Genomic DNA, 70,960 nt, shown 5'->3' on the forward strand with positions numbered 1-70,960 from the left:
TGGGGAAGAATTAAAAAGGAATGTAAATTTATTGTTCAGCCGCAAGTATCTCATTAACAGGGAGGATCACATGAAGGTAATTGCATTCCCCGATCTTTGTAATGAAGCCGTTAGTTAGAAAGAAATGCTCAGTACTCTCCAACCTAAAACTGAAACAAAACTGTGTGGGCTACGTTTTACGTCACGTTTAAATATACATATTCCTATTGGATTTCATTCAATTATGAGACTTTTTTTATTAACAAACCAACCAGTTCGCCTGTGTAGGTATCGCAGGTCTAAAAAGAAGCAATTTCTGTTCTTAAATTTAATTAGTACGAAATGTTTTATAGCTACATTTAAACAGCAAACACTTTATTTGCAAACGTTAAGTTAGAACGTTGTGAGTTTCATACAATAACTATGTAAACCAGTGATTCCCAAACTGTGTGCCGCGGCACTCTAGTGTGCCTCGAGAGATGGCCAAGTGTGCCGCGAAACTTTTCGTAATTTCGGAAAATAACTTATTTGTATTATCAATAGGCATACACGCAAGCATTTTAGACTTAAATACGCACTATAACCATTACAAAATAATAATATTGATACATTTACATATTATAGTTTGTCACGTCCTAAGGCCGATTGTAAATTTACTATATGGTTGTTCTGTTAAAAGTGTGCCGCGAAATATTTAAGTTTTTTTACTGTTCCGCAAGCTAAAAAAGTTTGAGAACCACTGAATTGTAAACGCTGAGACATAAAAGGCATGTTTAGTCATTGGCGAAAAACAAATGGTAGAACGAAAACTCGCAGACGGTGTGCAATGTCTTTGGCAAATCTTATTTTGTTTGGGTTAGTGTTGATTGGAGAGCGCAAATAAATTGTTAATATTAACCCTGGGTCAGAGGGGTAGCCAGGTATTTGGGGGGCAAACTATTAAATTTGCGCCCCTTCTCCATGTTTAACCACATTTTCTATTACATTAACAGTATATACCTTACTTCATAGGGAAAGAAATCAAATTTTAACAGAACAATTGTAATAAGGAGCAGTCTTATTTTGGCATTTGTAAGCCTTATTTTGGCGCCCCAATACCTTGGCGCTTGGGGATATGTGTACCTAACCGACTCCGTAGCTACACATCTGCTCTGGGTTATAGTCCGGCAGTCAACCACAACCCGACCAGTTCAGTTGGCGCAATAATTGAATGGGCGAGGTTTATGTGTTGCGTTAAATCAGCCAGACGTTATTTAGATGACACCATGTGTGAATGAGGCAGCAGCCGAGCAAAGCCGAACGTGAACTTTACCGTAACAAAGAAGAATAGGATATTTTGTAGGGGCTTGTCGAGGGATATATTTTCCTCTCGCTCGACCCTCGTGATATTTTGTTTCGCTCTGGCAGAGAATAAAATGAGGAAATGTTCTGTGGAAGTTGAATTTAGTTCCGTAATTTCAGCTACGACAGGAATAAATTTACGATTTGCTGTTAACTCGATTTAAATATACCGAATGTAGGAGACGGGATGCAAACGTTTTTTGTACAATGTGCACAAAAATGTGCACGCGAAAATCTGCAACAAATGTGCGCAAATTTTGAGATAGATAATGCAGGCGCAATTTAATGCATCTTCTTCTGGCTGCTTTCCTCTTACTCTTCGTACGTTAACCCTAACTCTTCTTCCCTAACTTTGCTACCAGTAAAATAAGTCTGGTGTCATCGTATAAGCGCTTCAAGCTCTATACCCCTATCGAGCGGTATCAATGGGTGTGTATTCCAATAATCACTAAGAATTATATTTAAAAGAGGAACATTTCAAGGGCGTGGTTGGTCCTGCTGAAGCAAATAATTTTTGCATAGACTTTACAAAAAATTTGAACAGAAAATGTATCCCTTGGCTAAATACCCTTTTGCATCTGTAAAGGTGAATGCCGGAAATTTTCGGCCCATATCTGTTTATGTTTGCAGAAACAAGTCAAGGTAAAGTACAATATATACCTTACAACCAACAAACCAACGTGTAATATATAATATTACAAGAAATAACCAGGTAAATAAATATTTTTAATGACCCAACTACTTTGACGAAAAATACCCCTCGACAAAATATACAACAACCGCAACCCCGTCTAGTTTCAACATATTTTCGCTCTACGACTTGTTAAAAATACGTTAATTTTCTGGTGGTTAAGGTCATTTTGGAGGATAAGTAAAGGGCATTTATTTAAAACGGAATGTATTTTCTTCCAAATAAACATGAAATGACTTAGAACCAAGTTGAATTATCGCATTAGAATTTTTAAATTATGTAAAAAATTCAGCCAGCATTTCGGGCCTAGATCCGCTCGGTTATCGTGTCACTTGCATGCACAATGGTAATTTTGTGTTTGATACCAATGTGGTATTTGATGACACTGCGGAAAGTTTTCCTTTTTTCTCGTGCCTGGCCGACGCAAAATATAGTGTGAGAAAAACTTTGGCAATCAAGCGACTGCACAAATTTAGTTTAGAGCAGTGATTCTTAAACTTTTAGCCTGCGGGACAAACTAGAAACATTAGCTCTGTACTCCTACCTAGCGGTAGCAAGATTTCCTGAAATGAAAAAAAAGACACCGGTTATACCGACTGTGTCGCGTTAATACGCGACAAAGGGGCACTGGTAAAGCAGCGAAACAGATTCCGCCAAGGGAGTGCATTCTGATTTGGATCGGCTGTTATATGCAATTATTAAAACTGTCCATTATGTTTTTATAAGCCTTTAGATTTGTGTATTTTTATTTTTATCTTTAATACAGTAGGCAAGCCATAATATAATTAATAATCTTTGCATAGTCTTCACAAAAAAACCATAACAGAAAATGTATCTCTCAGCTAAATTCCCTCTTTGCATCAGTAAAGGTAAAGGCAGGAATTTTTCGGCCCATATCTGTTTATGTTTGCAGAAACAAGTCAATGTAAAGTACCTTACAATCAACAAACCAAAGTGTAATATATAATATTACAAGAAATAACCAGGTAAATAAATATTTTTAATGACCCAACTACCCAACTACATTTTTTAACGACACAACCACTTGACAAACCAACATTAAAAATAGGGCCCTGAAAAAATACCCCCCGACCAAATATACAACAACCGCAACCCCGTCTAGTTGAATTTATTTCCAGTTTTTACCAAAAAAAAGGAAATAAATTAAAAACTTTTATAAGATATTTATTTTTTTTCCAATATACCAAAAGGTTTCACAGCACACTTGACAATATCGAGGCAAACTACACAGTTTAGGAATCAATGGTTTAAAGCAACGGTTCTTAACCTATGGGTAATTACCCACATATGGGTAATTTCAGAATAGCAGGTGGGTAATCAGCTGAACCAGAATATTTAGAATTATGGTTGTAACAAACAATGTCACAGCTGTAAGTGATGAGTTTCTTTATTACTTACACTTTTTTGATGTTTCGAGTCCTTTCAAATTTTAAAACAACCAAACAAGCACAAAGATATTTTATTCTTTTTACAATTGTTTCGTCATAGTGATCATTTTTGTGGCCGGTTTTACGTATTTTATTTTATGTGATGTAATATTAAGATTTTTCTTGTATCCGTTAACGGCTAGCCTAGCTATTTTTTCATATTCAGTTTGCTGTTAGAGGTATTTTTGAAGGTATTCTTAGTGGAGTTGTTTGGACAGTAGCTATAAGTGTGCATTTAGAGTTAGTGTTGAGACGAGCGAGCTATAGTTTCGCGATTTCAGCACATTCCGCGGTTTCTTGGATAAGTGAATGACGTAATAGTTCAGATAAAACCGGCTAAAAACCGCAAGCCCTGCAGCAACAAAAATCCACCTCCGCAGATTTGTGCATTTTGAGAAATAATTCAAAGCTTGTATTTTTACACTGATGATGGCATGAGGTATTGCCGAAACATTTGTGATTAAGGAAATGTAGATTTTATCGAATATAATGTTTTAATATATTTATTGAAATTACTAAGAACCATTGTAATGTGTTCCACATTTTATTGGTAGCCACCACGGAAACAAAGTGAAGCTAAAATTAAGGAAAATTTAAAAGCGTATCTGTACAGAGTGATCACTCCAAAATCTAAAGTCGATTTGACACAGCATCAGTTAAAAATTGTTCTCTTAAACCTTGAATCAGGGTCGAGCAACCTATTTCTAGTCGCGGGCCAAAACCAAACTCAGAAAGGTCTTTGTAGGCCGTTATATTTAAACTGTGTAGATTTTGCGCATCTTGTTATAACAACTGCAACGACTGTTAACCAGGGATAACACTAGGGTATGCTATTTTGCAGTTGGAAAGTGGTCTAAAATATATGTTACATTCGATGCAGAAACAAGCTTTATACAAAGCGCCAAAAATATTGCTTTTACGTAGTTGAAACTTAAAAAAGCTAAAAAATATGAGGAATGGCCTCGTGCCCAGTTTGTAAAATAGGCCGCGGGCGAGATGATTTGCCGGATTTGGTCAATGGGCCATAGGTTGCCTACACCTTTTTTAAACCAATGGCCGATTTTTTTCGATTTAAACTGAGATTATTGGCAGCAAAGCGACGTTTCAGAAACAACGGTTTAATCTTCGTTAGAACTTCAATAGTGCGTGCTAATCACGTATTGATATCCTCGCAGGCCACACAGCGTCACCAAAGTGCGCAGAAACAACAACTTGACAGGTTTTGGCGACGACTGACGAACGTACGCCATCAGGTCCCAGGGGGGGGGGTCGCAAACAAACCATGGGACGCTGTTTTCACAAAGAACGACGAAATATTGCGGCGCTAATCGACCCGGTAATTAGCCGAACTAAGCCGCCTCACTATCAGCGGCCTGCGGTAAAGTTTTCACCAAAACCAAACAAAAATAAGCTGAGATTTTATCGTTCTACATTTTGTCAGGGGATATTTTTCATTATAAATACGGGTTATTTACCAGGTTATTTTTTGTTATATTATATATTACACCTTGGTTTATTCGTTTTACGGTTTATATTAAGTTGTACGCTATTTTCTCTTGACTTATTTCTGTTTCAGACCGTTTTTTTACAGGAAAACTATAATTCGGAGACTTCAAATGTCCATACAAGATGGAGGCGTATATGTGAGCCTTTAAGGGTTTAGAAGTCTATTTACCCAGGGGCCTTCAGCTGGGGGTAGAAATTGGAAACAAAATATGACGTCATCGTAAAATTGGTTTTAGCTCTGTACTCCTACCTAGCGGTGGCAAAATTTCCTAAAAAGGATCTGGTTAAAACGACACCGGTTATACCGACTGTCTCGCGCTAATACGCGACAAAGGGGCACTGGTAAAGCAGAGAAACAGATTCCGCCAAGGGAGTACACTTCTGCCAAAAGTTGACAAAAAGTCGCTTGTTGCTTTAAACCCCTCCCCCCTCCCCCTCCACCCGGGAGTAAATATTTCATTGAAAAAAAAATATTTAAACTTTTTTCCAACCCCCTTCAAAAAATGCACCCTTGGGCCCAACCACAAAAATTTACAACCTTTTTGATCTGTTTTTATCTAAATTCGAATTAAGTACAGTTTTTTTATAAAACATTTTTTTGTATTAATTTGCCATAAAACCACCCGATCGTTGGGTTGTTCACCAATGAAAAACAAACAAGGAATTCGTAGTATCATTTTATGGTTTACTTGCGATTTGGATTTACATAAATAGCATATTGGCGAACACTACAAAAGAGAGATATATTGCTAGATACTACTGGCGCTATAGGCGTAGAATGCTTGAAATAACTTAACGTCACACTATTTTCTAACAAAAAAAGGACCCGCTCATAATGTTGAACCTATAAACCCAAATACCATAATAAACATAAATTTTAAAGATGAAAGCCGAATATGTTAAGTTTTAAAGTTTAACTTTATATGTATCATATCATAGACCCTTAAAACTATTTGAGGCTCAATTACCAATATCCGTTTTTCAAATACGAACAATGAACATTGTATAAAAAAACGTTTTAGCGCTTTGCGCAAAAACACTCAACTTAAGCTGCTTGTTTGCGCACTGTTTCGCGTGACAACAGCAAGTTTCTTAAAACTTTAAAAACTTTTTGACGTTTCCGGCCTTTTTACGCCCCTTAAATCATTATATTGATAATCAGAGATGATGTAAAAAACATGGCAATCGCTAGTAAATAGTTTTGCACGACAGATTTCGCTCTGTTATCATTTTATCGTCTTTATTGTATAATTTAGATCAGTGGTTCTCAACCAGTGGGCCATGGCTCACTGGTGGGCCATAAAAACATTTGAGGTTGGCCACAGACCAATTTAAAAAAGCTAGATTTAGTTTCATTTGTGTCACTATATTTAATTTTACAGGGATAAAAGCTTTGGGGAGGAATTAAAACGGAATGTAAATTTATTGTTCAACCGCAAGTATCTCATTAGCAGGGAGGATCACATGAAGGTGGTTGCATTCCCCCATCTTTGTAATGAAGCCTTTAGTTAGAAAGAAATGCTCAGTACTCTCCAACCTAAAACTTAAACGAAACTGTGTGGGTTACGTTTTACGTCACGTTTAGATGTAACTTTACAAACTCATATTTATATAAATCTTTCTCACTAAATAACAATATGTTAATATTAAGTATATTTAGTCACAATTTATCTATTCATTTCATTAAAACTCACAGAGAAACGTCGGAAGTTAGCAGTTTTGCGAATTGCATTTAATTAAAATTTTTTAACGTTTCAATATTTTTATTGGATTTCATTCAACTTTGAGACTTTTTTTATTAACAAGCCAACCAGTTCGCCTGGTGGTGTAGTGCGGAAGGTTGTTGTGTAGCAGCCAAGCACAGCCGAACGTGAATTTTACTGTGACAAAAAAGAACCCGATGTTTCGCTTGACTAAAATGTTTGGCGCTAGTTATGCTTTACTATTCGATCATGTAGCGTGTTTTATGATGTCTCTTGAAACATCATAAGGCATCTATAATACTGTAGTACTCAGCGAATCGTTCGCATTAGTTAGAAAGTTATTAAAGAATATAGTGACTGCATTATCTGTATTGTAAGAGACATGGGTCAACTGACACTTGAATTTTAATAGGGCCGCGAAATATCAAAATAATTGCAACGTGTTCACCAGGCAAATTTATTTTGAAAGTTTAGGTACCGCAGGTCTAAAAAGAAGCAATTTCTCTTCTTAAATTTAATTAGTACGAAATGTTTTCTAGTTATATTTAAACAGCAAACACTTTATTTGCAAACGTTAAGTTAGAACGTTGTGAGTTTCATACAATAACTATGTAAACGCTAAGACACAAAAAGGCAGGTTTAGTCATTGGCGAAAAACAAATGGTAGAACGAAAATTCGCAGACGGTGTGCAATGTCTTTGGCAAATGTTATTTTGTTTGGGTTAGTGCTGATTGGAGAGTGCAAATAAATAGGTAATATTAACCCTGGGTCAGAGGCGTAGCCAGGTATTTGGGGGGCAAACTATTAAATTTTAGCCCCTCCTCCATGTTTAACCACATTTTCTATTACATTAACAGTATATACCTTACTTCATAGGGAAAAAAATCAAATTTTAACAGAACAATTGTAATAAGAAGCAGTCTCATTTTGGCATTTGTAAGCCTTATTTTGGCGCCCCAATACCTTGGCGCTTGGAGATATGTGTACCTAACCGACTCCGTAGCTACACATCTGCTCTGGGTTATAGTCCGGCAGTCAACCACAACCCGACCAGTTCAGTTGGCGCAATAATTGAATGGGCGAGGTTTATGTGTTGTGTTAAATCAGCCAGACGTTATTTAGACGACACCATGTGTGAATAAGGCAGCAGCCGAGCAAAGCCGAACGTGAACTTTACCGTAACAAAGAAGAATAGGATATTTTGTAGGGGCTTGTCGAGGGATATATTTTCCTCTCGCTCGACCCTCGTCATATTTGCTTTGCTCCGGCAGAGAATGAAATGAGGAAATGTTCTGTGGAAGTTGAATTTAGTTCCGTAATTTTAGCTACGACAGGAATAAATTTACGATTTGCTGTTAACTCGATTTAAATATACCGAATGTAGGAGACGGGATGCAAACGTTTTTTGTACAATGTGCACAAAAATGTGCACGCGAAAATCTGCAAAAAATGTGTGCAGATTTTGAGATAGATAATGCAGGCGCAATTTAATGCATCTTCTTCTGGCTGCTTTCCTCTTACTCTTCGTACGTTAACCCTAACTCTTCTTCCCTAACTTTGCTACCAGTAAAATAAGTCTGGTGTCATCGTATAAGCGCTTCAAGCTCTATACCCCTATCGAGCGGTATCAATGGGTGTGTATTCCAATAATCACTAAGAAAGAGGAACATTTCAAGGGCGTGGTTGGTCCTGCTGAAGCAAATGATTTTTGCATAGACTTTACAAAAAATTTGAACAGAAAATGTATCCCTTGGCTAAATACCCTTTTGCATCTGTAAAGGTGAATGCCGGAAATTTTCGGCCCATATCTGTTTATGTTTGCAGAAACAAGTCAAGGTAAAGTACAATATATACCTTACAACCAACAAACCAACGTGTAATATATAATATTACAAGAAATAACCAGGTAAATAAATATTTTTAATGACCCAACTACCCAACTACATTTTTTAACGACACAACCACTTGACAAACCAACATTAAAAATAGGGCCCTGAAAAAATACCCCCCGACCAAATATACAACAACCGCAACCCCGTCTAGTTAAATTTATTTCCAGATTTTACGAAAAAATGGAAATAAATTAAAAACTTTTATAAGATATTTTTTTTTTCCAAGATACCAAAAGGTTTCACAGCACACTTAACAATATCGAGGAAAACTACACAGTTTAGGAATCAATGGTTTAAAACAGCGGTTCTTAACCTATGGGTAATTACCCACATATGGGTAATTTCAGGATAGCAGGTGGGTAATCAGCTGAACCGGAATAAACAATGTCACAACTTTAAGTGGTAAGTTGCTTTGTCACTTACACTTTTTTTTTATTTTGAGTCATTTTAAAACAACCAAACAAGCACAAAGATATTTTATTCTTTTTACAATTGTTTTGTCATAGTGATCATTTTTGTGGCCGGTTTTACGTGTTTTATTTTTATGTGGCGTAATATTAAGATTTTTCTTGTATCCGTTAACGGCTAGCCTAGCTATTTTTTCATATTTAGTTTGCTGTTAGAGGTATTTTTGAAGGTATTCTTAGTGGCGTTGTTTGGACAGTAGCTATAAGTGTGCATTTAGAGTTAATGTTGAGACGAGCGAGCTATAGTTTGTTGGATAACTCTGCTTTATATTTTTAGTATGGCAAAATAGCAAAATAAAGAAAATTGTATTTGGGGTAATGGGATTTTGATCTGGACAGAAATGGGTAATAAATAAGGAAAAAAAGGTTAAGAACCCCTGGTTTAAAGGAATCCCTTAACTAGTATTTTTAAACTTCTCTCCGGCAGAACATTAACTTGTCGGTGTGCATAAAGAAGGGAACTTAACCAACCTACACCCACGTATTTGTAAACATTCTAAATTCCTAAACCTGCATAGGGCAAGGGCCGTTTTAATCGTGTTTCGGCACAAGAGAATTTCCACACAGAATAATTTACAGTCAAATGCGCTAAAGTACATAGTTGACATAACAGCATCATCTACCGGTAAGTACTTTGGCAAAGATCATTTACCTTGAAGGCAGATCCAGGCTTTATTCCGTGACCAACTGGGACTTGACAGAAGCGTCTTTACTGGGTCGTTTTACAGAGCTGGCGTCTGAATATAAAGATACGCGTTTTAACCATTTTATAAGCACTTTATAGGGCGTTTTAAGACATATATCGCTGTTTTACAGGCAAGACTGGAAGCGTAGTATAAAAATTTTGATTTGGCATTTAAAACCTAGCGAAGCAATTCGACTATTGTGTTAAAATGGCGACAGTGTAGCTGTGAAGTGCGACAATCTACAAGTTAATCAAACATAAAAAAAGACTATGGAGACAGTTTTAATTTATTTCAAAAGCCATTTAAACTCTACACCAGTGATTCCAAAACTGTGTGCCGCGGCACACTGGTGTGCCTCGAGAGCCTACTAAGTGTGCCGCGAAAATTTTTGTTATTTCGGAAAATAAGTTGTTTGTATTATACAAATAGGCATTGCATTATACTAAAATGCATACACTTCGACTTCAACGCCCACTATACCCATTACAAATAAATCATGTAGGCTAATTTACATCTAGTTTGTCGTGTGGTAAGGGCGATTGCAAAATGACTCTATTGTTGTTCTGTTAAAAGTGTGCCGCGTAATATTTAAGATATTTTTAGTGTGCCGCGAGCGAAAAAAGTTGGGCACCCCATCCGTCAGAAATCAGTGCAGTTCTAAGCAAAAAGGTCTACGACAATCAGTGCATTCAAAGGATCAAAAAGTCCGACTTTTAGACTTTGAGGTCTTGGACAATGCACCAATTTGCATTAACAAATGTGCATAAGAAGATTAAGTTTAACAATACTTGACCCAACCAAACCCAAACGCTAACCAGCGCCCTAACCCCAATAATGTGCGATAATTTAATAATTATAACGCTTCAGGCCCCAATACATCAATTTGTGACGTAATAATCTTAAATACAATGGACGAGAAACCATCCGAGTTTGGGCTTTTTTCCCCAGCATTTAAAGAATTATTAAAATAACGCACATTAATTGGGATCTTATATTTTTTGTTATCTTTTTTGAACTTTTAATGAATATTTTTAATTTATCTTCGCCGGGAGTTTACCTAAAGGTCCAAATCAGTGCATTGCCAGGACCTCAAGGTCTAAAAGTCTGGACTTTTCTGCCATTGGATGCCCTGATTGTCGTAGACGTTTTTGCTTAGAAATGCACTGATTTCTAACGGATCGGGTGAGTTGGGAATACACACATACTGCGTTTCGCTTCAAGCGTCGCGTCAAGCAGTGCGTAACGACGCTTTAAACGTTCGGCTGCGTTTGGCGTGGCGCGATCTACGTTGCACACAAAACTGTGACGCCATGAATCCACTATGACAATCATGGTAACTCTTACACTGACGATGGCTTGAGGTATTGCCGAAACGTTTGTAAACATCGAAAAGTCGATTTTATCGAATATATTGGCTTTAGTATTTTTATTGAAATTACTTTGTAACCATTATGGCAAATACATTGTAACTTTTTATGCAAGGTACATTGTAACCTTGAATGCTTCTATTTCTCTTTTTGACCTGTTTTGAGGTTTCTAAAGGGCTCTGCGCACATGCTGCGTTTGGCGTATACCTCAAGCCATTGTCAGTGTAAGAATACAAGTCTTCCATTCAAGTCTCCCGCGAAATGTCAATTTCATCGAATATAATGGCTTTAGTGTTTTATTGAAATTACTAATAAAACCCGTGTATTGCGTCCCAAAGGTTTACATTGTAACCTCCATGAAAGATCAACCCCGGCAATAAAAGTAACTGCTGAGGTGGTGTTAACGCAAACAGGCAAGTCGCGGGGAACACAGTTGTAGACCTTGAAACGACTCAATTTTTATGTTTGTGTTCCACAAGTGCACTTGAGTCGTGGTTGGAAGCCATTGTAGCTGCTGAGAGGGTTGAAAGTTGGTCCTAGAAGAAAACCGCTGTTGTTGAGCAATTAAGGGTACGCCAGCTATTGTTTAGTCGATCATAGGGTGAATGGGATACTTAGCTATATTTTTAGAAGCCAGTTGAAAATGCACGAAAAGTTGCCAGACTGTTATAAAGATATATAGCAGATAAATTATAACATAAGTCTTACATTTTAGCGGACGAATGTATTTTTGTTGCAAGTATTCGCGCAAAAGTTGTTGAATATTTTTTGGTATCTGCAATCAAGGCCAGACAAGTATAGGAAAGTTGACGGTGAAATAAGCCTATGGTGAGCCTGGTAGTATAGACTTAAAAGAAAGTGTATTGACAATATGATAATGACACAAAGGACGGAAGCTCGCACGAAATGTTGAGCCCCGAACAAAGAGCACCCCGGATCCTGAAACGCGCAGTTAATATGAGTGGACCGACTTGCATAAATTAAGTTTTACTCAAGTTAAAATGTTAAGGTTAGGTTGGGTGTGAGCTGCAGTACATTTTGCACAAGACGCGGCTTGTGCCTGAAACTTCAGCAATTAAATGCTTGCTTTAAACACGGCTAATTGCCTCCAAACGTCGATTAAGAGTTTTAGTTTGCAGATACTTTATGTAATAAAATAACCATAGCTGCCGAAACGTTTATTTCCGTTGAAAACATTGGGGGAACAGTTATTCTATGAAAAATGAAATGTTAAGTTAAATGTTGCACTGCCAGCTAACTTTTACTTTAAATTAAAAATAAAAGAACTCCATACACGGATCTGCAATGTAGCTTGAAAATAAATTTATATACATTAAGCTTTAAATTGTGGCAACCGTTGTTACAATTCTATAAGCAGTTTGTTATTTTCCAATCGCAGATCTGTTAATCACAGTTTTGGTAACGATCCCCAAGATACCGCAGGGCTACATTAAACAAATGAAAAGTTCGTGCAATATTCTAAAGGTAATAATTTGCTTAATTTGGCGAAGAACGCATTGCTGAGGTTAACCCTAGCAAGGGTGCTTTTGCACAAAACCAACTTCTTATAAGAACCGAATTAAATAATATCTAAAAAGGTTTTGATAAACATGGATTTAAACGGCCATTCATTAAATATTTTTTTACAGAAATGCTTACCAAAGAACTATTTTAAATAGACAGAAATAGAGGTTTTGGAAACTCAGGCGATAGTTAATATTTAAAATAATATCATAAAAAAAAAGTTTATCGCACTGCACATTTAACAAAAGCGCCAGAGCAATCGACGTCATAAGTTTAATTTTAAAGCAAGAACACCGGGTTAAAGCAAGAGTTTGGAGGATTTAGACCAGGGGTCGGCAACCTACGGCCCGCGGGCCGGATTTTGACTATTTTACCTATGTAAGTGCGAAAAATTTCGCGCTTCGCGCCAATGATCTTTCTACGTCCGGTTCGTTTGATGGCTGTCTTTTGAAATCGATCAGCGCTTTTTTACCGTTACGCTGTGGAAGGCTGTTAAGTACGTCGCGGGCAAACGGAAAACGTATTAAAAATATTGGGAATATGTTTTTTGACATTTTTTTATTTTCGGCAATGTAATAAAAATTTGCAAGAAATGCCGGTACACCCAAAAAAATTCGCCTTTGCGTCAACACTTTACTGCCTCCTTAAATGTAATTAAACACGTTTTTAAGTGCAAAAAAAAGATACGAGGCCCACCTGATTAAAAGTTGTTCTAACATTTCAATAACACAATTCCTACTGACATTTTGTGCGGCCCACAAAGACTTTTCTCAGTTTGGTTTTGGCCAGCGACTAGAAAAAGGTTGCCGACCTCTGATTTCGACAAACATTAGGTTAAGCCCGTTTACACAAGTCATGCTATACTTACTTGCAAGTAATATTTGACACCGAACACTGTACTGACTGCAGCAGCATGTTAATTGTTAACAAGCCAGCAGATTTTATGGTAAACATTATACTGGAGCGGGCAAACATAGGTATATCTATTAGTAATTATAACGTGTTTGTTTCGCAAGTGTATTCGAAAAGTCTGTTTAAAAACTTTTGGCAGGTTTCCTTTTCCCGTTTGCAGCATCCTGCCTATCGAGGATCGTTAATTGACTAGCTGAAACCCTAATTTTTCCTGCGATGTTAGTGTATTCGAATTCGACTGCAACCAGACAACAGTATGAAGGCCATACTTGCGAGATGTGTTTAACAGCGTTGTAAGTTGTTTATTGAAAGCGGAGGTATGCTGAATTTTTGAAGTGTTTAATAATGCAATGGCGGTTTGTTTAGTTTCAATTGAGTGAAGTTTAGATAGTACGGTGGTCATGTCCCCCTGTTGAAAAATACAATACCTTGGTGGGATTAGGAGCGTTAAAACAATGACGGCAAATAAACATTTCTGAAAATGGCTGCACACGTTTATGTGAAAATTACAGTTTTGTCGCAAAATATTTTTCTTCAACGCTGATCCTTGGGCTCGTATAAAAATTGCACCATTATGGTTATCTCGAATAAAAGAACAATTTAATCAATTTATCGGTAAAGAGTGAAATAACGTAGGCATGAACATTCAACACCAGCGTAGAACCACAAACCATAGTAAAAGTTTATCGCCATTTTAACTTTAAAGTCAAGCGTTAGTCCTAATGTACTTTCATTTGTTTGAAAGGTGTACGAAGTTGTGATTTACAAGTGCAAAAAAGAAGAAAAACAAGTGCTTGCTGTTGCTTCGCAAATTATTTTAGCGTTGTACGGTAGAGGTTGTTCTAACTACGCATCGCTGAACGTTCTAACCCAGTTGTTCGGACTAATGTGGGCAGATAATAGCATGGCTTTCGATCTTCTTACTAAACGTTATGATGTTTTCAATTTGTAGAAGTGATAGCAATTGGTAGTTTACGGAAGTGTTCGGCCAAATCGAAGTTATTAAGCTAACTTTACATTCTTAAACATTTTGTGGCGTTTGAAACCTTCAGTTGTTTTGTTTTTTAGCTTAATTTACTTAGAGCCGGTTATTTGAGAAAATATTTTTGTGGCTTGTTTTGACAATCCTAATATTAAAACAGACATGGTTAAACCGACATATTATGAGAATTGCTCACGACGATTTCCAAGTACCGCTTTATTATGTGTATTAAGGCAGTGTTTCTTAAACAGGTGAATGGTTCACCCCAGGGTGAATAAATTTTTGCAAGGGTGAACCAACCAAAAGAGGTGAATAAGGGTGAACTGTCAGAAATAAATGGTAGCCCTGCAGTAAATCCACTACTGAACTCTTGTTTTTTGGTGTTTGTTTTGCTTTTTGTAATAGTGAAGTTGGTTTGTACTGAGTGTATAAATACATAAATTTGGTTACTGTATTTTGTGCTTTTGTAGCTTTATATTTCTGGACTCGAGAAATTGTAGATGTGCGAAGGTAAAACTTAGCTTGAGTTAATCTTAACAAAAATCGAAACAATCTAAGTCATTTTGTGCTGTTATATATAGACGAGATAGTTTTATCATATCATGAGACAAGGGTGAACGAAATAAATGCTAGAAGTGAACAAAATTAAAAAAGTTTAAGAAGCACTGTATTAAGGTTCCTTTCAGCTGAAAGGGCAAACTGACAAGCGAGGAATGGACTTAATCTATTAAATAACGTAACGGTTGGTTGTGTCCAGAAATTTATTCAAAAGAACGAGAATATAGCTTGCTAAGCATATGGTTGGAACAAAACGCAGGAAGCTTGCAATTGTTAACAACGTTGAACAGCAGGCTAGAAGCACGATTATTACGAGGGATGCTCCAAAAGCCAGTCTAGTGTTACACGCATCATGACGTATGTTTTGTGATAATGTAATGCAAGTTTACAAGCTTTATTGTGCATGGAAACTTAAGCCCTGTAAGTTATATTATCATCGTGTTTCGAGTTTTGAGGTTAACCAATGCAAAAGAATGACAAATTGTAATCCCTAAGCTGTAAGATACACATGTGTTAACGACTGTGATCTAGCCCTTCTGAAGCTGCTTTTTGACCAACGATTATGGCTTAGCCCTTACGTATGATTAGTACACCGGAAGCAATCTCAGACTAGTGGCATCTGTCCCTATGCTATATTAACTTTAAATTTAGAATAAAAAATTGAAAACCATAAAATGTAACTTGGAATAAATATGCAGCAGGACAGGGTCATACAGTTCTGATGAACTAGTTTCAGAAAAATAAAAATGTTTTTTCAACTGATTACTTTTAGCTTTAGACTTGGAGATACCAATGTTTAAAAGTCAAATGTTTACTTTGCTTTGTTATAACTAGGCTTTTGTAATATAAGAAGGGATAGACAGACTAGTGTATATCTAACAACTCTTTAAAAAATACCATTTAAAAAAAACTTTTTACCTAGGAGAGTTTGGGAATTCTCATCATTTTCTGATAATTTAAAAAGTATAAAATATCTTGGTACACTGCTAACAAAACGATTTGTGGATAGTTCCCAGACTGGAATATTCTGAGAATATTAGCCTACGTGATAAATCGAAAAAAACTAAGCGTGGTGATTGGCTAATGCAGTGCTGACAGTTCGTTGTACGTCAAAAAGTGTGATGAGTAACGCATGTCAAAATATAGTAGAGTAGCTTCGCATCATTTGTAATTTAAACTACTTGCTCAATAGTAAAACAGAATTATAACAATGTGTCAGAGTGTTGCTTTAGTTTAACCGCGTTGTGACTTCACAATAGCAATTGAAACGTCATAGGTGTTTAAGTCTGGGACTGCAAACTGCTAGAAGCCACAAAAGCTAACGCTGATGAAATATCATGCCACTTTTGTTAACAGCAATGAATGTCGGTTAACACTTAGTGAATGCGAAGCTGAATAGATGGTGTTCTTTAGCCTTAACCACTCGCGGTAGTTCATACGTTGGGGGAATAAAAGGTACATAAACAACTTTCTGTTGTTGTTGTAATGGACCGTTACATAAATAGACAGTAACGCCAATCCCACGCGTCCCAATAACAAAGACAATACAAAATCACAAAAATTGAAAATACTTTGAAAATGTTAGGCAGCATAAGGTACCTATATCCCAGGCAAGATAGCGTATATCCAAGGCGAGATAAGGCACTTTACTTAGGGTTCGGGTTAACGTTTGGGTTGGGGTTAGTCAAGTATTGCTATATTTATTCTCCTAGGCCAGTAGATGCCTAAAAATAGATAAAATATATTTTATCGTTGCGAGTAGCTGCACTAAGCATTACGTCATATCATATCCTGCATTAGGCTGATCATTTTGTCAAAGTATTTTCCCACAAACATTAGAGCAATTTATTTGCAGATGAACTAGGCATGAAATACTGCTGTTCTTTGTGACTTGGATAACAAGATGAGTATTCAGAAGGGAACGCTGCTGTCAGCAGTTGTACTTTTGCAACTTTGTGCAACGTCGGTCGGTGGATATTACCCATGTGAGTAAAGTAATCCCCGTACAAACTAAATAGTAATAAATATTTACAACCCGCTTAAAAACACTAGGGGACCCGATTGTTACGTCATACTGCCTTAGCTATGACATAACAGTGTCTTCTGTGTAATGCTACTCTTAAACTTTATTTTCGACAAATATATAAAACCACTGGTGTGTTAAAAACCTTAACCGGTATATTTTTCTACGCTTAGTTATTTGTTTAATCAAATGTTTAATTGAGTGGTGTTACAATCGCCATTATTGATGCCCGATAATATATCGAAGCCGATCGGTATCGTCCGATACTAGGCTCGTGTAGATACCGACCTGATAAAAAGCTAATGTAATAGTTACAGCCCTGATTTGCAATTATTAGCAGCTATCCGATCAAGCTGTTTTTTAAATAGTAGGTTAACATTTGTAGGTAACTCAACTTCCTAACTTTAAACAGAGGTTTGACCTAACAACATGAAAAAAAATAGCCTTCAACGTTTTAAATTCATCTATTCTGCTTGTTTGGGATAGTAATGACGTCATTTGGTTTAGGGTCGCAAAACGTTTTGCCAAAAATATAGGGTATCGGGATTTAATCTTTAGTATCCGTAATCGTCATTTTAAGAGTGTGGTTTTAATAGTTAAACTTTATTTCGACCAGCTTACGAAACCAGAGTGGAGACATTCTCGCAGTTCAAATTTGAACTGGCAAAGTTATGGTGGTCGGTTGTATCGGTGGATCTGCACTACAACGTCGACGTAAAGTTTGGGGGGTTCCAAGTGGGTTACGCGGGAGTAATCGTCGATCTGAAACACCCGGGCGGTTCAACTAGCGAGGTTGGGCGGTGCTACAACTCAGGGGAGCAATTTGTGGAAGATGACAGAGACTCGATAAGCTGTGAGTTCGGGGTTAAGTTCGCCAGGGTCAACCTGAGTCTAGAAAACAGCAAGCACAGGTGGCTGAACGGGTCAAGGGTCATCTTAAGTGTGAGTGATTACCACTTCGGCGTTGTCGAAGCAAATCAACTGGGAACTTTGCTCAACGTTGAGTAGTTCCACTGATTAACGCTTCAATTATAACTTATAACGAGCTTCGGTTTATCTCAAGTGAAAACTGTTCTTAAAACCTTACAGGGACATTTTTAAGCTGAGATAAATTGTTCTACAATTGACAGAGCGTTGTTTGGTGCAATGAATGTACTTTAAGTAAAATAGAGAAATAAACAGGCCGCGGAGTCAATTGAAACAACTCGGCTCCTACTCTGGCCAAATAAACTGACTTATCATGGCACTATGCACGTTTCAATCACGATCGGGACTTTAATATTCTTGCTTATAGTCTGTACTCGAGTCCTGAGTCTAACACCGACCAAACAAACCGAATCTTTCGAGTCCCGAGTCCAAATCTTACTCCCCAGACCTGATTAGAAAACTATAGGGTATAACTGCGTCTACCGGCATACTTCCTTTAATGTATAGCCTTTGCAATTAAAAGCCCTGTACAAATGCTTTAAAACTGGAAATGATTGCTTGCTGTTTTTTATCTTACGCTAACTGTGTTCTTGTGGTTATTGTTTGTTTTGTTAATTCTATGCGTGTCGTTTTTTGGTGTATTTATTACGTTGTATGTTAGCTTGTGCACAAAATATGGTTTTGTTTATTTAATAAACGACCAAATGCAATTTAAGACGTACAACCACTGATGGATTTAGGCTTTTTTTTTAAACAATCTAATTTTCCCTAAATGTTGCACGCCACAACATTTTATTAAGCCTAATTAGACTTTATTGGATGGTCTTCGTTTGAGCAAAACGCTGACAGTAACAACGATTCAAATTGCAGAACAAACCTAAATGGGAACACACAATAATACCTACAAAGCAACAATAACCAAAGCAGAGTAATCTATAATACCATAGTATTACGATCATAGACATATTAAAGCTAAATACTCGACAGAATAAGATCGAAATCGTCTAAATAAAACCCTAAACCTGTTAGAATAAGTCCCAAATTAACCGGATTAAGGCCTAAAAGGACAAAACAACGCCTGAAACTGTGAAGACGGTGTGGGACGATCGGGGGTCGCCTGTCTGACATCGACCGTTTTGTTGTTGTAGACGTTTGGGCGCCCTAGGTTGAACGGTGCCGTTGGGGCGCCGCTGTTTTGGCACCGGATTGTTAGGCCCTGTTTGGGGATATTGGTGGGTAATGGTGAGGTTAGAAAATGGGTTAAGGCTGAAATTATTTGGGAAGTTAGTGGTCTACTAAGGTTGGGATTAGGGTTAGTTACAAAAAAAAAATTGTGTAGGCTTGATTCTGGCCATTTAGGTCTTATTCCGACGAGTATAAGACTTATTCCCATTTAAACGTTACGGTATTAGGACTATTAGGTATATTGTTTTTTTCCGGAATTGAGTTTTATTCCGACATTGATGATGTTCTTTTTTCGATCTTATGGCTGGATCCCACCCACACCCATTCAGTTAAATCAGTTACCATAAAACTGAGAAATATCCCGAAACATATATAAAGTATTTCCATACGTTACTATACATAGTCGATGTTTAAATACAATATCAAAGTTCACTTAGAAGCAATATTTAATAATGTATTGATAAACAGAGCTTTCACACTTCCTATTTACTATTCATGATAAATATTTACTGGGTCAACTAAAAGAAACCACTTTCAGTATACGTGTTTGCATTGTAGCCTACGTGTTTGCACGATAAAACACCAAGGACAATGAGACATTGAACCACTTCGTGCCCAGTAAACAAGTATATCCATGTTATCAGCGACAAATCGATACTCATAAGTGTTCATTGTTTATTCTCACCTTTTGCAAATATTTCATTTTCCATCTTGCTGGTGACAGCTTGTTTTTTTACAAGATTGCTTCTTAGACCGATATACATTAGATTGCTTATTATTGTTTGGTTAACTTGTGACAGCTTTGCACTATAACTGAACTTAACTTCACAGCACCAAACTACTAAGCTCTGCAAATGTACTCAAAACTGTTTGTTTTGATCCTAAATCATAAAAAGGCGCAAAATCTACTTTCTGTGGCCAATCACCAATCAGCGTTGATTGTGACATCACACATGCATAGGGCTAGCGTTTGTGCCATGCAGGGGTGCACTTATGTTTTTTTTAATTGTTTCGATTTCGTTGGTTAAATTATTTTTTTTGACGGTTCCGACTCAGACTGTTTGCCTTAAGGCTATTATATTGTTAGTAACACTTTTGAAAAAACTATAGTTGAAAAGTCAAAAGGTATAATCATCTCCAAACTAACTGATATTGTGGTAACAATTTAAGGTAAGATACATATCCCCAACAATTATTATAAGAAATAATGGTTGCACGAATATTTATCCGTGCATTTGCATTGGTTGAAATTTGGTTGGAATTTGATACTTTTTAATGATTTCTATGAATTAGGCTTGTCGTTTTGCGTCATGCTTGGGTGATTATAATTTACAACGTGAAAAAGGAAAATTCTTAAAAACTAAAATAACAAAGTATACAACAGATTGTTTCCAAAATAGAACAGCAGATTAATGGAATAGGCTTGATAATATCGATGGTAGTTTTCTATGTTTCAAAATGAGGCGCTGGTCTAGAATCCTACCACAGTTCTAAAATCAATGCACAAAATTTGAGTTAGGTTGCGGGTTTGGGTGTGGGTGGGTCAAGTATTATTATATTCTTTATTTAATGATAATACTTGACCCACCTTTACCGCACCCTAACCCAAAAGGTGTTTCGTTGTGGTAGGATTCTAGACCAGCGCCCAAAATGATTACTGTATTGTTAACCTGACATGACCGTAATAAAAAATGGGGGCTATTTATTTGTATAAATATTGCTAACTCATTATAACATAAGGCCTAAACGTTTCATTTAGCATTATATTTACCAGTAAAAAGACGTTTTTAACTGACATAATACATACGTAATAATTTACATATTAATTTCTGCCAAAGCTTTTATCTAAATTAAAGACCTTATTGCACAGACGTTCATGTGTCTTAAAATATCAAAATGACCTAAAATCTAAATGGATTGGTGGAACATAAGTTTGCTGGCTTATTTGCTTCCAATGTTGCAAGCCATGGGTTCCAGTGTAGGCAATAAACATGATTTCGGTGATGATCAATCATCAGAAAATAAGCCAAGCTATGCACTGGTGCCTTACACACAACCACAGAATGGAATCTTGTCGGAGTTTTACGCAACAAGCAAAAGCATAAAGATCCCAAACATAAATAAAACTTTTGAAATCAAGCAAAACTGGAACGAGAATGGGGTCGCTGGTGTGGTCTGGGAAGCTGTAAGTTGTAAACATTTGTGCCTTGCCAGTTTGTTAACTGTAAATCACAAGACCGATTTTCATTTATTATGCCTGTCTATTGAAAGGTCTATAAGTGAAAAGGTTTTGTTTAGAATCCTACCACATTTATTTTAACAGCAATGATACGAGTTGTCAAAGTTGAAATTGGAAGGACATGAATATCTAAGAATAAATATAACAATAATACTTGACCAACCCAAACCGAAATCCTAACTCTCACCCTAACCCAAATATTGTTAGCAATATTAACCCCAGACGAAAATGTGGTAGGATTCTAGACTGGTGCCCATAATTTAAAATATTAATATCATACTTTCTTACAGAAAGTTGTAATCTGTTAAAATTATTTCATATTATATTTTTATGTATTACATTTTCATATGCATAACTTAAATATAAACTTTTATATACAGGCCAAAGTGTTGGGGAATTACATGAAGTTGCACTGTGATATGAGGAACAAGTCAGTTCTGGAGTTAGGTGCTGGAACTGGTCTTGCAGGAATGGTGGCCTCACATCTCGGCGCTAAGGTCACACTAACAGACATCAACAAGGCTATTCCACTTTTAAACGACAACATTGAGCTTAATTTTTCTGCAAACTGTTCAAAACAATTGCGACCAAAATCGGATACATTGGAGTGGGGGCAAGACCTTAACCGATACTCGTCAAATACTTACGATTACATCATCGGTGCTGACATCATTTACATGGAAAGTACATTTGACACCTTGGCAAAAACTCTGACTGTTTTAGCTTCAGCGCAGTCCATGATACTTTTATCTGCAAAGTTGCGTTATGACAGAGTAGAGACTTTTTTGGAAAAATTAAAATCAACTTTTAAAAACATTGTTTTGGTAACTAAAGATGACTGTACTGGTGTTGTTATTTATAAATGTTGCAAAAGTTGAACAAAATTTGTCAAGCAACAAAAAATCACATCAGTTTATTGAAACAAGGGGTAGAACTTGGATACACTTACATGGTCTGTAGTAAATGGCACATTTCTCAAATGCAGTTTTACAAATAACCAAGTGAACTTTTTAACATTGGTACACAAATAAGCCAAAAAAGTGCAATTTGTATAAAGTTGCAAATCATTGTTGATTTTTTAACATTTGGTGCAATAAGATTACAAGGCAATATAATACAATTGTCATCAATTTGTTGAACAAATTTAAAACAACGGCTAACTAGTTGGTTGCGGTGTGAGTACAAAAGGGTTTTACCACAACAAGCAAGCATGCTCGGAGGTGTTTTCTTAAACAAATGAACATTAGTTGGAACAGTGTGCTTATACATATTAAAGAGTGGTGCATTATATTCATTTGCCACCAACACAAATAAATAAGGAAGTTGTAATTTAAGTCTCCTGCGATTTAAATTACTACATTGCATTGAAAATCCTATGAAACTGTTAATAAAGTACAAATAATGGGAATACAGCACAGAACTGAGGTACAGGGCAATACTTTCAACTGGTTCAAGCAAAAACTTGCTGATATCCTGATTTGAGCAACTATTTTTATCATTTGGACTTTCGTATTAACAATAATCTTATAGCTTTTAACAATAGTTTTAAACAGTGCAATGGTTTTTTTTAACTTTGGGGCAAATAATTCGCCAAGGACCAAATCTTTAAGTAAGACCCTGTTGAGGTAGCAAGCAGTGCTCAAAATAAGGGTAAACATACATTTCCAGATCGTTAACTCATAATATAAAGTCTATATATAACTTACATAACATACCAGGACAGAGTTTTACCTCTAATTTTGAGCACTGCAGTGGTTGCGTACGCGAATCAATAGTGTTTAGTATAAATTGCCCTAATAACACGTAGTATTGACCAGGGTTTGCGACATCTTAGTGTAGCGACTGGCTCCAACTGTTGGCTGTGGGCCATTTGTTGTGCATAGCGCGGCAGTAAACACGTGAAACAACTGTGAGGTGCTTAGCGCTCCAAGGTGTTCTGTTGAATGGCTTCTTGTACGACGCTCCTAAGGTGCGAGATCACACGAGCTGGATCCTGACTCCGCATAATCGCAGATCCCGACACAATCATGTTGGCGCCTGCGCAAATACATAAGGCGTGAGCAGGATTGTGGAACAAAGTGATTAAAAGCTTGTTTCAAATTGACTTTTTTAGCCTTAAGATTGAAATAAGAATACCATCAAAGTCATAATAAAACACTGTACGGAATAAGACCAAACTCGGACTAATACCTTATAGTTGTAATAAGGATTAAGTCCTATGCCCGTCAAAATAAGACCTATGGCCAGAATCAGGTCTAAACAAACCTGCGCACAGACTTCACGTTTAAACAGGATAAGGTGTTATACAGGATTGTAGCACTAAATTTGATAATAATTGCTAGTTGAACAGAAGTCATTTTGAAACTTTTCTACGAAACACTGTTTTTATTCTAAATTTGTTTTAAATCCTAAAAAGAAATGAGTTGACATTTAACAAAATGGCATTTTTTGAAGTAACAAACCCTGTTACTAATACCTGTTCGTGGTGGTAAATAACATCCCTAACGCAATGTTGCCAATGTATTGGAAAGAAACGTCGAGATAATACGGCGCTAATCTCTTAGGCCAGCGGTTCTCAACCAGTGGGCCATGGCTCACTGGTGGACCTTAAGAACATTTGAGGTGGGCCACAGACCAATTTAAAAAAGCTAGATTTATTTATTTATTTTTTTTATTTGTGTCGCTATATTTAATTTTACAGGAATAATGTCTTGGGGAGGAATTAAAAAGGAATGTAAATTTATTGTTCAGCTGCAAGTATCTCACTAATGCACTTTTGAATAAGTAATATGTTTTGAAATACGTTCTGCTGTGTTTTGTTCTAAACCTATTTAACCGTTTTTTCTTTCATAAAAATTTATTGGGCCACGAACGAAAAAAGGTGGAGAACCACTGGTTTAAACACTTGTATTACCTGCATCTGCGCAGTGTTGTATCGTGCTAATTCCCACACCTCCGTCAACACCGATGTCTAGGTGGGGGTAGCACTTACGAAGCTCGCGAACCTAAACATTGGTAAACATGAAATAACGGATGCAAGGATACACATAACACGGGCTGGTGGTTTAAAAACGACTTGAAACGCTTCGCAGAACACTTTGTTTTGTTCTGTTATAAACCAGTGGAGAAAAAATACTGAAAAGCATCAGCAAATTAAGTTTGATTAATTCCCTTCAAACTGTGGCTAAAAATCTATTCAATAGAAAATTCCTCCCAATTTGGTTAAAGTGATTTTTAGCAACGACTTATTGGCTTTTTAATCTTGAACTATAGAAATTAGCGATTCTATTCAGATCAAAAGTTTTTTTTCAATTCTGATTCTTCATAACCTTAAGTCGCAAAACATTTTTGATTAAAAAGTGCCAAGAACGACCTTGTGTATATTGTACACAAATGTGAGTTGGGTCTTGGGGGCGTTGTCAAACTGACTTTTGCGGCCCGCCCACGTAACAATAGCCCACTGTGACGCAATAAACAATGGAAAGAGCACGTGTTATTCTGTGGAACTTGCGAAGGTTGACAAAAACTGTTCGAAGATTATCTCGCGACAATAAAGCTCGTGTTCTACAAACACAATGGTAATTGAGACGTAACAAACACGTCCAATAGCGTCTATTGTTTATAACCTTCTTAATATAATTACGTTATACTTTGTAACTTTCCAGAACCAAGAGTTGTGTAAAGATAAAACATCGCCAACACATTCGTGCATTATAAAATAAGTAAAAGATAATCATTTTGTTACCTTTTACTGAAGATTTGAGTGCACTATTTTCAAGAAAGAAGTTAGTTTTGCTTGGGTCTCAAAAATTACTGTAATATTGATTAACTTTGAGATGCCAATATTGTATGTTTATCCATGTGCTGCATTTTAACAAGGAAACAATACCATATTGCAAATGCTAGTAGTTATGCTGACGATAACAAATTACCTAAAATTTAATAGCGTATGGTGAGGTTAACCAAAATAAATAACCTAAGAATTCCTGTTTAAAAAAGACAAAGCACAATTCTAACTAAATGTGTAAAAAATACTATAGTAGAAAATTATATAGTACGTTGAAAATCAATATAGGGCAGTTATTTTAAATGGCATTCAATCAGAAACATAAACATAATACCATTTAAATTGTGATGTTTTTATACAGTTACAAATTATTCTTCAAAACATACTGACATGTATATAGGAACCACATTGAAGCAACTAATATTGTTACATTAAGCCACCTTTTCCATCATTCCGCACATAAATGATTGACCTCCGAACCCAGGTTCAACGGTCATTACAAGAGCGACGTCAGCCATTTGTGTGTGGAGGAGATCTATGAGGGTCTTGACAGGAGTTGCGGGCTTGATCGCACAACCTGCTTTCATGCCTTCCTCGCGGATCTAAAGAAATACAAAGCGAACCTATCTTAAAGCAATCAAGAGCAATGGTAATCTATCTGAAAGCTAACCATGCAAAGTACTGCACTCTGTGACACAACAAAATTATGCCTAACTAATCCATGTAATCTTCTAAACCACACCCAGACAAACTGCGGCCAGTAAGCAGAGTCTGGTCAGCCAAGCAAGTTAATCATGCCACTGGCTCAAACTAAATATATATGTTATTAAATAAATTATGGCAAATTTCTCACCATCATGTTAAAACAATATTTACACCTTCATTGAAAACGATTTTCAATTTACATTATGTGTGATTCAAATTCCTTTTTGATCCCCTCCAAATTTTCTTATTCTTATGCCCTGGGGAAAATAATAGCCCAGCCTCGATAAGCCTGCTTAGACTATGGGCAGTTTATGTCAATTTAATCAACTTCCAAATAAAAAAAAGATGGTTAACTTTATTATCCTGACTGAGGATGTTTGATAATATGGGATCAGAGCTCATACCTAATACCAAGTGATAGTACCAGTACTCGTCCGATACTAGACTGGTATAGGATTTCAGCCCTAATTTACAATTCTACCTTGAGTTAAGCAAAACATGGTGAGCTAACAACTGAGCAACTAAAAGATAAAGCAAACATAAGCCTAACAACCTTTGCCTTTAACAAATGCCTTTGAATGCTTTAATTTCACCCAATGTTGGTTTATCATATTGTTTTATTTTGATATCGGAATGCAATTCCTTTTGTCTAAAATATTGGTATCGATAACCGAATAAAAAAGTTTTAGCATAGTTAATCAAAACCATAATGCCTACCTTAAATAGTTATAAAATTAACAGAAATCCTACCCTGATATAGTAACCATATGATCAAGTAGTATCATTGATGGGGTATACAACTAATATACACTACTATGGAACTATTTTAATATGGGTAAAGTGTTTAGTTTCTGTATTTTAGTTAAAGTAGTAGGTTTAGAAAACCTCTTTAATCAATTGTTGTGGCTCATTTGATGCCTCAAGGTGGAAAGTGTAGATGTTAGCACCTGCTTCGGACATTGCCTTTACCCACTGTTCTGGCCTAGATACCATCATGTGCACTTCACACACAGGAGTTGGACCCACATGGTTTCTAAACAAATATTGAATTTTGTCTGATTAATTGTTGTTTTGCAATCTGAACTAGTTTCATGTACTACATTATGTTTATGAAACAATACTATTTTGAAAATATTTATGTTTAATAAAAACACTTAATTTCAACCCAGTCTTTTCACTTAATGATAAGCCCAAGCCAAGTCCTTTGTCCAAGGACAAACAACATAGTAATGCACTGTCCAAATCCACATGTTTAACCAAAATGTCTGTGATAAAAGTACTTACAAATACAACAAAAATATTAATAACTACACTTCAAAGAATACATTTAGTTCAACATTTAGGTACTTATCAAAACATGTAAGGCAAAAAACTTATCATTAACTAAACTAAAAGTAATCATGCCTTATGCACTGGACAACTGGATGTCCAAACGTTATGTTAGGTACAAAATGGCCATCCATAACATCCAGGTGGAGATAGTCGGAGCCACACTCCATCATACGTTTGCATTCATTTCCAAGGCATGCCAGGTCGCTGTTTAGAATTGAAGGGCCAATCTTACACCGGTAAGCACACATTTTATATACAAATTGCCTATAAAGGTTACTAGAATTTCAACTATAGAAATTAGGTTAAACAAGTGTAAATTTCCCTTTAAATTTACAGTTAAGTTTAAGTCATGCATAGATTTAAAAGTTTCGAACAAAGTGAAATCAGTCACTCTAAATCTTGACATGAATAAACATCTCTGTAAGTTTAAGATGTTTTAATTTTAATATTTACTGATGTTATGTCACATTTGTGAGAGAGCGAGCAATAAAGCTAGTTACTTCAGTAATATTTTATCTAGCTTTTCCAGGTTACTCAACCTTCCATAATAAACTAGGGAAAACATGACTTGTAATTTAGGAATCTTTCTTTACCACACCAAACCACAGCTTTAACACACACGGCCGGCCAAGCACACATGTGGCTTCCGTTTTGTATACTTGCATCAGCCAAAGGATATTAAATAGAAATAGCGGGCAGCGTTATCACGCAATACGGAAATGCTTATGTAAGACGAGTGTCATATTTATTGAATATTTAGTTGATCACAGACTGATATTAAACATTTCCTTCTAAAATTAACGAACATGGAAATGTAAATGTTTATTCAGTTCTGTTAAAATTTACCCAAAGAAAATGTCAAAGACTGAATTCAGTCTGTACTTTAAAAATACTAATCCACATAGAAAAAAAAAATTTTGTCTTTTTGTTATTGAAAAATAAAACGGAATGGTGTATTTACTCATAGATTAACGTAAAAAACAAACTTTAAAAAGTTTTTTTTATAAAAATGCAACGTTTTGTTCCCGAACACAGGGGATTACCCGATAGTTGTCTGCTGGCCAAACGCCGGTAAATTATTTCAGGAAGGTTTGTGTGATTGAAACAGCTTGATAATAATAAAGGGTAATTCTTGTGTACGTGGTGCATACGAGTATGATGCCAACACTAAATATAATTCAGTGCACATAACCGACGCTAATTATCTTGATTTGCCAAAACATAGCAGTTTGAACGCGTTTCATCCATAACTTTGAACAAACAACATATATTCAATCAATTTCTGTAGTCTGTTAAGAATAACTCCGTATTTGAAAACATAGTTCCAGTAATAAGAACTTATTTTAAACTTGCAGTCTAATTTGTTTCATAATTCTAAATGAGCCTAACACCTCATGCCTAACAAAAAGTTGGGCGCTGGTCTAGAATCCTACCACAGCGTTCAAACAATTTTTTAATCAACGTGCATTATTTGGTTAGGGTGTGGCTTAGAGTATGGGTTTGGATGGGTCAAGCATTATTATTTTAATAATAATAGACACACCCAAATGCTAACCAACACCCCAACCAAATAAAGTTTGTTGTAGGGTTCTAGAGCAAAAAGTTGTTGTGTGACCCATAATATGCAGCATTGAGCAAAAGCTTTATATGGTTTGTTGATAATTAGATACATGTCTGTATGCATTATTGGATGGCTATTTGTAACACAATAAATTAAAACTACAAAAGTTATGTGGCACATTCATCTATGGAGCAAGGTGCTGTACAGTTTTAAGCGACTGACACAAAAAAGTTAAAGCGTGCCTAATACTGAACTAGGGTTCCTCTCAGGGAATGTTGCGATGGAAAATTCCCGGGATTTCCCGCGAATTAACAATCCCCAATCCCAGGAATTTTTTTGTAATCTTAGTTATTTGGCAACATACTAAAACTTTATAAAAACTAGTCGTTTTTGACTGGTATAAAGAAAAAAGTTATTACCAAACCTATTAAAGTCGTTGCCTGAGTTGCTTTATTTGCGCTTAGCAGAAAAACTTAATTAAATTTATTCCATAAATTTTTTTTTTAAATAACAAAAAAATAAGGGTGCAGCTTTTTATATGAGAAGCAAAACTACAGAACTTTAATGAGCTTCATTAAATGTTTGGAACTAATATAAAATAATTTTAAACATTATAATGACGTAATTCGGTATACTTTTTTCGTTAAGATTACCGTGAATTTTAATTTTTAAATCCCGTTTCCCGGGAGTGAAAAAATCTGGGAAAAAGAGGAATCCTATACTGAACCAGTGTTCACTTACGGGAGATATGCAGGTGTGGCATTCTGTTTTTCTCACACCTGGTGAGATTGGGGGTCCTACCACAGTTCAACCTTTTTTTCTAAATTTGCTTCGGTGAACCCGGATTTTTTCAGCCATGCGCAACATCTGCCATTCTTTCAACCAGGACTGCAGAGTCAGACTTGGGTCTTGACGGAGTCCGTTTGTAAACTTTTGCTGAAGTCGGACTCGAGTAAAACCATATAAAACTACCAGAGTCTCTAGTCCAGCATGCACATTCGCAGGATAAAATTTTAAAAGACTGTCGCAATTGTAAAGGTTAAAAGCATATGGTGGAATATTTTCTAACCATGTATTGTAAGTGGATAAATTGTGTGACAATCTATGAGAGGATTGCTTGAAATTCACCCTTTTTAGTTACGCAAATTGGTGAATACAGGCTGTGAAGTAGCAGCCCTGTTTTCAACACTAGTGCTCAGAAAAACTGAAATAAATTTTGTATTTGTTTTCTTGAACAGGACATTTTTATTTTATTCCTCTGTTTTTAAAAGTATTATAATGGCAGTGAGCTGTTTTGGTGAGAAGCTCTATACTTGGTATTATGTTCTTGTGTGCATGAGTTGTTATGCTGTCGGGGAAATCGGACATTTTATCATCGGAATTGTGTCAAAGCCCCTTGCACAAGATATTGGGTTCGGTGATGAAGGATGTTTAACAAAAGCAAACCTTAGTTTTTCTAATGAAAGTATTTTAGAACAATGCTTAATGGACCCAAATAAAAATAACTACAACAAGTATGTATAACTATTTTTCTATTTTTTTAATTATAATATATATATTTTTTTCAATTTACTTAAAATAAAGACAATTTTATAGGTTTTATTTATTTGTCTGATATTTTGCTCATATTAGTGCTAACTTGAAAAAGGTTAGAATTATTGTAAAATATTGATTGCTAAAAACATAATATTATAACATGTTCCTTGTGCGTTTTAGTTGCATTTCCCTTCAGTACAACAATGAGTCGTATTGCGAGTGGAATTACGTGGGATCTGGAATTGCTTATCAGTTATTGGCTGGGCCTTGCTTTATTGCAATTTTCACTGTTATGGGAATTGTTATTGGTGTTCTAGGAGACAGCTATAACAGGTAAACTGGCTATTTAACTGTTTTTACTGTACATTTTAATTAAATTTTGCATATATAATGTTAATCTTAGTAGAAAGCTTCTATGTGTATTTAAAAATATGTTTATACGTACATTATTTTAACTACATCAAAACAATTAATTATTCAACAAAAGATAACATATTTTTATTTTAAAAACACAGCTAGTGGCATTTTTAATTTTAGTTACTTTTTTTAGTACAAAAAGATTGTTTTATAAATAATTAATAAATCCATTGAACTTGTTTTGCTGCAGAGTGCGCATATTGTCAGTGTGTGTCTCCTTCTACGCACTGATGGCGCTCCTCACAGGTTTTGCAACCGAGTACTGGCAACTTGTTATGCTCCGGTTTGGCTTCGGAGCAGGGTGAGTAAATAAGCAATGCTTGTCACAAGCAAACAAGTAATGCTGTATAACATCGTGAAGTCATGAGCATGACTTCCCTAATGTGTAATGCAAGGCTTTACTTTTTAATCCACAATGTAAAATTTCAATTTTCTTAAAGAATTGTTTTTTGACCAACCTTAAAAAACTTTCAAAACAGTTTTCCTAAAGTTATTCTACAAGCAATATACTCAAAACAAACCTTATTTTAAAAGAGTTAAATTGCTTGTTGAAAAATGAAGTAAAAATTTGGCACCCACTAAGTCATTATCTCTAAATTTTTCAAGAATTTTATGGAAAGCCAACCTTCGCATATCTATCTAATTAAGGCTTGATATCCTGTCCTTACATCCTGTTGAAGGAAGGCACAATTTAAGCCAGACTCTTGTCTCAAACCATATGTATTTACATCCTATTTCAATAAGGACTAATATGTCAAAACAATTAATTCAACAATTCAAAAAATCACTATAAATTTTAAATTAATTTATTTTATAAATTTGATTTAAGAAAATATAAATATATTTGTACCACTAAACCTTTGCAAAGGTTTTAAATACACGGAATATGGCTTAGTTTTGCCTTGTAATTGTAATTCAATTCAACTATTACCAACCAGACTCAATTGAAATGATTTTTGAATTAGGCGAAATACGTTATAATTTTCCACAAGTGTTGAACTTGGGAGTAGGGCTTACATTGGTGTAGTTTCAAGCAGCAAATAGTTGTATTGACATTGTGTACCTAGTGTTTGTGGAATGAAGTTGTTTGCATTGCAGTGAGGCCGCTTGTACCCCGCTGACAGCAAGCATCGTCGCTGATAAGTTTGGTGATCAAAGTCGAGCGCTTGGCATGAGTGTGTTTAACTGGGGGATCTACATCGGATATGGACTTGCATTCACCATTGGCAATTATGTACCACAGAGCACTCTGTTTGGAATGGTAATATTCTTTCACACTAAATAAACAACCTTTTTCCATTTAGAAAAATTGTTGTAAATATTTGTTTTTTTATACATTTGGCAAATATCGAGTTTTAAACAAATGTCAAATCTAAGCTTTGAAATTATCTTTACAAACTTTTACAAATATATCTACATGCAAATGTTGTATGTGGTAACCTGTTATTATAATGACTTTCATAGTTTATAAATTTCTACGGTAAATTATGTTGTTTCTGATGAAATTTGAGGCTGTACTTTTGCTCTTGGTTTACTAAAGTATGCCAGTGTTCTTAAATTACCAAACAATTGAAATGTTTCAGAGTTGGAGATGGGCTTATTATCTCATCAGCATTCCAGGATTCCTATTCGCAATAGTTTTGTTCACGACTGTTAAAGAACCAAAGCGTAAACTGATTCTTGCCACTCACAAAAAGGAAACGCCGGCTGAAAGCTCTTCAGATGAGAATAAAACTGAAAAAAGTCCAACTGAAGAGCCCTTGATCGCCGTCAAACCACAAGAAAAAGAAAGTACGAGTCGGTTATAAGTTTATGGTGGTTTTGCACAATTTTTACTTTTGTTTTTAAACAAAGTCTTTTTTAAAACTGCGTTTTTAATACAGAAAATCAAATAAAATTGTTCATCTACTAGATAAAAATCAGTGTTATTTGTTTCAACTTTTAATTTTTTCAGAAAAGACGCGTGCAACTTTATGGATTGCGATAAAGTTTTTTGCATCCAGCCCTCCCCTTCTTGTGTTGTTACTGGCGGCATCTATTCGACACACCGGTACTAAATTAATTCACTCAATTAATTCACTTTTATGCTCTGATTGTCTAGAAAGCTGTCCCAATACTAATACTTCAAACAACATGTTTTTTAAAATAAAGTCCATATTTGTGAAATAACATTTTGTTAGTAATTTAGGTAACTTCTTTAATTAATTCACTTTATACTGATTATCTGTTTGTTGATCTGATTCTCTAATTCCTCTCTTAAGCTGCCCAGTGTTAATACTTAAAAAAACATGTCCGAGATAAAGTCCATATTTGTGAAATTGTTTATTGCCACTGGCAGTAATAATGCTTGCTTGTTTAAAACCCTTACACTTGGCCACATTGTAATGACTGTATTGTTTTAATGCGAACTTGTTACATACAAATACCTAATTTCCACACGTCTCCTATTTAATTAAAGAACTACAACAAACAGTTGATTTGTATTTTTTCGAAAAAAGGAATTGTGGCAAAAAAACATGATTTTTAAGATAAAGCCATAATTGTCAAATTGTTTTTACTTTTTTGGAAAACAAGAGTGAGAATAGAGTCCAAGATAACTTGGAATTACAAATAACTTGGAATGCATTAACCAGGTCTTACGTGCTTGTTATAACAACAAACCGTTGATTTGTTTCCACAGCGAGTTTCTGCTGGGCTTACAACACACAACTCTACTTTGACTATTACTACCCGAACACAGAGCTCGGTATCTATATGATGCTCTGCTCAATCGTTGGTGGATTGATTGGAATCGCATCAGGGGGAATCATCTCAGACAGAATAGTATCAAGACATGGTTGGTTGAAAATTGAAATTTAAAACGTTCAGTTGCTGTGTGTTAGTATTGACTTAAGTTATATATAACTCTAATTACACAAATAAGTTTATAAAATATTTTACAATGTTATTTGACAAATTTTGAATCCTAAAATTACAATTTGAACATTTTTTTTTATATACAAGTATTGTCCAAAGTTTTTTTTTCAAATCTTTTCATACATCTCTATATTAATGATGTGACGTGCAATTAGCTACGTTGATTTCAGACAGATAGTATCAAGACATGGTTTGTTGAAACATGCATCCTTGAACATTCTATGGCTGTGTTTTAGTATTTTAGTATAGCCTTGAATTAAATAATAACTCTAAATTACGCAAATAAATCTACCAAAAAACTGTTTTCCAAGTTTTGAATAATAAAATTACAATTTAAACATGTTTTACTATGCAAGTATTGAAAAAAGTTTTTGTCCATGCATCTATCTTATAACTGTGAGTAGCTACATTGACTCATGTCAGACATACAACACATGGTTTGTTGAAACATACATCATTCAGTTAAAACAGTCAGTGGCTTTGTTTTAAGTTAAGTATATATATAACTCTAATTACACAAAAATATATTTCATTAATTTGTAATCCTAAAATTACAAGTTAGATAAGTTTTACTATGCAATTATTACAAAAAGTTTTATTATCAAATCTATCTTACAAATGTCTGCTTTATAATGATGTAATGTTCCACTAGCCACATTTACTTGCCGTTGGCAGGTGTCAGTGCCAGACTGTGGGTTCTGGTTGTCAGTCAGTCGATTGCGGCGCCACTTGCCGCTCTGGTGCTTTACTTGCCACCTCCCTACTGTTTCATCGCACTTCTATCTGCCTATCTATTCGGTAAAGTATTAAATTTGGATATTTAATTATTTGTGCAGTAAGGTTATTGTAAATTGTGCCCGTTATATTATCTCGATAAAAATGGATTTTATAATTATCATAAAATAAGTATTTATAATTGTTTAAATAAGTATTTTATAATTGTTTACGTACATTCTTTGTATCATTTTAACTAATTATTTCCACCTTGTCATGTTTTAAAGTCAATTTATAAATTAGCTTTTTTAAAAAGTTTTTTTAATAAGGGAAATTTAGAAGGTGCCTTAGTTTTCCACCAAATTTGTATTTGGAAGATTTTTACCAAAATTCACTGTGCTGTGGATATTTTTTATTCCTGGTATTTTTTCAAATTAATTTCGCTTTTAAGCTTTGTTTTTTGCAGCATTTTTTTCTCTTTAAGCCAATAATGAAGATTTCAGATTACCTCTTTTTGCTTGAACCAGTTAAGAAGTTTAATTTGTTGGAGCTTTGGTGTATGAGTATGTATTAATTATGACTGCAAGTTAATTCTACTAACTGTTTATAAAACAACATTTTATTATTCCAAATAGATCTGTTTATTGCAATACTTCCGCCTTATGTTTAAAACTTGGTGAAAAACTATTAAAGACAGCTTAGTACCGTGACATGTTAACCCCAAAATGTTGCCTTTTTAAAATGTGTGTTTATTTAAACATTAAAACTTGATGGCACTTAGTTTATGCCTGCGGTTTATGTTCAAGCTAAATCGTATTTACTTTAGACACTAGTTTTTATTCGTTAAAAATCTGTTTTTTAACCTATATTTTTATGTGTAGCCCAATACTTCAGTGTAGACCTAAACAACTAAGCCTAGATTGCGTCATATAATATCAGATAATGTTAAACTTCCTAATGTGTTTAATTCCATTTGTCCAAAAGCAATGTACTTAAGTTAGGTTTATTGCGAATGGCAGTAATAATGCTTACTTGTTTAAACCATAAACTTGGTCACATGTTAATGACTGTTTTGTTTTGATGAGAACTTGCTCTTGTTGGTTTCCCACATTTAGACGCACGTCTCCCATTTAATTAAAGAACTATTAAATGCGCTTGATTTGTATTTTAATGTGGGGGAAATAACTATGAAAAATTTTGTCATTGTTTCACATATTGTTAGAGTCACGAGCACTACACTTGGTTTCCTACAAAGTTCACACTCATTAAATTTATTGTGTCGTTGTTTATTATTTCCACTGGCCGACAATACAACTTGATGACTCTCTTAGCTAGTTGGACTTTGTAAGTGCACAGGCCAAAGTGCCACCTTTAGCACAGTTTGTTGCTATAACCTCCACGACTTATGGTGTTGAACATACACTCTCCCCTTAACAATAACTTCACAGTCGAGATCTTGTCGAAAACTCTCTGTAGTTTGCCCTTTGTACAACTCCTTGAAATACGCTTTCTCCCTCAACAACATGCTATGGCCTATACCCTCCCGTACGTCTAACGACGTAATTGGCGATAGCGCTCTTACCCTCCACTCTTAACAACGACTTGACAGCCGTGATGTGGTTTGGAAATTCTTCATAAGTGGCAATAGATTAAATTAAGTCAATAAAACACTTTGACTGAAATGCGCAAGGTTAACAATCTTCTATCGGACCATTGTAGGCCGAGACTCAGTGTAGCAAATACCTGTTTTCCTCCTTTAACTCCATCTCGTCATAAGTGGCCAAACGACCCTTTGTACAGTGTGTTGCTCTCACCCTATGCTATGTCCCATACCTCCCCTTAACACCAACTTTGCAGCCGAGATGTGGTTTGGAATCCTCTTCACGGTCCTGGTGGAATCCCTGCATCCACAGATCCGCTCCACAGGGATTGGTATGTTCATCTTCGTCATGAACAACGCCGCCAGTCTATTCCAGCTGCTTGTTCCTGTGCTACGGACACTCGTGGGATTCAGGACTTCGCTCTACATCACTTACGCCGGATTCTATGGCATCAGTGAGTATCGCATCCGGTGCTTCCCCTAACTAACAACGCTAATTTGCATTTTGTTGCAACATTTGTTTGTCGCTTTTCTGTTTGTCCTTTTTTGTGTTTTTTATGCTTTTTTTTAATTATTTTTGCTTTTTGTTGTGCTTTGCAATTGACAAGATCATCTTTTACGCATCCAACTTTTTTTTAATATCCCCGAAAAACTAGGGTGGAGAGCTAAGGCACCTGATACATTTAGTTTAGCTCCTGTTTGAGACAAAAAACAAATCATTTAAGCAATCAGACTCCCTAGGACAACAACACACCGCCTAATCACCCAAACCCCTTAAAAAACAGCAGCAACTGGCGCAGAAAACTAACTTTTTCCTCGCAGCCGAAATGTGGTACGGCGTCGCCATGACGGTAGTGGTTGAGGGGGTTCCCCCGCACGTCCGTTCCACTTCAGTGGCGCTGGCTTCTTTCGTCATCAGCAACATCGGTGGTAACCTCCCGGTGGTCGTGGCCCCGCTTAAGCACGCCATGGGTGGATTGCGCAACGCCCTCTACCTAATGTACAGCGGATTTTACCTGCTAAGTAAGGCGCTTGGTCTGGGGAGGATCAACAAACTACTAACCAAGATTAACAAAAAAATCGTGTCAAATTTAACTTTATCTTTAAAAAAAGGTCGAATAATTGAAACCAAGACTTTAGTGAGCTTTATGAAGTTATTCTTTAGTTTTGAAGTTTCATCTTGGTTATTATGAAGTTTCATCTTGGTTATTATATAAATGGGCGTATCTTTATGAAATCCAAAACCATTGGCAGCAGGTTTCTACTTTTTAATCACTGTTCCGCTGACGTTTATATTAACAATAAAACTCAAAGTTTAAAAACCAGAGTAAAATCAGGATCAGACATTTTTTAGAGTAATACATATTTCGCCTATACTGGCATCGTCTTAAAACATGTTTTTGACATTTTTAATTCATTTTATTATTACTTTGGAAAGTATATATATTTTACTTTACCTATGGGAACTGACGATCCTAGTATAGACGCAAAATATATATTCCTTGAAAAGTGTCATCCTGGTTTTACTCGTGTTTTTAAAGTTTGAGTTTTATTGTTAATATAAACGTCAGCGGGACAGTGATCTACAAGCAGAAACCTGCTGCCAATAGTTTTGGATTCCATAAAGCAGGGCTGTCCAACTCAAACATGCCGGCGTGCCAAAGTTTAGTACTATTTTTTAATATTAAAAGCGTTTTTTTACAAATAATAAAAACGTTTATGTGCACATGAAAAATATTTATTTATTTGATCAAGCAAACCATTTGTATCACTAAAAGCTATATAATTATGTTAACGCTAGGCTCCACCGCGTGTTGGACACCCCTGCCATAAATATACGCCTTTTTATTTACTAACCTAGATGAAACACAGATCAAATTTTGTCGGGCTAATTTAGACAAAAATAAACGATAATTTCATCAAGCTCACTAAAGTCCTGGTGATATTTATTTGTTCTTCTTTTAAAGATAAAGTTAAATTTGACGTGATTATTTTATATCAGGCCCGCCATTGTCAGTCCTTACATAATCCGGCTTTTTATGAAATAGTTTAGTGATCTTTACTTTAGCTACAAGCTGCTATGTGCTTTGCCCATAATTAGCAAATTTGTTTAAAGGTGCTGTTTATTGTTGAAGATATAGGTGCTTAGTTATTTGCTTGGTTCTTCACATTAGAGTCCTGTACTTGTTGGTGGCGTAGCATTTCCGCAACGAATACAAGGAAACAGTTTTCAGTTAATTTTTTATGCATTGGCAGATTTAAGCTTTATGAAACATTGAGCGTTGTTTTTTTCCTAGTACAGTTTGTAAAACCACATAATGTTTAATCCGCAATCACACAAAACTGGATTTCTTTATTTTATGATTTGCTTGGTTCAAAAACGTGCATTTGTGTAAACTTAGCTGTTTGCAGTGCTCCTAGTTGCATTGCCTACATCTTTACGCAACCCTCTGTTAGCAACTTTGCATGACGTAAATTGGTTTTATTTATGTTGTTCCTTGTAAAATCTATAGTTTTTATTTCTTATTCAAACTCTTTTTTTTCTCTTAGCTGGGCAATTATCATGCTTTGAAGCTTTTTTAGTTTTGTTATGCGCCTAACAAAACAAAAAACGATAACTTTAAAAATTATCGATATTCATTCGTAAAGTTAATTGTACTGTTACTTTTGTATTACTCATTAGTGTTTGTAGAATGTGATTGTAGCTATCAACAAAAAACAATGCTTTATTGTTTTTAATTTAGGAAATAACTTCTATTATAACGTTTGAATATTAAACGAATCATATTTGTTGACACTTTTCCTCCAGGCGCCGTGTTTTTCCTGTTTGCCCAATTGCTGATGCGGAGAGAGAACAATCGTCAAAAGTTGATTCAAAACAAGTCCGATCCCATCAATGCCAGCAAGAATGCATAAGCTGCGCAAAACATACACAATTCCTTTGCCATGTCTGGTAAATTTTATTGCGAAGTTTTATGAAATTGCCATTTGTATGTCACTGTTTATCCTTTTTAGTAAAATTGCGTTTTAATCAAGTATATGAACATTTTAACATTTTACAATGAAGTTTGTTTTTATTTATTCATTGAAGTGTCTTGATGCAACTTTCCTAATATGTTTTACAAGTCTTCATTCCACGTTTGTGCAAGAATTGCGTGTTAATATTTATTTGCAATAATTGTTTCATCTTTGCCTGATCTAGGAAATTTTTATGTTCAGGTAATTCTCCGCTGATTTCACTTTTATCATTCATGTTCCAGTTGGCTTAACTTTTTAACCATTTCGCTAACTACATTTAAAACTAAATTTTAATTAGTGAATGTTACTGGAAGTGGCAATGTTTCACCAACAAAAAAGCCAGTATTTTTTTGTTTGCAATTTCCTAATATTGGTGATTTCACGCTTGACCCTTTGGACTTGTTTATATTTTCTTACCTTTGCATCAGACGGTGCTTTTTCATGTTTCAATTGGTGTCGGTCTTTTCGTGGCCTGATCCTATCTATCAATTGTTCCGGCTGGAAAATATTTATTAATCTGTTGTTTTTCTGGCCATGAGAATAAATATCGAACTATATGCACAGAAGTATTTTTGTTGACTGTTTTGTGATACATATTATAAAGAAAAAAGGAGGAATATTGCCACAAGTATATACTTGTCGATGTTCGTTAGTAGAGTATTTGCTACTTTATTGTAAAAAGTCATCCCAGGAAGCAGAAATTTAAAAGCTGGTTACAAACAAGATGTTTGTGGGGGATAATTAGTCGTCACTATAAAACTAACTAACCCCATTAGAAATCTTAATTTATTTTGAAATGTGATTTTATACTAAATATATTTACGATAAAAAACATATTTTTAACATTTCTTTAAATTTTTTGAGAAATTCAAACAACCTACTTATACTCCTGACGTATTTTTTTTACAGAGGTGGAAGAAAAAAATAAGTTTTGTGGAACTTGAAAGTGCAGACAAAAAATTAGCTTTTAAACTTGGCAAAAATGTCGCTTTACGAAGGTCTAGGAGTTGACAACAGCCAAAATAAAGTAACAGGATGGTCTCCATCATTTGATATGCTCAAAACCCAATTGCAGGTAACCGTATTGCTAAAGATTTTGTAAAACATTTGAAGTTTTAAGATTTTTGAAGTGCACAGTTTGTTGTTATAGTAATCTCTGTAATTTATGTTGACAGTTAGTTTTACTAGAATATTCGTTAGGTTTGCGAGATTTAGTAAATAATATCTTATAGTTCCACTTTGTTATTCTCAGTTTTTTGGTTGTGCAAGTTTATTTAACAAGTGCTAACAAAAAAACGGCGCTGGTCTAGAATCCTACCACAACGTTGAAATGATTATTAAGCAATGCATAATATGTGGGTTAGGGTGTCGGTTAGTGTTTGGGTGTGGGTAGGTCAAGTAATATTGTTTAACACTATTACTAGACTCACCCAAACCCAAACGCTAACCGGCACCCTAACCCAAATAATGTTCGTTGTGGTAGGATTCTAGACGAGCGCCAAAAAAACAGTATGCCTACAATAAAGAATTGGGCACTGGTCTAGAATCCTGGCACAGCGTTAAAACAATTGTTATAGCATTGCACAATATTTGGGTTATGCTGCAAGTTAGTGTTTGGGTGAGGGTGGGTCAAGTTATTTAAAAATATTACTTAACCCACCCAAAACCAAACGCTAACCCGGAACTTAACCCAAATACTGTGGTTTCTTTAAAAATTGTTTCAACACTGTGCTAGGATACCAGACCAATGCCAATAATTGTGATTGGTGATAAAATTTGTGCATAATAAATTCTTATGCGATTTAGTTTTTAAGATTATTTTTTTCTAGATGTTTTAATTCATTTTGGAAAATTTGTTAAAAATTATTTTGTCATTTCCAGGCAAAGAAAGCGACCCTTGCAAAGGCCAGAAACGAAAAGAACCGACAAGCAACGACAGTGGCACCGGTGATCGACTTCAACAAACTTCGACGCGATGAAACTCCCTCCGTGTTGGCAAGTGTAAGTTAATAAGCTGCAATTTATGAATAAAACATATCCTATTACTATTGTCTTTCTGGTGCTGGCCTAGAATCCTACCCCACCTTCATTAAGTTGCAAAAGTAACATTACATTGTAAAACGTGCTGGCCGTCAACAAACCGCGCTATAAGGTTACTTAAGGTCAACTTTAGGCCAATATTCAGCGAGGTTATGCAGTTATGCACAGTGTAATTGTCAAGTATTAGTTATGTCAATATTAACTTTGTGTTCAGTACATTGTTTGACTGCATAACAGATCATGTTAGTCAAAAAAGAATCACTAAGACCCAACAATGTTTTGAAAAACAAGACCGAATTGCTAAAGAGTTCTTTGTGCAGTGACAGTGTTGCATTACTTACTATAATATTGGCATTTGGCATATTATAACGTTTTCAACAACCTGGACATGTATTACAGTTTATACAACTGCTTTAAGTAGGGTATATTGAGATTAATCCCTCCCCCCAAGGAAAATCGAGGTTAAATAATTTAATAAAAATATACTAAGAATCGGTATTCTGGATTCGTTATTCTAGATTCGAAACCTATTATTCTAGAATACCTTGGGATTTTACTTTGAACATCCCTAGTCCAGTAATATTCTTATTATATTTATTCTCCCATATTTATGCCTTGCTTGCAATTTTAACTTTGACAACTTGTTGCGTTAGTGTTAAAGCGCCGCTTTTATAGTATTGAAAAACAAGCCCAACCAGTGAAATGTTGTAAAATAAGTGATATTATATCTTGCAGCTGCAGGTCGACAACAGCGATTCAAAGCCGTGTGTTTTTTTGGGAGGAGAAGTCCTAGAGAAATACTTGGATGAATACGACCCGATGCGCCCGAACGATTACATTAAGATGACCAAGAAGGACCGTGAAGCTAAAGCACAAAAAACTGAGGAACAGAGGTTGTTGTTGCTTCAACATTTTGCTAAATTATATTTTTTAAAGTTAAACCAACAGCCTTATTAATATTGCTTGGAAAACCTTTTCAAATAACATTTTTGATAGCCTTATTTTATTGCTCTAAAAACACTGTAAAAACTTTTTAAATAACATTTTTGATACAATACAACTTCATTTTAGAGTTGGGTATAGTAATGTACTTTTTACATCTAAATCAAAGGTATATATTTTGTGTTTATTAGCATTTTTTGTAATTGAGCAACTTTTGAAACAGCTTATGTAGTTCTGTTTATTACTGTTGAAAACAATTTGCAGAGATCGTGAAATTGAGGAGCGCCGTAAACGCCGAGCAGCACGTCATGCAAGCGCACCCGAAGAAAAAGAATTGTCGTTCAAAGCACCTTTGGTCGATGATTATGAAGATGATTTCGAACGGGAAAAACGAAAGAGAAGTAATTAAACAAAAAGTGGAAAAAAATTCAACATATCAATCATATTAAAAAAACTATGCATTAAAACTTTAATCCTTAAATTTAGTTTTTGTTTTTTAAACCCTAAATGTCTGGTTGAGAGATTTGTTTCCATTTAAATTTAAACAGTATGCAAATATATCATTTTTTTGGAAGTGATCATTGTCCGAACTTTATTGCTGTTGCTATTAAACCAATGCTTTATAATGTGCTTTTACTTTCAGCGATGCCCAACAAAGCAGCAATCGCTCCGCCTACTGCACTCATCGAATCAGACAAGCAAAGCATGCCTATTGGTAAGTCGTCTAAAAACAATTGCTACTTGTCTTGTTTTAAAAAATGAAAAGTACAGTTTGGAAAGGGGTCATGGCGCATTCAGTTTTATTCACATCACGCTAGAATGATGGCTTTGATTTTTCTACGGGCAGAGTTCGCATGTTAAAAGAACCATAAATGGTGTCACCAAAAGAGCTATAAATGGCTAGCGAGCTGTAGGTTCCCGGCCGCTGTGCTAAAGGTTTATAAGGTCCTTTTAGTGTTATTTTTTGTCCGACATGTAACTCTGATGTAGGTATGCCTCCAGTTTCAGATCGTCCATCTTCCCCACTTCCAGGGGGTGCTGGAGTGCAGTTCGCAAGCAACCTCGCGTGAGTTCAACCAACTTCCTCTGATTCTTACTAGGCTTTTAGTAGTGAATGTAGATCAAGTGTGTTGTGAGATTTAATGTGGTTTGGTTGATTTGCCTTGTTTACCAAAATGTTTCTGTGAATCATAATCTAGACCAGTGGTTCTCAACCGCGAAGCACCTAACAAAAAATCAACACGACGCTCCTCCAGAAGAAAACTTTTTGTGCAATAAAATTTTCAGGCAACTTACTTTTCAAAACAAAGCTGAATATAGTTGTTCATTAAAGTTATTGTACGCTTCGAGTTGAATTGTCATTGTGGCGTCATAGTGCTGCATTGTGCTAATGATAATTGCGTTTTCACAGCTTGCTGCGATGACACTGTTGGCTGTACGGTCAGTCACGGTTTTAAGACTGTTCGTGATTGCTTCACTCAAATAAGTGATTCGTTAGAGGTTAACATAACCGAGCTGAAAGCAAAGAAGCAAGTTTACCCGACCCATTTATACCATTAAAACAAATGTTATTTTGTGTATATTTTTGAGGGACCGTGAGCAATTTTTTTTAAAAAGTTTGGGAACCACTGATCTAGACAAGCCCAGAGTTCTCAGATCCTTTATAACAGCGGTTCCCAAACTGGGGTCCGCAGACCAACTTGAGTCCGGCCGCACAGCAGTTTTAGAGGGTCCGCAATGTACAGCAATAACTGTGATTCGATAATAAAGCTTTCTGGGGTACATTGATGAGTTGATTGCAGCAAAACAAGTGCGCCCATTCCATTAAACGCTTACCATTTTTGATAAGTTTTGTTTTTTCTTTCATTGGTGTGGATTTTGCATTTTGCCTATAGCATTCTTGGATTTTTATAGGGCCGCGAAATACCAAAATAATTGCAAAGGGTCCACCAGGCAAAATATTTAAAAAAGTTTGGGAACCGTTGCTTTATAAGAACCGAATGTTGTGTAAATTGGCGTGCATGTTACTAAGACTTGATCGTTAGGTTACAACCCCCTTAACCCACAACATCAGTGAAACAGCGAAAGCTTCGGTTCATTCCAAACAATATATCTTATTGCTTATTTGCACTTACTAACAACGATTCTACCTACACCTATCACCATTTGTTTGCGAGCTAATCTCATATTCTTTTGAACAGAGGATCGGTCGCTCACAAGATCATGGCAAAGTATGGTTTCAAGGAGGGTAGAGGATTGGGAAAGGACAACCGTGGAATGAGCCACGCTCTGCAGGTGAGACTTGTTCAAGTAATTAGGACAATGGTTCCCAACCGCGGTGCCGCGGCGCCCTGGTGTGCCGTTTCTAGTGCTCAAGGGTGCAATAGGCATTTGAAAATATTGAAGAATCTGATTTTTGCTAAATTGGTAAGATTCTTGATACAACTGTTTGTGTACGATTGGAGACTATTATATCAAATGACATTTTTCTACATGTTTTAAGTTGTTTGTGTTGTTCCGGTCCATTTATGATGACCTTTCAGTAAAATACTCAACCAAAATAACAGTCGGGGTGCCGAAATCTATTTAATATTTTTGAGTGGTGCCGTAAGCCATAAAGGGTTGAGAATCACTGGAAAGGGTATAGTGAAACTGTCAATTATGGGCCTGATAACTGCTTTATTTTTGGAAAATGTAACTTAACGTCATTTACCCTGGATAAGCACTACAAACATGTAACCATTTATTCTTGTGTCAATTTGACCAAGTGTCAGTCATAACCGAACAAACATCCACAAAACCTTGTTTAACTCGATCTTGTGATGTACTTAAGGGATAGGTTTCATGGTAGGTAAAATGTTGTATAGGTCTTATTCCAGCGGGTTTAGGTCTTATTCCGATTTCCACTTTATTGCGACTACTGTATAATAAGTGTGTTCTATTGCGATGTTGATGCTGTTCTTATTTTTTTTTTTAACTCCTTCGTGTGATGTCCAGGTTGAGAAAACGAGCAAGCGCGGAGGAAAGATCATCTCTAGCGACCAGATCGAGCAGCAAATTGACGAGGACACGAAGCGAGATCAACAGGATCAGAAGTCGGTCACTGACCTCCTCAGGAACCCAACTAAAGTCGTCTGTCTCCGGGTGAGATATTAACATCTCAGCGTCAATTTGCATCAAACTAAAACATAGTTTTAATAACAAATGTCACTGCTCGCTTTGAGCAAAGCATCTCGCCATTGGATATACTATTTTTTTTACTTGCCACGACCCTGAGTTTGTTTCCCACAAGGACCTAACGAGCGAAAAGTAACATTTTTTTAACGAACAATTTTTGCTTTAAGGCCATTCTCTATAACAGGGGTAGCCAACTTATGTTTGTTCGCGATCGACTGAAATATTTTTTAGAAACTCTCGATCTACTGGTTTGGTAAAAAAGTCACAAAATTACTTATTAAACATTTTGAGCGTCAATTGCATTCCAAGCCAGCGATGGAGGTTGATTTGTTACGTCAAAGAACGCTTTATTAGGCTTGTCCAGACTACAATTGTTTATTTTAATCTTCCGCTTGTGTGGAGAGCTACTGTAATAACGTAGCACATATTTGACGTGTTGGCTACCCCTGCTCTATATGAAAAGTCTTAATACTAAACTGTCGTACAAGTTTGACCTTCGTTGTGTGTAGAACATGGTTGGACCTGGCGAAGTTGACGATGATCTTGAAGCTGAAACAAAAGAGGAATGTTCAAAGTACGGGCTCGTGGCAAGATGTCTCATCTACGAGGTCAGTTACCTAACGTTGTACATTTTAAGGCTGCTATCTGTGGACGGCATTCATATGTAATGCCCTATGGCTTTGCTACACAGCACACACCACTCATATTTTGATTTAGTGGTAGCAGGGCCGGATTAAGGGGAGTGTAGGTCTAAGGCTGTTTACTAGAGAAGGGCCTAACTTTGCGAACCAAGCTACAAAAAGTAATAAAAATATATAACATGAAAAATAGAAAATATTTCCTGCAAAATAACATAAACATAACAAAAAACATTTTAAATATAACTAAATGTCATAGACTCATAGTGTTATTCAAATGTATAAAAAAGTTTTGCCGGATTTTCCGGCTATTAGCCTTAGTAGCCTAATGGTTATTCCTGCACTAATTGGGAGGTTTGCACAACAAGGTTCAGTTGCAAGGAATATTGTTGTGTGACGAATCGATTCTTCGTTTGTTTTTATTTGCCTCTTTGTGAAATTTCATCGCGGGCGTCTCGATATTTAATTGTTATCCACTTTTGCAAACAAACCACGTTCGTGACTTTAAAGTTTTGCACTCAAACGACGGATCCAAACTAAAACTTTTTGAGCAGCAATATATTTACACCACAATAGTTATTCAAAGTGGATACATATAAATATATATAAATTTTCAATAAATTACAAATACAAACAGTGATAGTAGTAACTTTTTCGCCATTCAAACTTACTAAATTAGCTCGTTCAGCTACAAAGTAGTAACACCAAGTGAAGTTAGTACAACTACAATGTTAAGACACTTACACTCACTTTGTTAAGTTAGTCATAGGAATTTGATCAACCACTAACGAATGTATGACCGCTAGTGACCCCTCCCAGGGTCAACTTGCGAGTTTAAAAGTCCACAGCGAAGGTGGCTGGTGGCCGCCATTACGGTCAGTTGACAGGTGCTTGTTTAGTTGCTGGTTGGTTGTTTTTAAGTGACTAGCTGTTCTCGAAAGGGCCAATTGGCTAAATTTGGGGAGGAATTTGTTCCAGAAGCAATTGGAGAGGAAAAATAGATAGAAGAGAAGTTCGGGACTTCGAAAACCTCCGACAGCTCAAAAAATAACCAAATCTTGGAATGCTGTTTCAGATCAAAGGAGTAAGCGACGACGAAGCAATCCGAATATTCGTCGAGTTTGATCGACTCGAGTCCGCCATTAAAGCACTTGTCGACCTGAACGGACGTTTCTTTGGGGGGAGAACCGTCAAGGCGTCCTTCTATGACGTGGAGAAGTTCAAGATCTTTCAGCTGGCCGACCCTATCACGTGACCTGTGTTCGGTGGGAAGATGACACTTGGTCGGTTTTGGAGATTCCCTATTCTACTGCTGCTTTTTCGAATGTTTAGTTTGTTTACAAGCTCTTGCGCTGGTAAATTGGTAAGAAATGTGGCTTTCCGTTGCACGGAAAGTTACTCGGTGTAAATTTCCTTTTTTGCAAATAAATGACGACTAAGATAACTGAGTTGCACACATATTTATAACATGTAATTGCATTAAGCTGTTTATTATCGTTATTTCGAGAAAGATTAGGGTTACCAAAGTGGTAGGTCAGTAAAAAGTTACTTTTCTAAAATTTCTCTTTCGTTTTTTGATATGAATAATAGTTAAATTTTATTTCAGTTTATAAATTATTTTATTTTACACAAATTTTGACCTCGTTTATGTCGAACGTTGGTTATTTTCCACATGCTTGAGAATTTCATTAAAGTTTGATGTCCACAGTTGTACTATGCATTTAAGAAAGCTTTTGTGGATTTTGGTTTATAAACATTTGCACAATTTCTTAAGATTATTTGTTTTACAAACACAAATCTCAATATTTCTGTCCTCTTAGATTTTTATTTTGTTGCAAACAAACTGAAACCTAAACGGAAAATTGAAAGAAAGGTTTTTAGAAGTATACCTAAAATAACTACGTCACATTTAAAGTTAAATGGAATTTGTACCTAACTAGTTAGAACAAAGATTGTAGCTTCGTGTAAAGTATTTCGTTTTCAATAGTAACATGAACAACTTCATAAAGTTGTATTTGTTAAAATAGTAATGTTTTTTTGGTTACGAATGTTCGGATAAATAACATCCTCTGATCCGAAGCAATATTTCGCCGCATCATGTCTTGTCATTTTTTACCAAAATATTAAACTTCCTAATTCGGTTTACCACATAAATAACCGGTAACACTTGTACAAGTTAAAGCCGGGTTGGCAGCAAAGTGGTATGCGGTAATCTTACAAGAAACCTGAATTACAAAATAATTATATTTTTTAAAACAATATTTCGCAGAAGGTAAGGTTGAAAATTTGCTTTTGTGTTCTTTAACAGCGAGTTTACTTACTTTAATCTCTGTGTTTCAAGTAAAAACTCTTTATTGCGACGAACTTACACCAATCAAAACACAAAAACGACAAATGTTTAAAAACCATCCGGGCGTTTGTATTGCTAGAATTATTTGTTCTAGGGTGCGAATTTGAGTTTGCGTGGGTCAAGCATAATAAGAATATTTTTTCTCCACTATTTATTTCTTATTTGCAATTTTATTTTTTTTAACTCATTTCATTACTGTAAAAAAGTTGTAGGATTCAAGACCAGCGCCTAAATTTATATTTATTATTTTCTAGTTAATTATTACAGGAAGTTTGTAATTAAGGACAATATAAACACTGCTGGAAAGTATGGCAGATCTCGACAAGATCTCGCGGGTGCACGGCCGATAAAATCCGGGTGACCGGGTGCAACAAAGGCCAAAAAAGTGCACCTTCTGATTTTCCGATGCATTCTGTTTTGCATACATTGCACTCTAAACGTATTCTGCACAAGCATTTTACATTTTTCGGGTGCAGTTCGGATTTTTTCGGGGTGCACTTTTAAAAGTTTGAAAAAATCTTGCGGGTGCACTCGCCATACTTTCCACAGTGGAATATAAAGGTATTTGAGTCCCCAATTAAACCTTCGCTGTTTTTTTCTAATAGCTTGTGTTTAATTTCTAACAATAAATTATTTGCTTTGTATGGGTTGGAATCCATGAACCTTTCCCCTTTTGCCGAGTTATTGGCTTATGGCTGGCAGAGCAAAAAAGAAATCGGGTACAGCCTCACCTCGCAAAAGATCTCGCAAATCTAACAGCAGCAAAGAGCGAACAACACGACAGCAATCAGCGTCACCTGATAGAAGTGACCAATCACCCACCAAATCTGTGGGAAGTCCAAACAAAAGGGCAAAAAGGGAAGTCGGTGAAGAATTAGGAGCCTCAAATTCGGACTCTCTTCTTGTAAACGTTTTGAAAAAAGACAGCAAAACCATGCAGAAAGGTATTTTATATTTAAATACATTTATTTTGTAGTTACCTAATCAAGTATTTTAGCTTTGTAAATTATTAGTCAATATTTTTTTTTTGTATTTTAAGCTGCTTTAAAAAAGGCTCCAACATTGTCAGCAAAAGGCGAGGCCCAAGTGATTCAAAAGCTTGCCACATATGTCGCAAATGTAAGTCGTTTCTGCTTTTTTAAGGCTTTTGAAATATTTGTGTAATAATCGTATATTAAATGTACCTTCTATAACATTACTACATGTTATGCAAATGTTTTAATTACCTTTTGTCGTTTCACAGATGGAGATAGACACTCCACATATGGAAGCAGGAATTGAACAATACTACAACGTTAAAATTCAGGACCTTAATGTTGTAGTTAATGAAAAGGCTCAAAATGTTAGAAGACTGCAAGCTCAAAGGAATGAGCTAAATGCAAAAGGTACTTGTATTAAACATAAACAGCATGATTGTGTGACACCCTGATGCCACATACCCAAAATTTAAAAAAAAGTTCAGCAATCCGATAACAATGACATCATTATTTTACTAAAACATACAAAATAGATTTATTGAACTTATAAATATGATTTTTCCTAGGTTATTATTATGTTAAAATTTAGAAATTTAATTAACATTAGTAATTACCTGATATTGTGATGAATTTACTATTCAAGGTTGAAATTACTGCATTGATCGGCAAATCATGGCTAAACTAATTTTATATTTACTGAGTGGACATATTATCTCACATCCCTACCTCAGAGCATCTAAATCTGAACAGAGTTTTACTAGCAATTTGCACAAAGCTGTATTCCTTAACATGTTACAAGCATTAATTGATCTTAAACTTTTATTTTTCAGTTCGTTTGTTGCGAGAAGAACTGCAGCTTTTGCAAGAGCAGGGATCTTACGTTGGTGAGGTCGTCAAACCGATCGATAAAAAGAAGGTTCTGGTTAAAGTTCACCCTGAGGGAAAATTTGTTGTCGACATTGACAAAGCAATCAAAATCGAAGATGTAATTCTTGTTTGTTACTGTTTTCAGCTAATAATCCCATACAGTTAGGCATCATTTTGAACAGTTTGAATAACTCTTTATTCATTTTCAACATCGTAAGGGTATTTGAAACATTTAAAATGCTACCAACTTCTTTAACTGTTTCAACTAAATAATTAGTTGTCAAAATGATAAATAATGTGTAATTTTTCAGGTGACTGCAAACTGCCGTGTTGCGTTACGAAGTGACAGCTACGTTCTGCACAAGATACTTCCCAACAAAGTGGACCCACTTGTGTCTCTCATGATGGTGGAAAAAGTTCCAGACTCAACTTATGAGATGGTTGGAGGTCTCGATAAACAGGTAGCTTCAAGAATAAAGTGTTAGCAAATAGGTGCTGTAGTTGATATGAATAAGAAGGCGCTGGCTCTTAAGGCAAGAGCCAACGGGTGCCTATGGTCTCTTACACATTCTTAATCAAAACTGACTCCAAAGTTAAGACCACAAAAGTATATAATTTTAAGCAATATATTCACAAATCTTGGAACACGTGATATAATAACATGGTGATTCAAGCTGTTATTCTATAAGCCGTATTTATAAGAAATGCGAAAAGCAGCGAGTTCGGCTCTTGGTCATATATCAGTGGACACAGGTCGCGTGTGTAGTGACGTCAGTTGATTAAAATAAACTTCAATTGTTGCCAGATATTTCGAACACAAAGTATCGCGTTCCGATACCAAATTATGTCATTACTATGCATAAAACATTCAAAATAGAATTGCTACAACTCAATTTTTTTTTAGTTTAATAGGCTAAAACTTCCAGTTGCCAACCTTTTTTTTTAAATGTTACCTTTCACATTTTAATCACTGTGTTGAATCGCAAATCAAAGCTAAAAATTATTGTGTCAATTTGTATCGGATCTGTTCGTATGCCAGCCTGGTATCGGACAAGTAATTACTACCCTGGGCATTGACTCCTATTGTCAAGTGATAGTTTTTAGCAATTTCTATACCGTTTACTCGGTTGAGCATCTGATTATTTTCATGATGTATTTTATTACTTACGTTTTTTTAATTAATGAGCACCATTTTATATATTGGGGGTAAATCTGATATTTATCTTTGTTATAACTTATGGGTATACAAAAAGGTTAAGAACCCTTGGTTTACTCGGCTGAGCATCTGATTAATTTTTATGCTCGTCAAACACTTCCAGATCAAAGAGATCAAGGAGGTGATTGAGCTTCCGGTCAAACATCCTGAGTTGTTTGAAGCTCTTGGCATCGCTCAACCAAAAGGTGTTCTGCTGTACGGACCTCCTGGCACAGGTCAGTGTATAAATAGCGATGCGTGCATCCCACTTTTGTCAAGCAAGGCTAAGGTATAGAGAAGCAAGTCTAAATGACGATTGTGTTTGTTTACATTAGCGTGCATCACAAAAAAAAATTTAACCTATAAAACGTATAGATTTTTACTTGCTGATTTAGCTCATTGATTCCATAACACTTTCAAGGTGAACACAATAAGACCTACAAAGCAACAAAATATCTAAATCACAAATAATGATTGCGTTTTATTACATAAATAATATAATGTTAACATTAACATGAATATATTAGCGATTTTATTACTTTCAACGACATAAAATATTGACAACACCTAGTGGTTTGGCATTCTATATATCACATTATTACTGTTTGTTGAACAATAATATTAAAATTTAAAAGATCCCTTAAAAAGGATAAAAATTGCTGTAAAACAAAGGTATCACACACTTACAACATGTTTTTAAGTTGAACCATAATGTACAACCCTAGAATGAATATTATTGGTTATAGAAGTTGTATAAAGTTTATAAATTATTACCTATATATGAAGAATTACACCAAACATTCAAGTACATACATCAAAAATTTCCCTAATTTTATCTTTTTTTTACTTTTAATTCTTTCTATAATAATTCAAACATTATATATTTTCTCTTTTGTTGCTTGATATAAATGGTATAATTGTCCACAATCTTGACTTTAAAATTTCCCATGTTACAAAACTATTCCTTGTATTCGTTGCAGGCAAAACGTTGTTGGCTCGAGCTGTTGCTCATCACACCGACTGTACATTCATCAGGTAAGCGCCACAAACGAAAAAATATTCCATTTGCCATATATTAAAATGGAGGCCTGTTACGGTACTCTGGTTTCTCTTCATAACTCGGATAAATCTTTCGCCTTTTACTAAAGATTTCCGTGGAGAGGAGCATTACAATGAGTCTTTTATAATTTTTCTCCCCCACTACTGTGGGGTTACCATTCATTATTATTTTGTTTCAATTCTGTATTTCCGTACTAGGGGTATATAAGCCATCAATCAAAATATATCCACACTAGTTTTTACACAGAAAATTTGTGCCAGCTGTGTACGTATTGGTAGCCTACTTTCCCAGTTTAGATAACTGATTCAAAACTATCCTATTGATTCTTTTTCGTCTAGTGTCGGTAACGTTATGCTTCGCTAATTGATACTTTGTTTACCATATTATATATTGGGGGCAAATCGGATATTCGTCTTTGCTAAAAGGGTTACAGACGAAAAAGGTTTAAGAAACCCTGTTCTAATTGAATAAACTTACATAATTCAGTAGAATCCTGCCTTTTTTTAGGGAAACTTGTTTATACTTGCTCACCAATTCTTACTCACCACCACAAACAGAAGGGTAAAATGTTTACCTTCTGCCTTGCGCATCAGAAATTCCCGGCCTCTTTCTTGGCCAATGGGAAGAACCCGACCACAACCATTAACTTGTACTTACTTTCTATTAGTTAAGTTCACTTTGGTGGACAAAAATAAAGCTCGGATTATTGTTTAAACACATTATCAAATGTTGCCTGATACAAGATATTAATGGCTGGAGGTTGTATTTAGACGTAGAATGATTATCAAAGCCCATACAGAAGTCGGTATCATTTTCAACGTTTAAAATAACTTTTTACCCATTTTCAACATATATGCTGTTTATTACGTCTTACTACAACCTCCAAACATTATGTTCCAAAGTTCCCTGATACTATTGCCACTAAAATTTAGGGTTTCTGGTTCTGAGTTGGTGCAAAAGTTTATTGGTGAGGGTTCACGAATGGTTCGTGAGTTGTTCGTGATGGCTCGTGAGCACGCGCCTTCCATCATATTCATGGATGAGATTGATTCGATTGGTTCCTCACGGTTGGAAGGTGGTCATGGAGGTGGCGATTCTGAGGTGCAACGAACAATGCTGGAACTGCTCAACCAGCTGGATGGTTTCGAAGCTCACCAGAACATTAAGGTTAAGTCTTGACATTTTGTATTAAGCACAACGATTGTAAGTAGGGAATTTTAGAACGTATGTATATTTTAACGACTGTGGAAGATAAAAAAACGTACAATAATTTGAGTACATGGTGCACCAGCAATTCAAGCACATTCACTTCATGTTTAAATAAGGTGATACAAAATAACATAGTCAAGGTTTCGTTTCGTAAAATATTTTAAAAGAACAAATATTAAAATAAATTACTAAACCATGCAGCAAAGTACTAAGCTTCGTAATAAGCTACATCGCAACAGTTAAGCTTCTACAAACCCGACTTTAAAGTAGCTGAACCTACCAACCGTTAACACATATAACTTGTTATTGTTTAGGTTGTGATGGCGACCAACAGGATCGACATCCTCGACTCTGCTCTGCTCCGACCTGGACGAATCGATCGTAAAATCGAGTTTCCACCTCCGAACGAAGAGGTGGGTGGAATAACAACTTAACAAAATAACATACACAAAAATATATTGCAACAACTTGACAAAATATCTCGCAACATACACTGCTTTTAAACAATTCTATCTCACCACAATTCTCGCAATATTTTGAATTACTGTTGGGGCTTGTTTTTTTATTCTTATTTATTAGTATTGGTTTAACGGCAATCAGTTGGCAGTCTAACTTTTGTCTATACAAGAAGTAAATTAGAAATTGTTTTGTTCTGAAACGAGCCGCAGCGACCTAAATATTGCGGCTTTAGTGTCTGGCTTCAGCATGCGATTAACTTAACGACTGTATAAAAGGGCGTATATTTATAGAATTCACAACCATTGGCAGCAGGTTTCTGCTTGTCGATCACTGTTCCAATGGCAAGTAAATTAACAATAAATCTCAAAGTTTAAGCAACAAACAGGGGTTACTGGTTTCATCGATATTTTACTTAGGAACTGACGATTCCAGTACAGGCGAAATATATATTCCTTTAAGAAATGTCTGATCCTGGTTTTACTCAAGTTTTTAAACTTTAAGTTTTATTGTTTAACTTACGACTGGTAACTGGCAACCTCCTACACCTGGTTTCTATAGAACCACTGGCAATTATTTAATGGTGTACGCCCCAAGCAAATTTATTCTTCCAAATGTCGTCCCTGTTTGTTGCTGGCCATAACTTGCAGACAACATAACAGTGCGTAGTTTCGAAGTACAGTACAGTACAATTTACACGTATTTGTAGGGCGCGATATGCCTATGGGGCGGCCACGCCAGTCGGGCGATATGTACAGAAAATACGTGGCTGACAGAGATTGGAACATGTCACTTATGCTTCACCCCTGCCTGGCGCTTAACCACATCTAAGATTGCAAACATTTAGCACGAGAATAGACTTCATTAATACATATTCACTATATAGCGTTAAAAGATTTCGTAAAATACACTGACCGACTTCCATCTAGGCTCGACTTGACATCTTGCGCATCCACTCACGTAAGATGAACTTGACCAGAGGAATCAACCTGCGTAAGATTGCTGAGCAGATGCCAGGAGCCTCAGGTGCTGAGGTGAAGGGGGTCTGCACCGAAGCTGGGATGTACGCGCTCAGGGAGAGGAGGGTTCATGTCACTCAGGAGGACTTTGAGATGGCTGTTGCCAAGGTAACCACCATACTTAATTGACCGGATCACTGTGGGGTAGGTGTCCTGGCATTTTTTCTGGGTAACATCGGGATTTTGGAGGGCAGTAAAATATTAAAATTATTACTTACACTAAAACTTACATTATTACTTACACCATAAACAAAGTGGTAAAAATGTTGACCTTCTGCCGATGCGCAGTTCAACTTTGGCCCTACCTCCGATCGTTTGTCCCTAAGGACTGGACCTGAACATTACTGACATATAAGGCATTCCCAGCCTACTTTCTGGCCAATGGGAAGAATACTGCCACTGCACATTCACCCTCTTTTACATTTTACTTTCTTTTAGTTAGTAACCAGCAGTATGGAATTGTTAAAAGCCACAGTGGTTTCAAATGCTGTTAGATCGTAAATAGTTTACATCGATGTTGAAAGTTTACACTTTAACGCTTTGTCACATACCACGGAAATAGTTTAGCATTTTAAGTTACTATGTAAAGAGATTACAATTGTCAAGCAATGAAGTTTTAAGGCAGCCAACTGTAAATTGTAAAGGCTGAATAGCGTATGGTGAACATTTTTCAACCACATATTGTGGGTTGATTGAATTGCTGAATATCCACCATATTTAGTTAACGTAAATTGACCGAATACGGGCTGTAAAGTTGCAGATGGACTCGGGACTCTACGAAATCGCAATTTTAACTGGAGTCGGGCTTGGATAATATTTTGAGCCGACTCAGTAGCCTTTTTTAACACAGTGCTTCATTTTAAACTAAAACCAATTTGACTTTTTAAACACCATTTTGGCATACTTTATTAGTCCACTGAACCTTGCAACAATTATCAGTTCGTTCCACACAGCAAACCCTAAACATCTTGCCAACCTTGTTTCAGATTATGCAGAAAGACACGGAGAGGAATATGTCGATCAAAAAGTTGTGGAAGTAGATTGAATCAAGACCCCCCCCCCCCCCCCCCCCCAAAATAAACATTTACCCCCCTATGTTGTTCAAGCGAGGGACCAATACACTATTTGTTGTAACAAGAAAATTATTAGGTCATTTGCTATTGTTTGGCGATAAATACAAGCTGCTGTTAAAATGTTGCCTACGGATTCAGTGATGTCGAGGTTTAGCTGTTGGATGACTTTTGCTTTGTACAGAAAATCAACTTTTACTTCATCCAGTTTATCAAACGGAGCGAAGCCATGCTGCCTCGATTGTGATAGAATACTGTAGTTATTTTTCATTTCCGTCAAAAAGCGGAAAAGCTGAATGGTAAAATTTTGCCGGAAGAACAATTGTACCATTGAAACAATGCCTGACAGCAACAGCATATTCACTTAATAATAAACGTACTAAAAATTAAAAAAACTCGAATAATTGCAGTAATAACAAACAAATATCAATTGGTTGTTTTGTAGTTGGGAAATTTTAGTTTTTTTACAAAGAATTTTTTGAAACTATTGGTTACTTAACTTCTTTCGTAGGTTGAAGGGCGGAGTGTTTTCGAAATGTTAGGTCGGCTATAAGTCGCTTGTTTAATATTTCAACTAATGTTGGTGTGGCGTGGTAATAATAATGGGAAGTCGTTTGAAGGCTGAATACTGCTTCGCGGAAATCTTGACTCGACCGATCTTCATCAACTTATTAGACTGGAATAACTATATAAGCTGTACAGCGTCCTATGCTAGCGCGGCTGTTTAAAGAATATCAGTTGCATAATTAAGCAGTGTATTGGAAGCATACGATTTGGCAATACTATTGTTGTGAATTAGATATTCAAGTTTGTTATTGTATTGAGGATTTTAATACGGTAACGATGGGCGTTTATCTCAAACTTTTTTTTATATGGCAAGCATCTTTGAATGAATATGGGAAGAACGTCGCAAATAAATATAACACTAGATTGCGTATTTGTATAACCATCCCGTCAATAAGACGCACAACAGAGAAATGGTGTGCTCAGACTACAAGAGGATGTCCTATGGAACAAGGTTAAACATCAGTATATCCGTGCTTGTATTACACAAGCAACTTTTAAGGTATAGTCAGTTGGTAGCAATAAACGTTATGATTCTTTGGTGGAGCAAGTGTGCTTGTTCTTGACATGTTTCTACCCAAAGGTTAAAAGACACAAACAAATATCTTCCAACACATCGTTTATTTTGAACTTTGTATGAACAATCGATTTTACGCAAAATTGTAAACACCAGAACAGCATAACTTTGTACAATCAACAAAAATAAAAATATATTAGTCATTTGGAGGTTTAAATAAAAAGGTGCGTTTGCAAGGTTTCTTAGTAGCATTGATACAGAAGCTTCATTTATAGTCGGGTTCACATTCAGATGAATATAAAAGAGTTGGGCAAAACAATGTAAACCAAAATTTCGCTTATTTTATTTTAGGGAGCCTTTGACAAATTATAAAGTAAGCAAATAATTCTAAATGATGGATGATAATGTGGTGACTTCTGAAGCAAAAGATTAGTATAAAAAAAGGTTTAAAAAATCAATCGCAGTATAAATATAAATACAATCTTGCGATTGGACAAGAGTATTCAAAGCAGGGCATCTTGTGGTTCGCTCAGGTGCCTATATCTACTTTCCGTATATATTGGCTGCTCTGGTGTGAGTTGCACCCGGTCATCCGTTTGATTCCAAAACGCTGAACTTAAACCCTTTTTGTTTCGAAATCTGAAATAAAAGAAAGGTTTAGACATCAGAATAGTACTTTATGCATCGATAGTGCTGTGTTGGTGGCAAAAATATATACCTATACACTTTGACGTAATTTTTACTGCTTAAGGTATTAGAATAAAAAGGTTATTCCCTTTGGTAATTTACCTGAAAGAAACCGCTACAGCTGCTATTATGACGAGAACAATCAGGATAACAATGACCGCGATTACTCCAGCGGTGAGTTGGCCACTTGAGGTAGCTAGCTTAACGTGGCCACCAGATGTCGCGTTGGAGCCTGCTGAAATAAATAAGTTTGATTTAATGATGAATATTTAGCAATTCCCTGACCATATGTACATTTAATGTGGGATATATAACAAAAGGCGCATCTATTTAGTTATTTTATCGGCGGTTAGAGGATTATATATAACTGTATAACACCAAAAGTTAAAAAAAAATACAAAATTTGTACTACATTGTTGGTAATTTTATTAGTTTAAATACAAGCGCCGTTATTTAGTTTCTGTTACCTTCGTTGTTCAAATCAGTGGTTTGGTGAACTTTTGCAGATGGCTTCTCAGCGCTAGATTTTGTTTCTTTTGTGAATCCAGATGTTTGTGTTGTTTCGGGAAACGCTTTTGTGCTAGATTCGCTTTCTGTCGAGCCTATTGTTGCTTTTGTTGTTGTTGTTCCTGTTGTTGTTGCTGTTGCCTGAGTGGTTGTTGTTGTAGCTTTTGTTGTTGTTGCTATTGTTGTTGACTGCTTTGTGTTTGTGCTTGTTTGTAGTTTTGTTGTTGTCACTGGAGCACAAACTGAAGGGTTGGAGAATATTTCGTCCCAAACTTGATTTGATCCACATCGGTACTACAACAACAACAGAGTGATTGGATTAGTAATGATCATAAAAGTAAAATAACAAACGATGAAACACTGCTTATAATAACTCGATATTTTATCGTTGCAAACATATCTTATCATTGTAAATAAATAGTGGAGCATAATGGTTGGAGGTTTTAGTAAGACGTGCTGTAAAGGAATAAATGTTATTCAAAGGTTCACAAATGCAGCCTACTTCTATATGGGCTTAATTACAACCTCCAGTCATTATCTTTAGATTTATTCGAAACGTTCACGAAATGCAACCTACTTCTGTATGGACTTTGGTATTCTTATTATGTAATTAAAAAGCAAATTTTAGCAAACCATTGTGTCTAAGCTGAAACACTTTATTCTATTTGAATAAGAAACTGATGATGCCTTATAGGCGTAATATATATATTTCTGTAAGATTTTAAGAAATGATTTTATGTTTTATCTGTTTTAATAAATAAACAGTCTTAAGACCATTGTGTATATATATGAACTGCGTGTGCAGTAACAGTTCTGCCGGCTTATGGTATACACTTGAATGCATTTCGCGTTTGTGCGATGTGCGCGCGCACCCACCTGTCGTGAAACTTGGTTGCTATGGCGACAGGTTGCGTTGACAACCGACCCGTACAAAGTGGAGCAAGTTGGAAATGTTAAGGATTCGTGCTTTGTGATGTTGGGGAGCGGACCTTCGCACTTGCGGGCTGCAAACAAAAAATAAAACTTGCTCGATAATATGTAGAGCATTATATATTACCAGCTAAGTGCGTTTTGTATTTATGCTGTATGATGTCTGTGCTTGTGTGACAGAATTATCGTCTATGTCGAAGCAACGCTAAATCACATCCAAGTGTTACAAGCTAATTAGCGTTTTCTTGTTATCATCTCTCAGCTGTCAGCATTTTGATTTTGTGTACATAAGACGCGTAGTCCGCTTGAAAACTAATCTTCTTAGTTACCGACTTTGTACTGTTTAATGTTGATATTTGCAAGTGGCATCTGCTATATGCTAACTTGTTTCGCCGATCTGAAACGGGTTGACAGTTTGAAACGGGTTGTTCATCCATCAACTTATACAATTCTAATCACCAGAGCGTCTTGTGGTTGGCTCGCGAGTAAGAAACGCAACCTTGAAATTGGAGTCAGAACGAAAACGTCAATTAAAACGCGCTTCTATTGAATTAACTATCATAAGTTCGACCAAATTAACTCGAGACCCACGCTCGTCTGATCGAACTAAGCCATGGGTTGTTAACTAGTTTTAGGGTTCCTGAAGGCTTACTTGAAATATTAGTTTATATTTAAGGACCGAAATCAGCAGATTTATGCAGTCTATGTGTATTGTGACGTCTCAATTTATGACGTCATTTTGAATTTTTTTGCCCAACGTGGTCCAGACGAAGCAAAAAAAAAATAGAAGCCCGCGGTAATAAAAGTTCAAGAACCCCTGAACTAAGCGCACAGCATTGTGGATCAATGCAGAGCAACTTCAACCAACTTACCAGCGACCTGAACCACGTAATGACACAAGGCAAAGTTGCCCGCGAAATCTTCAGCTTTGAAACTGAAGTAATGTTCCCCTGGCGGCAGCATGTAAGGGTCCTTGGGTCCGGTCTGGTGGTATAACGTTTTATATATTATTACTTAACAATATTATTATATATTTAGGATAGCATGATAACTTTCAGGCTTTTGTAAAGCGCGATTTGCCTTTGCGCCACGCCAGTCGTCGAAGTCGCAATACGTATAGGAAAACGTGACTGGCGGCGATTTAAACATGTTAACGATGATTGACTCTTTATAACGTTTAAAATAGCACAAGAAATGGTCTGTATTTTAACTGATTTTCATTTTACTATGTAGCGTTAAAATATGTAGAAAAATACGCTACAGGTGTCAACACATTTTAAAGCTCCCATACTCAATATTTCCATTATAACGTCACACTCACCAGTGGCTTAACAGTGACGTATCCCGAGTTGTCGGTGGCTGAAGGCATAAGGAATATATGGGTGGCTGTATCATAGCAAGGGTCGGTCAAGATCCACTGGTTGCCGGGGCAGTTTGTGAACTTTGGACGAACCGTGTCGTTGCCAACTTAACAAGAGTTGTGAGATGTTAAAACTGACATTTTGAACAAATAAGAAGAGATGTAATTAATTTTCTTTACTACTGTAGAAGTCAATGTTATATTTTTCAGGGTTACCAGATTGAAACTAAGCACTTTTTATTTTGTCCTATGTAGTTTGAAAATGTTGGAATAAATGGATTATGGATTTTGTTATTAGTTATCTCTGTTTCGAGTTACTGGGTTAGAATAAATGAAATCAAAGTTGTTAGGAAACAAGTATTTTTGTTAGATTACTTAAACAGTTTCCACAGGCAAAACGAGGTTATTAGATTTAAATCCACAATAGTTTAAAGTGCCTCTGTTCAAACCTCAAACCATTTAATTGAGCTGAGTTAAGGGACGCTCACCTGGGATAGTTGGTGCAGAGCAAGTTTTGGTCGAAGCGAGGTGTTGCGAGTTGTCAGCGCATCTACAACTTGCTCGCTTGCTTGAGGTTGGGAGGCAGATTTGGGAACAGTTTCCCCTGTTGTTGTGGCAGTCGGTCAGCCCTGCGGTAGATGGTTGGATTGGTGTAAGGCAGTGGTCGGCAAACTTTTTGTCGCGGCCAAAATGCTCTTATGAGAGCTATTAAAGGCCTACTACGTAAAACGATTGACGTCACAAAGTTCATAAAACACATAATCTTAAAAACTCTGCCTGTAGTGAGAAAATTTTATAGTCCAATATAATAAAAAAATACCTTTTTAGCGTTTATAAGTTACACGGAGCAATTAACACTCCATAATATGTATAGCATCTTTGGGAGAAACGATTTAATAAAGTGAACTTTTTTGGGGGGTGCACAGCACGGTGGCCCTATATGAAGCAACAATGAGCAAAAGTAAAAAAAAACTCTTAGCCACACCATTTTTAAAATACACACAACTACATGAAAAAACTATAACTAATAAAAAAATAGGCCGCGGCCCACTTAAAATTGCTCAAAGGCCACAGCTTGTCGACCACTGGTGTAAGGTGTAATTGTCCTATTGGTTTTATTGGTGGAAGGTGGAAGAGCTTTGCTTAAATGCTTTGGTCTGGACCTTTGCTAACCTTGGTGAATATCTTGGACGTTGATTTTAACGTTGTCTACACTGAAGAAGATTCCAGGACCGAATTGTTCGGGTTTCTGTGGAAGTGGGCTGTCAAGAACCTCCTTGGTTGAGATACGGAACACAGAACGACCCAAGTTTGTGAAGTAAAGGTGTTCTGAGTGGTAAGCCATGCCCTGCAGGCGACCATAGCCCTGCAAAAAGTAGGGTGTTTAATATAAATGCAGAAAACGGGGATTTTAAAATTAATAGCGGTATTCAGTAGAAAAAGAGTTGCCAAATGAATAATGAGATATTCATTCTTTTATTTGCATACGTTTCGGCAAGTGCTTAATTCATCTTCAGTGTGGTAAAATGGAAATAAAAGAATTAATCTTTTATCATTTATTTGGGCCACTCTTTTTTATTAAAGATTATTAACAGATCCGTGTTTAGTTTTCTTAAATAGCCGTATTATGTGAGAAATCTTGATGAAATACCAACTGAATCAGCCAAGGCTGTGTTTACGTTTCTTCTGTAAGTTACCTGTTGCCCGCTGTACAACTGAAACCTGCCGGACACTTTGGTGGTGAGGTTGTACCAACCAATCGAACTGTTGTCGGTCTCGCTCCAGTAAACCACCTTACCTGGAAGAAAGTTGTTTAAAGTGTTGGAAATTATTTTAACTTGCTCAACCTAAAAGTTGCATTCAAAAAGTATTAACCTGAATGGATTAACTTGAAATGGATTAAAAAAAAAGTGTTTACTTGAAATAGATAAATTTGCTAACGACAATTAAATGTATAATGATAATTATGAAAAAACGCAGTATACTGTTAACACACAGACAGTTAACCGAATCACACGCGACACAAACGTCGCCTGACGCGACGTAAATGTTGTCTGACGCTGCAGTAGAACAGCACTAACGCGACACAAACGTCACTTGACGCTGCAGTGGAGCAGCGCTAACGCGACACACAAACCACCCACCAACTTCGTCGACAGCGATTCCGTTCGGTTTGATTGCACTTCTTGAAATCACCCTCCTATTGCTTCCATCCAAACCAGCAACCTCAACCTTCCCCGTCGATTGGCCACCGTTGTAGTGGAAGCCGACGTCAGTCCAAAACATCAGCCTGGAAACAAGACATTTGGTAATTAACTCGCCCTACTTCCCCTATACTCGCTACTCTTCCCTTCTTGGAATGATTTTACTTCTCAAGGTTCTCTAAGCGTTTAAAATTACATTTCCATAACTCATTTACAATGTTACTGTGAGCGGTAGTCTTCCTGCCTAGTCTTGTAAAGAGATGTTCTTTAGTTTACTAGTCTGGATCTATAACAGTAAAGGTTGACTGTAAACTATTAAACTGCACTTTTAAATTCCAAAAACCATAACCGTAAAGTACTAACTTGCCCAACTCACCCCTTTGCTCGCTACTCGCCCCTTCTACTCTTTACTCGCTACTTAATGATTCTACTTGCTACTAAACACATTTTACTCGCTACTCACCCGAGTGCAGGGCTGACGTGTATGTTCCTGACGTCGAACATCCGGTGAATTGACATTGTGTAGCGAACATTTGGAAGATCAAGTGAAGCGACAACAATCGAGTCACTTCTTGATTCGATCATGTAAAGGTTGCGAGAAACGTAATCGATTGACATCGAGAAAACTGGAAATCAAAAATTAATGAGATTATAAAAAAAACATAGAATATTGTTAACACAGTAAAGCGGGTCACATGCGACACAAATGTCGCCTGACGCTGCAGTACAACAGCACTAACGCGACACAAACGTCGCTTGACGCTGCAGTACAACAGCACTAACGCGACACAAACGTCGCTTGACGCTGCAGTACAACAGCACTAACAAGTAACGTTACAATGCTATAAAAATAATAAAGTTATCTAACATGGTTTCCTACAATAGCCTAGGAACTTGTGTTTATTTTAAAATGAGCAACCACTGATAAGCTAAAGGTTTTGCAATCAATTTCAACTAGTCCACGTTTTAAATTTGCATCGAAGTCAATGTTTGAGTTTTAAACTTGCAGGTCAAACCATGACACACTTCTGCAAGTGCATTTACTTCCACGAATAGATAAACCGAAGCTGATTAGCATGTGAATCCTCACGAACTCGGTTTAGTGGAAGCAACTGAGGTTGTTAAGAGCCACGTTTTGTGTGAAGCATGATGCAATCCGATCTCATGCTTCTACTACAAACGTGATGTGACATCATCGCAATGTAACACGCAAATAGGTTGGACCTATACACTACAACGAGGCCTTTGCAATAGAACCCGAATAGCACTCACGCAAAATGACGTACCCCTAGCTTTGTTGTTCCTATTATACATTCATTGCACGCCGAAAGCACTATGCAGATTAAAACTGTTGGCCACTATTTACATTAAGTTATTTGCGAGCTAATATCTCCTATATTTAGTGTTTTATTTGGTCGATCAAACCGCTTTAAATGGATTTCTAATAAAGCTTTACTAGAAGCATTCTATATCTACTCATAACAAAATTTTATTTGTAGAAAAGTTATTAAAAAGTTTAGAACATTGCCAACTAAACACAAGCTAGATTTATATAAAGGTCGTGAGTTACTTACGAACAGGCTTACTTATTTTAAGGTAATCCACAAAGTGTTGTTTAAAGTTAGGCGCGATTATATCAGAAAAAATAAATCGAAGTTCATTAAAAATTAAAAATGTCCGACAAACATTAAAAAAAAAAGATTTTGCCAGTGTCAGAACTTAAATTTCGTCATAAAGTTAGTAAAATATTTTTTTTGGTTAGAAGGCAGTATAATTTTTTTTTCGTTTTAAAGTTAGTATAATTTATCAGTGACGTAATTGTTTAGGATAATTTAACCGGCGTACAATGAGTAAAAGCTCTTAACACAGCAGCAACGCACTCACCAGCAAGTGATAAGTAATAAACCGCGCTGGTTCAAATTAACCGAATGATAAAACATTGACCCGGTAGCCACAATGTTTTATTGGGGCATTAAACAACTTGCACATGTTAATATTAAAGCGACGATGACGTAATAGTAGCACAATACTTGCCTGACCGGGGTCTTTAACCGGATCCCTTAAAGGTAGTTTCCTGCCATTTTTTTTCTGGGTAACACCGCTTTTTTTTTGGGGGGGGGGGGGGGGGGGGTAAGTTTTTTTTTTTTTTTTGGGGGGGGGGGGGGGTACTAACATCAATACTTTTATCAACACTTACAATAACACTTACACCATAAACAAAAAGGCGAGAAAGACGTTTTTCTAGTTTAACTGGATCTTTAGTTGAAGGTAAAATGTTTTCCAGGTCTGGGGAAAAAAGTAAAACGTATTTTGAAGGGCCACGACATTTATACAGCTTTCAAATCGGCCAGAAAAATTGGAAACATTTTACCCTCACCTAAAGATCCAGTTAAACCAGAAAAACGTCAAGGGGCTGTTTATGAGATTCCCTGTGGAGGTTGTTCAGCAACATACATAGGGGAAACTAAACGTTCCTTTCATACCAGGAAACTCGAACATAAGCGTGATGTCCGCCATGAAAGGGCATTTCGGTCAGCTTTGGCAGAGCATGCGGTTGAACTTCGACACGGAATTGATTGGAATAATTGTAAAATTCTAGACTGGGAACCGCACTATTACAAAAGACGGTTCATTAAATCATTCCGGATTGACAAATGCCCTAACACCATGAACAAAAAGGATTCATGGTATCCGGCAATCTACTCGTCGTTGTAGCTATACGCAATAGCTGATAAACGCCCGTTGTCCGACGGCGCAGTACTGCACCGGATGACTCCGGCGCGTCACAGCTTATCGCATACTTCAGCGACGTCTAGAATTATTATTTTAATCTACGTTTTTTCACTTTTTACTTCTCAGTATATAAGATGGCTAACGCACTCTCGTTTTAATTATTAACCCTGATGAGGTCAGCTGGTATCTGCTGCCGAAACGTCGCTTCATACTTCGTTAACACCAGAAGAGCGATTCCGATCTATTGAAAAAGGCGAAATGTTGACCTTCTGCCGACGCGCAGTTCAACTCTAGCACTAAGTGGCGGCACCATCTCCCTTTGGGAATGGTTGTCATGAGGACTGGGCTCGAAAACTGCTGACACTTCAGGCATTGCCGGCCTACTTCAACAGGCAGAAAATGCCACCTACACGTTCACCACTTATTTTACATTACTTTCTTTAAAAAAAAACAAAAAAAAAACGTAATATTCTCACCTCTGACCCCGGTGAGAAAGACCTCCACTCCCTCCCCGTTCACTGATGACGTCATTATTCGCTTGTTGCTGACGTCAGACCAGTATATTTTGGCGGCAACCGGGTCGAAGTCGACGGCGTAGCTGGCGCCTCTAGTGGCGATAGGAACCGCGTTGTAAATAAATGGGTTCTTTAGCGACATCTAGCGGAAAAACATATATTGAAAAATGTTTTCCAAGAAATAAAACAAATTCTATTTCTTTGTTCAAAACATGATAGGTTTAATAATAGAAAAATATATTTTAATAATATGGACCGATAAAGTAGCCTCCAGTCGTGATAAACCTGGTAAATATCAAACTAACGTCTTATTTGTCACATTACTATATGTTATTAACTCACTGTATAATATGCGTGCAGTAGGTTTACCTGTTTTTTTTTATGTTTTTGTTTGTTTTTTTAGAAGCAAAAATATCACAAAAGTATGTTTTTTTATTTTTTGGGGGGAGTTCATCGGTCGAACATAGTATTTACAGAAAAAAATAATGCACCAAATAAAAATAGAAAGGATGAACCTTTACCAATTAAAAGAATGTCGCAGAAAGCAAAAAGGGTGTAGGTACCTGGTAGTATTTGTGGTTGCTCGTGTCTATCACCAGCATGAAGTCAGTCTTAAGCACATCGATCTGACAAAACCTTCCATCACTGGCAAGTCTGTATCCGACTCCGCACGCGCATGAGAAGTTGCCATTGGGGGTCGCTAGGCACAGCTGTGAGCAACCTTTGCGTTGTTTTGATGCGACAGTACAAGGATCTGTAATATTACATTCTGTTAAGGATCTGTAATATCACATGCTTAACCTGTTTTGTCGTTCTTTCATTGGCTTCTGGAGAAGAAGGGATTGAACTGTATATGGACTTTTTTTTATTAAATATCGCGAAAATACAAAGGTTTAAAGCAGGTCTGCGGAGTCGGACTCGGACTCGGGGCCCGGGTAAGACCACGAAAACTATACTCGAGTTTGCACATGCGTGTGCGTGCGCATGCGCAGTACCAAAATTTAAAAGACGTGCGCATGCGCAGTAACAAAGTTAAAACTGATATTGCCGCCAACTGTATATTGAAATGGTAGATATTTTTCAAAATATGAGCGAAAGAATTATACGACACTATAATGAGGCGGTTGCTTAACATCCTACTTAATTTAGTTAATTGGTGAAATACATGCTGTAAAGTCGGAGCCGGACTCCGGACTCGACGAAATCGCACATTTAACCGGAGTCGGACTTAAGAGTTGGATGTTTAAACAACTCCGCAGCCCTGGTTTAAAGTGGTGTCCCAGTTTATTGACTCTTTGCCCGAAACTCAATCAACGCGAAAGTTCACGAAAAGCTGATTAAAGTCCTTGACCTTACGCAGCAATTTTTATGGGAATTCCTCATTGTTTAACCACGTTTTGTACACAAAGTTTAATTATGCCATTATTGGCCTGGCTTAATCATATTGTAAAGCTTGTAGTTTGGAAACTTGTAGTTTCGTGTCCGTGTTCGAGATTCGTGATAAACTTTACCCGCTGAAATTATGACCTTGGAAGGTCGAGGCTTCATTATTGAGCCGATCCTTGTTAGTAGGATTTAATCGTCTTTAAATATATCTAATACATTTATTGGAATGATGTTACAATAGACAATGTTTGACTAAATATGTTTCAGGCACGTTTATGCATCCAGGTGTTAAACACGTTTATAGCTTCGTAGAATGAGATTAACGCTTCCGTGACATGTGACATCCTATCCTATTATTTAACTTGCATTATTTTCCAGTAGTATTGTTGAACACTTGGCTTACGTTTGTTGAACATGCTTGGGGTGCGTGGTTGCTCGTCCGGCCCAAACACTGCCAAGGTTCCAGGTCGATCGTGCTTGAAGTTTGGTCGGTGAAAGGTCGTCAAGTTTGAAGTTGAAAGGTCAAGTTCAACAAGGCGGTTTTGGTACTTGTCAGTCATGTAAAGATGACCCTACAATCACAATATTGCGGTGATATCTGGCCTAAATTGTGTATTAATATCAGTAGAGATATATGACTAAAAACCTTTAGGCCAGGGGTGTCCAATATAAGGCACGCGACTTAATATAAAATGCACGCAAGCCCCCCAAAATACAGCTAATTGTCAAAAAAGCTAAATTTGTTATGCAGCCAATCGTCATTGTTTATTCACAATACAAAACAATCCCAGCAATTACGACAACAAACAATTACTTCTGATACTATAACACTATACTGTTTTTATTTTTTGTGCTTTTAATATTTGAAAAAAATAGTTGCTAAACTTTGGCACAAGAAGAAGTTATAAGATCAAAGTTGGCACACCTGCATGTTTGAATTGGCACGCCTGCTTTAGGCGATTTTAGAGTAAATTTTAATTGATATTATATAATGTCTAAATTTTAATTGAATAAGTTAACATTTTTGTCGTTTATGTAAATGTGGAACAGGTTATTAAGGTGAATTAATTTTATTGCCTAAAATATGAAAACAAACACGGAAGTGACATTCTCACAAAGTTCCGGAATTCTTCCGGTATTATCACAGTAAAACATATGACGTGTATTTTCGATCTGACTCACAAACTATTTGCATAAAACGCCAAACACAAGAGGCAGGAATAGCATATAAGTTTCTCACAATGTGGCATTTATTGACGTAAAGTCCTTATTAAGCCTTGGACAAGCATCGGTTCCTATTTGCCTCCCGGAATGACGTCATGTCAGAAAAATAACTTTTAAAAATAGATTCGGGTTGGGACTTTAAGTTTAAGTGTGAGAATGTACTTACTTTACAGGACTTTAAGTGTAAGTGTGAATAGAGGCGTTGGACTTACTGCATAGTAGGCGATCCCACTAAACCGCGACCTCTTGGATTCCAGAAGTGTGTACATTGTCGTTGGGTTGCTGACGTCCAAGTAAAGAACTCTGGCAACTCTTCCAACTTTTAGCCGCTCCGACCAATAAAGCCTAAACACAACAAGATTACAAGCAGAGGGATTTTAAAACCTAAGTACAATAACATTACGGCCTAAACAAAAGGAATATTACAAGTTTCTAATCAATGTTTGTTTTAAACGGGTTCATGCTTTCTCAATTACCAGATGTTGTTGTGTTTAATTCCAAGCTTTACTTCTGTATTTATTTAACTATAGTGTGAACATAAAAGCACTGGAGGTTTGTGAACAAAGTTCCGCGTTATGGCCGTCATCACAACGTGCCATTGTCGATCATTGTGACGCAACTTGTCTCGGTTTCTTTGTTGACAAACAATCGCCTTAAAGGGGCGTGTCGTTGTAGTAGAAACCACATCCCTCTACGTCACAATAGCTTCCGCTCGAAGCTTGCTACAGACACGCTTTTAGGGAAGCAACGTCACATCACACAATTTATGAGACGCTGAAATCTTAAAAGGAGAAACCAGCAACAAAAGGTGGGTGCCATAAGCAGAAGCAAGCCCCCTAACCCGCTATTAACAACTTATGCCGACTTTTGGAGTTATACTGCAACAACAGTCCGCGTTTTGCATTCTACCATTTTTGTTAATTGTAAGTCATACAGTGAGCACTTATCCTCCACCAACCATACATCGACCTGCTCGTTTTAAACGCCTTATACATAATGCGGAATAGCTTTTTGTGATGAACACGGTTAATTTAGGCCCCAGTTATCTTATTTTCACCTGTTTTCGTGCGCACTGACGTAGAGGAAGTCGATGACTTGTACGTCATTGAACCTGTGGAGCATGACCTTGTTGCCACCGTCAAGGTCACTTTTCCAAATTATGCATTCGCGGATTCGACGTTCCGACCAATAGATCGTCCTGTGGGCAATAACCTTGTTGCTTATCCAGCGAAAAATACAAAAAGGCATCCGCGAAATATAAATTATAACAGTGAAAGGCAATAAATTTTACAATTTGAAAGAATTTTATGGTGGAAGTAGGGTATTGTGTACGACAAACCAACGATACTTAAATGATATTGTTCCTCAGTAAATAGAGTAATCACTCAGGTGGTAGTGTATATTAGAATTAGACAAATACGTCCGTTTACAAAGGTCTCTGGGTGAAGTTTAACATATTTACACGGCATTATTTAACCTGGAAGTTTCACGACTTGAGTTCCAACACATGTGAATAATGAAAAAAAAAAATTGAGTAAAAAATATAAGACAGGCAAAATCCCAATTCTGTTCTCACACCTGTTGTCAGTTTAAACCAGTGTTTCTTAATCAGGTGAATGGTTCACCCCAGGGTGAATAAAATTTTTGCAAGGGTGAACCAACCAAAAGGGGTGAATAAGGGTGAACCGTCAGAAATGAATCACAACAACCTAAATCATTTTGTGCTGTTATATATAGACGAGATAGTTTTATTATATCATGAGACAGGGTAAATGAAATCTGGAGATATATGCTAGGGGTGAACAAAACAAAAAAGTTTAAGAAGCACTGGTAAACCACTACTTGCATGTTTTGACCTGTTTATTGCGTGTATAGCGAGGCGAGCTGACGACTGAGTGTTGACCTCAGTTATGTTGTGGTAGAACCTGAAGTTGGGGTCGGTCACTGAGATCCTCTTCGTCTCACTGTCGATCCAGTAAACATCTCCACGGATCCAGTCCGACTTCACGTCATCAATCCCGAAACTCTGGCCCTTCAGGAAGTTGTAATGGACTCCACTCTGAAAAGTGTTAAGCGGTGTTAAGATAAAGATTTCACAAGAAACGTTATTTTGTATGTTCTATCGGGATCCCGGTAATCCATTGGTTGCGGAAAACAAAGAAACAAATTTTGTAGCATAATGGCTGTAGGTTGCATTTTGTGAAGGTTCGAATAAATCTTAAGATAATTTTTGGAGGTTGTAGTTCACGTAGTAAGAATTCAAAGCCCATACAGAAGTAGGTTTCGAATAACTCTTTATTCATTTTCAACATCGTT

At 36.3% G+C, this 70,960-nt stretch overlaps 6 protein-coding genes and 1 non-coding gene across 12 annotated transcripts; 6 read left to right on the forward strand and 1 right to left on the reverse strand.

The window, feature by feature from the left end:
• Nucleotides 1–16,910: 16,910 nt before the first annotated feature.
• Nucleotides 16,911–18,716, forward strand: LOC146131762 (uncharacterized). Its single transcript, XM_083397487.1, has 2 exons — nt 16,911–17,042; nt 17,697–18,716. The coding sequence occupies exons 1-2, from the start codon at nt 16,961–16,963 to the stop codon at nt 18,086–18,088; spliced, it is 474 nt and encodes a 157-aa protein (XP_083253613.1). The 5' UTR covers nt 16,911–16,960; the 3' UTR covers nt 18,089–18,716.
• Nucleotides 18,717–21,066: 2,350 nt separating this feature from the next.
• LOC146131763 (protein N-lysine methyltransferase METTL21A-like) lies at nt 21,067–22,765 on the forward strand. Its single transcript, XM_083397902.1, has 2 exons — nt 21,067–21,377; nt 21,812–22,765. The coding sequence occupies exons 1-2, from the start codon at nt 21,105–21,107 to the stop codon at nt 22,307–22,309; spliced, it is 771 nt and encodes a 256-aa protein (XP_083254028.1). The 5' UTR covers nt 21,067–21,104; the 3' UTR covers nt 22,310–22,765.
• Nucleotides 22,226–27,537, reverse strand: LOC146131764 (ribulose-phosphate 3-epimerase-like). Of its 2 annotated transcripts, XM_083397903.1 has the most exons (5): nt 27,328–27,537; nt 26,809–26,956; nt 25,659–25,820; nt 24,346–24,436; nt 22,226–23,468 (listed from the first exon to the last, which is right to left on the reverse strand). In XM_083397903.1, the coding sequence occupies exons 1-5, from the start codon at nt 27,501–27,503 to the stop codon at nt 23,350–23,352; spliced, it is 696 nt and encodes a 231-aa protein (XP_083254029.1). In that variant the 5' UTR covers nt 27,504–27,537; the 3' UTR covers nt 22,226–23,349. The 2 variants fall into 2 exon arrangements, with proteins under 2 accessions (XP_083254029.1, XP_083254030.1); XM_083397904.1 differs by lacking the exon at nt 24,346–24,436 and having other exon boundaries at nt 22,226–23,472.
• A 2,527-nt stretch (nt 27,538–30,064) lies between these two features.
• LOC146131765 (uncharacterized) lies at nt 30,065–39,425 on the forward strand. 3 transcript variants are annotated; one of them, XM_083396574.1, is made up of 11 exons: nt 30,065–30,330; nt 30,533–30,685; nt 30,960–31,070; nt 31,868–32,030; nt 32,353–32,566; nt 32,724–32,819; nt 33,450–33,605; nt 34,361–34,483; nt 36,257–36,454; nt 36,822–37,022; nt 38,809–39,425. In XM_083396574.1, the coding sequence occupies exons 1-11, from the start codon at nt 30,095–30,097 to the stop codon at nt 38,913–38,915; spliced, it is 1,758 nt and encodes a 585-aa protein (XP_083252700.1). In that variant the 5' UTR covers nt 30,065–30,094; the 3' UTR covers nt 38,916–39,425. The 3 variants fall into 3 exon arrangements, with proteins under 3 accessions (XP_083252700.1, XP_083252702.1, XP_083252701.1); XM_083396576.1 differs by lacking the exon at nt 36,822–37,022 and having other exon boundaries at nt 32,353–32,560; XM_083396575.1 differs by lacking the exon at nt 36,257–36,454 and having other exon boundaries at nt 32,353–32,560.
• A 504-nt stretch (nt 39,426–39,929) lies between these two features.
• LOC146131766 (splicing factor 45-like) lies at nt 39,930–47,252 on the forward strand. Of its 3 annotated transcripts, none has more exons than XM_083396974.1 (10): nt 39,930–40,092; nt 40,899–41,018; nt 41,793–41,950; nt 42,264–42,400; nt 42,643–42,714; nt 42,990–43,065; nt 44,201–44,294; nt 44,997–45,143; nt 45,686–45,784; nt 46,890–47,252. In XM_083396974.1, the coding sequence occupies exons 1-10, from the start codon at nt 40,000–40,002 to the stop codon at nt 47,067–47,069; spliced, it is 1,176 nt and encodes a 391-aa protein (XP_083253100.1). In that variant the 5' UTR covers nt 39,930–39,999; the 3' UTR covers nt 47,070–47,252. The 3 variants fall into 3 exon arrangements, with proteins under 3 accessions (XP_083253100.1, XP_083253101.1, XP_083253102.1); XM_083396975.1 differs by having other exon boundaries at nt 43,002–43,065; XM_083396976.1 differs by having other exon boundaries at nt 40,899–41,012.
• Nucleotides 47,253–48,773: 1,521 nt separating this feature from the next.
• On the forward strand, nt 48,774–56,007 carry LOC146131767 (26S proteasome regulatory subunit 8). The gene is made up of 11 exons (XM_083397442.1): nt 48,774–49,108; nt 49,204–49,283; nt 49,408–49,549; nt 49,972–50,126; nt 50,320–50,469; nt 51,328–51,439; nt 52,184–52,238; nt 53,196–53,430; nt 53,787–53,885; nt 54,858–55,055; nt 55,934–56,007. Exons 1-11 carry the CDS (start codon nt 48,856–48,858, stop codon nt 55,985–55,987), a joined length of 1,533 nt encoding a protein of 510 aa, XP_083253568.1. The 5' UTR covers nt 48,774–48,855; the 3' UTR covers nt 55,988–56,007.
• Nucleotides 52,300–52,415, forward strand: LOC146131768 (U5 spliceosomal RNA). The gene has a single exon (XR_014501712.1). It is a non-coding gene; the product is annotated as a U5 spliceosomal RNA (small nuclear RNA).
• Nucleotides 56,008–70,960: the final 14,953 nt, after the last annotated feature.

Source organism: Ascidiella aspersa, chromosome 9 (assembly GCF_963924565.1).
Source record: "Ascidiella aspersa chromosome 9, kaAscAspe10.2, whole genome shotgun sequence".
Lineage (NCBI taxonomy): Eukaryota > Metazoa > Chordata > Ascidiacea > Phlebobranchia > Ascidiidae > Ascidiella > Ascidiella aspersa.

Bases quoted from the DNA above. Each gene is read 5' to 3' on its own strand.
- LOC146131766 (XM_083396974.1), top strand. From the start codon at position 40,000: ATGTCGCTTTACGAAGGTCTAGGAGTTGACAACAGCCAAAATAAAGTA. The intron at 41,019-41,792 runs GTAAGTTAATAA...TATATCTTGCAG, and splicing joins CTCCCTCCGTGTTGGCAAGT to CTGCAGGTCGACAACAGCGA. The intron at 44,295-44,996 runs GTGAGACTTGTT...TGTGATGTCCAG, and splicing joins GAATGAGCCACGCTCTGCAG to GTTGAGAAAACGAGCAAGCG.
- LOC146131767 (XM_083397442.1), top strand. From the start codon at position 48,856: ATGGCTGGCAGAGCAAAAAAGAAATCGGGTACAGCCTCACCTCGCAAA. The intron at 52,239-53,195 runs GTAAGCGCCACA...ACTAAAATTTAG, and splicing joins ACCGACTGTACATTCATCAG to GGTTTCTGGTTCTGAGTTGG. The intron at 53,431-53,786 runs GTTAAGTCTTGA...GTTATTGTTTAG, and splicing joins AAGCTCACCAGAACATTAAG to GTTGTGATGGCGACCAACAG.
- LOC146131762 (XM_083397487.1), top strand. From the start codon at position 16,961: ATGAGTATTCAGAAGGGAACGCTGCTGTCAGCAGTTGTACTTTTGCAA. The intron at 17,043-17,696 runs GTGAGTAAAGTA...TATTTCGACCAG, and splicing joins GGTCGGTGGATATTACCCAT to CTTACGAAACCAGAGTGGAG.
- LOC146131765 (XM_083396574.1), top strand. From the start codon at position 30,095: ATGGCAGTGAGCTGTTTTGGTGAGAAGCTCTATACTTGGTATTATGTT. The intron at 31,071-31,867 runs GTGAGTAAATAA...TTTGCATTGCAG, and splicing joins CGGTTTGGCTTCGGAGCAGG to TGAGGCCGCTTGTACCCCGC. The intron at 32,820-33,449 runs GTACTAAATTAA...TTGTTTCCACAG, and splicing joins GGCATCTATTCGACACACCG to CGAGTTTCTGCTGGGCTTAC.
- LOC146131764 (XM_083397903.1), bottom strand. From the start codon at position 27,503: ATGTGTGCTTACCGGTGTAAGATTGGCCCTTCAATTCTAAACAGCGAC. The intron at 25,821-26,808 runs GTTTTCTAAACC...GTATTTCTTTAG, and splicing joins CACAACAATTGATTAAAGAG to ATCCGCGAGGAAGGCATGAA. The intron at 24,437-25,658 runs GTGGCTTAATGT...ACCAATGTTTAG, and splicing joins TGTGCGGAATGATGGAAAAG to GTTCGCGAGCTTCGTAAGTG.
- LOC146131763 (XM_083397902.1), top strand. From the start codon at position 21,105: ATGGATTGGTGGAACATAAGTTTGCTGGCTTATTTGCTTCCAATGTTG. The intron at 21,378-21,811 runs GTAAGTTGTAAA...TTTTATATACAG, and splicing joins CTGGTGTGGTCTGGGAAGCT to GCCAAAGTGTTGGGGAATTA.